General features: G+C 30.7%; 2 protein-coding genes and 2 pseudogenes across 2 annotated transcripts; 1 reads left to right on the top strand and 3 right to left on the bottom strand.

Moving 5' to 3' along the window:
* Positions 1-28357: 28357 nt before the first annotated feature.
* Positions 28358-28793, top strand: LOC125835266 (F-box protein PP2-B10-like; annotated as a pseudogene).
* Positions 28794-29277: 484 nt separating this feature from the next.
* LOC125835310 (cytochrome P450 71AU50-like) lies at positions 29278-30095 on the bottom strand (annotated as a pseudogene).
* Positions 30096-35380: 5285 nt separating this feature from the next.
* Positions 35381-40765, bottom strand: LOC125835309 (cytochrome P450 71AU50-like). The gene is made up of 4 exons (XM_049514434.1): positions 40553-40765; position 40408; positions 36082-36743; positions 35381-36013 (listed from the first exon to the last, which is right to left on the bottom strand). Exons 1-4 carry the CDS (start codon positions 40763-40765, stop codon positions 35396-35398), a joined length of 1494 nt encoding a protein of 497 aa, XP_049370391.1. The 3' UTR covers positions 35381-35395.
* Positions 40766-47830: 7065 nt separating this feature from the next.
* LOC125835306 (cytochrome P450 71AU50-like) lies at positions 47831-49406 on the bottom strand. Its single transcript, XM_049514432.1, has 2 exons — positions 48528-49406; positions 47831-48445 (listed from the first exon to the last, which is right to left on the bottom strand). Exons 1-2 carry the CDS (start codon positions 49404-49406, stop codon positions 47831-47833), a joined length of 1494 nt encoding a protein of 497 aa, XP_049370389.1.
* Between the last annotated feature and the right edge of the window lie 22683 nt (positions 49407-72089).

The raw sequence follows: 72089 nt of genomic DNA, 5'->3' as shown, positions 1-72089 counted from the left end.
TTATTAACTACTTTATTTTTTTTATTGAATCTAATAAGTGCTTCAATTTATGTTTATGGTTAAAAAAATATCTTTTTAAATAATCGATAAGAATCAAAATATCCTGCGCATTGAAAAATCAATTTAATTATTTTAATTTGATTTTTGTATTTATAAATTGACTTAAATGATTTGATCATCTTTTAGAGAAAAACCAATTCATAAACAACCCCGGCCTACTTAAAACCAACAAAAGTTACATACTTAATTAACATAATCATTTATTTTAAATATTCAAAAAAAGAGATGAATGATGAAAGGAGAAAGGAAAGGTTGGTTTACACCTTGAAGGTTTGCAATTGCAACAAGTTATCCTAAAGTGGTGGACAATAATTCAAGGAACTTATGTAAATTTCACTAGTTTAGGAGTTAATTACTTAGATACACTAGTTTGCACTATTACATATTTTACCAAATTGTGGTGCTTTCAGATACGTTCAGATATATGTATCTCAGATACATAGGGTCAAATTTAAGTGTAATTTGTTTTAGATACATTGTATTTAAGTGAATTCACATATATCTGGAATACATAACAAATCTCACTCGTCTTCCTCACCTCTTCCCCATCTCGTTGGTCTCTTTCCTCTGTATCTGGTATCCCATATACATGGGATGTATATGATATCTCAAATACATGTAAATCTCTCCAGATAAATACAATTACATATATTCAGGGTATCTAGTATGATTCGCATGTATCTGAGATATATGCAAATCTTGCTCGCCTCCCTCTCCCAGTTCGCTCGCCTCTCTCCCTATTTTTGTGTATCTGGTAGCAAAAATACATGTATCTAAGTGTAAGATACATAGAAAACTCTTAATTAGTGGTAAGATAAGTAATATTTTGAAATTATAGGTAATAATAGTATATCTAATTTTATATAATTTTTCATAATTCAATCTCCAAAACTTTAGATAATATACAAGGCCATCCCTTATGAAACGATGGTCTACTAGGTGAAACTGACTAGGGAAGTCAACAGGACGGTTCAATTGATTACCATTTAAAATTTATATTATCTCAATTTTTTGGGTATTTTATAATGTATAACTAAATTATAATTAGATTTTCAAAAATCACCCCAATCATATCGATATCAGTATGGTTCAGTTAATTTTTGGGTTTTCTTAGTTTTAAAATATCACCTCAAAATATACTATTCTTAAAAAAATTCTTTCACAAATATGTTCTTGAAGAAGCACTTCAATTCTTCACCAAGAAGTCAAAAATGTAAAATTTTGTTGCAAAATTGTTTGATCTTAAACATTTAATAGGAGTGTTTGCATAGGTTTCGTTGTATTGTTTGATAGAATATCTATTATAGTATCTTTTTAATTTTAAACCTTATTAATTAAAGGCTAATTAAAGAGCATAGACCCAAAATCGTCCAATAACCAGAGGCCTAGGACCTAGGTTATATTTATATTTGAAAAATGTTATAAAATACATTTATATATATATTAAATTAACACATTGTTAATGTATAAAATATATTTACATACACACGTAAAGTTATTCGATTCGATTTGAAAATTTTTGTAATATTTTCATATATTAAAAAGATCATTTCAATTGTTCGGAATAGTTATATAGTTAAATAAAAGTCCACAATTTTATTGAAAGAATAGCATAAATCAGTTCGGTCCAATTAGAGTTGGTTCAATTAGAATAAATTCGATCGATTCGATTAGTTTTCATATTCTTTTTGACACCCCTAAAATTGACTATAAAACAATTGATAAAAGTAAATTAACCTTGGTTATCATCAGTACCAATTGAATGGACAATAATTGTACAATACATGAATAAATACAAATCTAGGTTGCACTGCCTAGTTAAGTACCTATGGCTTCTATTTAATGGATGACAAGGGAGATCTAATATATGCACATGTAAGACAAATAGGGGTTACTGCTATTAACAAGGAAACGGACTCTTTGAATCTCAAAAACTAGGGGTGGCAAAAATGAAGTTCAACCCGTTCAATCTGATCCAACTTATTTAGGGTTGGATTGATTATTGTCCCGCCTATTTATTAGCTCAGTCTATATCAATCCAACTCATTTCAACCCATTAAAAATTGGATTGTTATGTAACCCAAATTGATTTTGAGAAATCTTGTCAAAATATTATTAAAAACTTTATATATATATATATATATGTTAACTATAGTTATAATAAAGAAAAAAATAATTTTATTAAGTACTAAAATCATATAAAATAGCAAATAAAGTTACTAAAACTTAGTAAAAATTGGGCGGGTTTGGTTATGACCCGTTACCTAACCCGTTTTGACCCAACTCATTTTGGCCCAAACAACTTAGGATTGGGTTGGGTTTTGACCTGTTTATTGTCTTGATCCATTTTGACCAGCTCAAATTTAACTCAACCCGTCCAATTGCCATCCCTATCAAAAACACATTAACAAATGTGAAAAATACGATGGAAAGTGAAGGAAATTGGATTTGTTACCCATGTGCGTCAATTCGGATTCATATTAATAACAAATAATGTATAATTGAAAATATTTATTAATAAAAGGAAAGAGACACAACTATTTGAAAAGTTGTGTCTCTTTAGAACTAGAACCCGTTTGGATTGGCTTAAAAAAATAGTTTGTAAGTTAAAAATAAAAAGTTTAACTTAAATGACTTTTAAGTCAAAAAATAAAAAGGAAAAGACCTACTTTTAATTTTTAACTTATTTTAAGTCATTTTAAAATTATTTTAAATTACTTTTAACCTTAAACTTATTATTGCCAACTTATTTTAAGTCATTACAATATCGCATCATCATCAACTACTGATGCTCCTACAGTTCAACGTCTATTGATATAATTAAATTTTATAATATATATTATTTATTAAAAAGTAATATACTAATATATTAAAAAGTGAGTTAAAGAAAATATTAAATATTGATATAATTAAATTTTAACACGATGATTTGAATATAATTTAAAAAGTCAATCCAAATAAATTAAAAACCATTCCATAAATGAAAACATAAAATAATAGCGTATAAAACATAACGTAAAATAAAATAAAATAAAGAATTTATTGTGTGAAGAATAAGAATTTGAGGAATTTTATTGTGTTATTTTAATAATAAATAATAATAATTTTTATTTTTTATTTTTACATAATAAATTCTTTATTTTATTTTATAGGCTTAAATATTTTGGAATGAGCTAATATTCAGAATTTGAATAAATAACAAGGCATTTTTTTACAACAAATAAAAGAATTAACAAATTAGTAAAGAATTCAATTTAATTATATTGAGGTTAAGACTATCTTTAGACCAAAAGATGGAAGGAGGGGTATTTTTAAACCAAAAACAAAGGTAAAGATATTTTTAGATCAAAAGGTAGAAAAAATATATTTTTGAGTCATTTCCAATAGATTAGGGGGTAGTCTTGGCCCTTTTCCCTTTATAAACTCAAAGAAAGCCTTAGCAAAGAGAGATGAATGAGTAAATATCTCCAAAATGTGAAATTATTTGACAAAAAACCCGTTTGTATTGATTGAAAAACAATTGTTTTTAAGTCAAGGATAAAAAGTCAAATTTAAATGATTTTTAAGTCAAAAAAATAAAAACTAGGGGAAGTCCTACTTTTGATTTTAATTTTTTTTAAAGTTATTTTTAACTTTGTCAAACACTCTCAAAAGCTAAAAATGACTTAAAAGTAGGTTAGACCAACTTTTAAGCCAATTCAAACAGGCTCAAAGTCACTCAACTTTAGTTTTGTATCAATAAAGTCACTCAACTTATTAATTTTCTTTGATAAAGTCACTCAAGTTAAACTAATTTTTATACAAAATTATTATAACCAAAAGATAAAAGAGATAATTGCACAAACCACATTTCAAGTTTAGTTTTTTAGGGTGTGTTTGGTATGAAGGGAAATGTTTTCATGGAAAACAAGTGGATTTCTAACTTATTTTCTCATGTTTGGTTGGTGAATAGAAAATATTTTTAATGATTGGTTGGTGAATGAAAAATATTTCTTAGAAAATATCTTTTATTTTTGGCTTGAGACTAAAAATACTCTTTAGGAAAATAATTTATGATTAGAGAATCAACTTCGATAATTGATATAGGATGTGACCCCGACACCCGAACTAGGAAAAGACCTGATGACTATTCCAAAATCCGACCCTGAGATCTGACCAGGAAAAAAAGAATTCAAAAACAATTTTTAAAAAAAAAAAAATTGATGCGGGGGGGCAAGGGGGGGGGGGGGTAAAAAATGAAAAAAATTTAAATTTGAAATATTTTCCAAAAATGATTTTTTCTTAATTTCTTTTTACGGAGATGGCCTGGGTGGGGGTTGGGGGGGGTGGTGGCGTAAAAATCATTTTTTTTTTAAAATTTGAAATATTTTTTAAAAATAATTGATGGGGTGGCCTTGTTGGGGGGGGGGGTGGCGGTGGCGGGGGTAGTGGCGTATAAAAAAATATAAATAATTTTCAAAAACATTTTTTTGGGGTAGGGGGTAGAGGTTAGGTGAGGAAATAAAAATCTTTAAATTTGAAACATTTTTTAAAAATAATTTTTGAATATTTTATTTTTTTCGTTTGTGTGTGGGGGGGGGGGGGGGGAGGAGGTTAGTTTGGGGGTAGAGGGATGGGGGTTGGTTTGGGGTAGGCATAAAAATATATTTGAAATTAAAAAAAAAAGAAAAAAAATTAATTTTTAATTTTTTTTGAATAGGGAGGGTCAGGTATGGGGTATGGGTAGGGTAAGAAAAAAAATTAAAGGATGAAGTAGAGTTTTTAGAAAATGTTTTCCTTAATTTTAGAAGGAAAGTCATTTTTTCCTTAAATTTGAGGAAAATGAGTTGATTTGAAAAATATTTTCCAAATATTTAAGCCAACAAAACATGGGAAAATTGAAAATTGTTTTCCTCCCTACCAAACACACCGTTAATACTTACTTCCTTTGTAGTTTATAATATTATGTTTACCTCTATTTTATTCTAGTATTAACTTTCTTTAACTTAATTAATATTAACTTAACTCCCCAAGCATTAAGCATTAATGCAACTTGGCTCAAGTTTCGTCTCTTCAAGTAATTTTTCAGTTTGGTCTTTGATTTCATGTATCAGGACACTACTCCAGTTTAAGTGCCAACGATCACATGTATTAATATAACCCAACCGAATGGGTTGGGGTCGAGTCCCAAGGGAGCAGTTAGTAGTTGAGAATCAAGTAGAAAAGTAAAATTATGTTCTAGTCAATCATAGCTATAAATATTTATGAGCAAAAGCATACTAAATCAAGAAGTGACACGATTGTCAATTGTCAATGGAGGGAAGGGGGGGGGGGTTGTATTCAACTAATAAACAAAAATAGCAAGAATATAAAGATTTGAATTAGGGAGACGGGATTCTTGGGATGTTATATGAATATGGGCTAAAATAAACAACCGGGTAAATGCTATTGATAGTAAATCGTTGAACATATGTAACTAAGCTAGACTTTAGTGGGGGTAAATTTTCTCTCGAGCAATTTACCACTAATCAAATCGATTTCTCTCAAACACCGATTTGCAACAATTAAGCACAACCTTCGCCTAAGCCCATTCACTCTCTCTAGCTGAATGTGTGGGAGAAGGTCTAGGATTCACTCTCTCGAGCTGAACCCACGACGACCCAAAAACCACAGGCTATCGATTTAGTAGTTTTGGTTTTAAAACCTCTCTCTCGAGCAAGCCAAAAACACGAAGATGAAATCGTATTTGCAACTACAATCCCATTAAGTTCAAATACAACTACTAAACGGAATCACATTGAAACAACAAATAAACTATCAATGAGCAATATCCAACAGTAAATTTAACCCATATTCACATAATCACACCCCAAGAATTGGGGTTTTAGCTAGACATGATAAAGAGATGAAATCGATACCAACAAGTGTTTCCATCAAATGGGTACGATAGAAAGTGTCTTTAAACACGTCAAGGATGAAGATTCTTCAAGACCCACTTCCAATTTCTTGGAATTGTAAACCTTCAAATCTTCAAAGCTCAAGAACAATGTCTCCAAAAACTCTAAGAATTGAAAAATGTCTAGAAATTCAATAATAATTCGATACTAAGCTATAGATTTAAATGGGTATTTATAGTTTTAAAAAAATTGTGCTGCGAAGGAATTGTTCGGCGACGCGCTGACTGCTCCCTTTCATCGCCAACTTGATCTTTTCCTTTAGGGCTCAGCACATTGGAACATTAGGCGAGATTAAGGCCGTTCGGCGGCTCGCCTAATGCATTAGACGATCCTCATGCCTTCATTTCTTCGTTCTTTCAGCCGCCATGTTCCTCTTTTGCTTGATAGCGTCCATGCTTTGTCTCTTAATTCAAATGCCTGAAACGTAAGGATTTATATCAATTATTGAGACAAAATATGCATTTGAGGACACTAAATATATCAAAATAATGCCCTAAATGAGTCCAAATTGTGGACTCATCAACATCCCCAACTTAAACTTTTGCTTGTCCTCAAGTAAAACTCAAGTTCAGTAGTTCAAAAAGGATGTCTCAAACAGTGCTACACAAGACTCAATCATAAATGCACACAAAAAGTCTCAACCTACTTGTGCAAGGATCAATTGTGCACTCAAAGATTCAAGTTGTGACTCACCATTACCAAAGAATCTCAAACCCACTATAATTGTTGCAAATGCAAGTTTGAGCTCAACAAAGGTATTCAAATGCCCTCACACAAAGAATGATTCCATATTCACACACAATGATTCAATCATTTAAAGCTCTGGAATCAAGATCAACACTCACACTCACAAAGATAAACACAATGCATGATTTCAAGCATAGGTTTACCCTTATTTTCCAATCGACTTTTGCTTCAGCTCATTCAAGATAAAAAAAAGGTCTTTTCAAGGCTTGTAATGGGGCTGAGTGTAATAGTATGATCATTTAGGTTTATAGGCTGAAAATCCTCATGAAATGTGATGTGAACAACACATTCTTTCCTTCTCTTTATCAATTTCATTCAATCTCAAAAGTCGCCTCTTATTCATCATTGGGAACCCTATTTTCTTTGTATTTCCACAACTTTATTTCACAACTTTTTCTTTTTCAATCTTTTTTGAGGGATAAGGGTCTGAAAAATATCCAACTTTGATCGGATTTGTTGTTGCGATACTAAACTTTCATAAGGACCTATTACCTCCTTACACTACTTAATACCATATTTTTTACCCCCTGAACTATTTAATAGTGTATTTTAAAGGTATATATGTGCCCACGTGGACACATTACTATTTATAATTTTGCATCATTTTTATGTCCACGTGGGCAAATATATATGTTTAAAATACGGTATTAAATAGTCTAGGGAGGTAATAGGTCTTCGTGAAAGTTTAGTATCTTAACAACAAATCTGACCAAAGTTGGGATAATTTTCAGTCCCTTATCTTTTTTTTTTATATGGATGGGTTCCATTTTTCTCAAAACATGGCCATAAGGGACTTCTTTGCATTTACTTGATTTGCCTTCTCTTTTCACCACACCCTTAACTTAGGCTTTTGGCCTAAGTTGACTATTCAAACAAACCACAGATCATGAGGATTATGGTTAATGGGTCAATAAAAGGTAGCAATGTTATCAAGTTTCTTCCAAGAAAAGGTTTAGGCTCAAAGGTTGCTCAAAAGAGGTTCACACACTCACAAGGTAAGCCGCAAAAGAGGTATAATTTCAAATTGGTTCACACTCTTTAAAGTTGCCTAAGATCATCTCAAGAAATTGCATCACTTAGTCAACCGGACCAACGGGGCAAATTCTAGGTGTCATCATGCATGGTTCACGGTAAGCTCATCACACAAGACATTGCCACCAAAGTAAAAAAAGACTCCACACTTTCGCTAGTGTGCAATGTTCATCACAAGAGATTCGATTCGATAATTGGCTAGTCACAACGAGATGCAAAGAGTTCACATATTGTTTATGCAAGTTCAATTGGCCTCGTTGTAGCCGCACATTCATTTTTGTTCGATTATGAGCACTATTCAAGTCATCGGTATTGATCAAAACTGATACTGAAATTTGCAAGAGAACAACCATATTCAACACATACAAGAGGTGGCAAAAATATTTCGAAAGGGTCAAAAATCATTTTCAATTAAAAGCAAGGAGCACAAGCTCAAACCTTCCACAAAAAGCAATGTATAACACGAATTTAGCTCAAAGCCCAATATATAAACAAAATGGAGTCACAAAAGATGGGCCTCACCCCACCACAAATAAAAATCATTTGTTCTTAAATGCAAACGAAAATATCTGAAAGTAAAATAAAGTAAGACAGAGAGGGAGGTAAAGAGGGAATCCTGTCTATGTAGTCGCTCCATCTATCTGGGGATGGGCATCAGTGCCCGGAGTCATCTCAGAAGGAACAGTAGTTGCACTAGGACCGGCCAATGAAGCTTGTATAGTTGAAGCTACCATGACCTCCTCAGTCTCCTTAAGGCCCTCATCTGAAGCTTCCTCTGCCGCCTCAAGCAACTCCTCATCTGTATCCGCCTCAAATTCGAGATCAACTGGTTCAACTGACTCATCGGGGATTTCCACCGTCCCGAAGACCATAGACATATCGGTGGACTTCAGGTAGTGCACATCTTTCCTCAGATTAGCAATATTAGCTTTTAAAGTCGTTACCTCCTCGGTGGCCCCCCCTTGGCCACGCTCACACACCACTATCCTTGCCGCAAGGGTATCAATGACAACGCTCAACGGTGTCACAACATCAGTCAGGGTAGTCTGAATCATGCCAGGAATAGAGGTCTCAAGTCTGGCTGCCCGACGATCTGCAGAATAGGCAAGCTGTCCCACCCGGAGTAATGAAGCCTGGGTAATCGGAGTCCGGGAAACAATAGCAGCAGCAGGTTTAGGAAGTAGTGTATCATTAGAAGAACTAGGAACATCAGAAGGAGTAGCAGTAGAGGTACCTGAAGGCCCATGAGCCGGGGTAGGAAAAGATGTCTCTGCAGGTAATAAGTTTGTGTCTACAACCGGGGAAGAATCCACTGGGGCTGCCTTCTTCTTCTTTTTAGCTTGGTCCTTTAAATATTCTACCTCGATCCTCCGCATATCGGTAGCGGATGTGGGAATTACTTCCACATCCTTCTTAGCATGTCTAGGTACCTAAGCTCGTCTGCACAACTCGGTGATCAATACCGGGAAGGGGAGTGAGGTTTAGCGTTGTTTGGCTCTCATGGCCATCTCTTACTCAACGATCATACCCAAATTAATTCGCTCCCGTGTAATGATTGTGTGAAGACAAGCTGCCTTAGAGTGGCGAAGAACGAACTCATTCTGGGATGGCATTACAGTACTGATGATAAAGCCAAACCAGTACCTTGCAGCTACATGCAGTTCCCTTTTCATTATCGGGCCCCTACCTTTAACCACTTTTGAGTGCCATCACAGATAACAGGAGCCAGCCATGTTTTTATTCCCTCGAATGACTTAGTCTTCATCCTATATTGGTGAGGGTCGGCAATATTATTGGTGCACTCCAAGACTGCATTTATCGTAGTGCTGTCACACAACACTTTCTTGCCCCGGACTACCACATAGTCGACTGGTTTGAATGCATCTACTTTCTTCTTTCTTTGTGGAATCAGGGGACTGTATGCACTGTAGAATTCCCTAACCCAGCTCGGAATATACGGGTCATAGGGTTTTGTGAAAATTTGGAACTTGTGATATCTCAGGAAATCCATTATCTCTGGGTACCTGTCGATAACCCCATCTGTGGACAAACATTTTTCCTCAAGGATCGTCCTCAACCCCTCAGTCTTTAATCTGTTCATTGACTTGGGCGGAGGACCATGTACATGAGGTGCTAGGACTATAGCCTGTTCTGGAGCTGGAGGAGAAGAAGTGGTGGGTTGAGGGGTTCTGATCATAGACGGATCATACATCTTTTTAGATCGTAACTCTGTCCTTTGCGCTGCTACAAGCTCATCATCATCAGACGCTAAAGTTTGAGGATCCTGATGCTCACCCTCACTCTCAGATGTGGTGAGGTAAGTGTCATAGATGTCGTCACTGTAGGAGCTTGCCTCTGGTGACGCAGGTGCTTTGCTTTTACCCTTGCCTTTCCCACTAGTTGTGGTGAGTTTTATGGCCTTTCTCTTGGATGCAATTGCATTCACATTGAGTGTAATCCCTTTTGCTTTCCCTCGGGTTGGGATGTTTCTTCCTGCAACTTTAGATCTAGCTATGTCTGCTAAACATCGGTAAAAAATTAAAACTAACTTAATCAAATTCATAAAAACACAGTTGCAGAAAGACTCGCCGAATCGGTTGGCGAGTCGCCAAATCGCTTTGGCGAGCTAGGTCGGGTTCGCCGACATGATTGGCTTAAAAGTTGTGGCAAATTTGTGATGGGAAAGGCCTTTCGGCGAATCGCCGACAACATTCGGCGAGCAAGGTTCCGCTGGCCGAAAGTTACAGTGCAAGTAGGGCTTAGGGATGCAAACAAAAGGCAATTAAGAAGACTTTCGACGAGTCACCGAGTGCGCTCAGCGACCTCAGGCTTCTCACCGAAAGTTACAGAACCAATCTCAAATAAATCATGAAATTAAAGGTGAGATGGGGACCTTTGACGAACCGCTGAGTGGTTCGGCGAGCTCGATCCAGCTCGCCAAACGACCCAACGTGCCTAATTTCAACCCAACTTCTCAAATTCAACCCTGCAACCCCCAGAAACAAAATCAAAGCATGCACTAGTTAAATTAAGCTCAAACCCATAACACCCATCACTCCGAGACACTCAGACTTCTCCCGATTTTGCCAAATTTGACGATCTTTGCCCTTAAGAATGGTGTCACCCACTCTATCATTATGCAATTTACGCCATTTAGCACAAATATGGGCTACTCAGACTTCACCTAATCAATCTAACCAATATGCAAGCACAACCCCACAAAATTTAACTCATTTTAAGGCATAAGAACATGAGAATTCGACAATCAAAACAACACGGGCAAGATTATCAAATTAAAATCAGAATTCAAACATTCTAATCCTATCAGAGAGGCCCAGCACACATCACTAAGATAAGATAATTGCAAATGAGTACAAGTTCGAATAAACTAAACTCGGGGTTTGGAAAACCAACCTTAGTTGTCGATTAATAAGGACTGAAAAGCTATGCTGCAATGTAATCCAAATCCAAGCACCAATCGATCAACTAAAATACTTATAGAGTGCAGAAATATTGAAAATACAAGATGGGTGCGAGTTTCGAAAGATGAAAAATAAGGGAAAATGAAAGAATTCAAAATTTAAACCTTTGGCGATCTAATAAACCGTCCAGTTCTTCGCTCATTCGGTGACGCTAGTCGTGATCGCCGACCCACTCGGTGACACACCGAGTGGTCACTTACCTCGCCGAGTTTTACAAGACCCTTAATTTATTAGGGGGTCCAAACGGCGGACAAGATTGAGATCGCCGACTTGATCGGTGAATAGCCAATAATTTCCTAGTTTCGCCGAGTTGTATAGACTTTACATTAAAATTGTCTTGAGTCTAACAGTGGTCTAGGTTGGGGTCGCCGACAAGAGATAGAAATCGATATCAACAAGTGTTTCCATCAAATGGGTACGATAGAAAATGTCTTTAAACACGTCAATGATGAAGATTCTTCAAGACCCACTTCCAATTTCTTGGAATTGTAAACCTTTAAATCTTCAAAGCTCAAGAACAATGTCTCCAAAAACTCTAAGAACTGAAAAATGTATAGAAATTCAATAATAATTTGATACTAATCTACAAATTTAAATGCGTATTTATAGTTTTTGCAGTTAGTCAAGATCGCCGATACACTCGGCGATCCGCCCTTTGGTCTGGTTCATCACCTTTCAGCTTTTGCCTTCAGCATCTTCACGTTTTGAATCATTGGGCGATATGGTGCTGCTTAGCGAAACTGTTCGGCGACGCGCCGACTGCTCCCTTTCATCGCCAATTTGATCTTTTCCTTCAGGGCTCAGCACATTGGAACATTAGGCGAGATTAAGGTCATTCGGCGGCTCGCCTAATGCATTAGGCGATCCTCAGACCTTCATTTCTTCGTTCTTTCAGCCGCCTTGTTCCTCTTTTGCTTGATAGCATCCATGCTTTGTCTCTCAATTCAAATGTCTGAAACTTAAGAATTTACATCAATTATTGAGACAAAATATGCATTTGAGGACACTAAATCTATTAAAATACACTACTAAAAAAATAGTGAATACCGACCTAAAAATTTCCAACCTCAAATGGAAGTCAGTAATTTCCGACCTCCGGAGGTCGGTATTTACAAGTAGTCGGTTTTTATGCAAAATAAAGAGGGAAAACCAAATTCCGACCTCCGGAGGTCGGAATTTTTCCCGGAAAAAATGAATTATAATAAAAATACCGACCTCATGAGGTCGGTATATTTTATATTTAATTGAGAAAATAATACCGACATCAAAAGGTCGGTTTTTATTGTAATTCATTAAAAATTCCGACCTCAGGAGGTCGGAATTTTTTCTCAATTAAATATTTTATAATTCCGACTTCCTAATGTCGGTAGTATGTAATTAAAATACAGACCTCATGAGGTCGGTATTTTTATTTCATCTAATTACTATTAATTAAAGCGACATCCGGAGGTCGGTTTGCGGAAAGCAGGAAAACCAAATTCCGACCTCTGGAGGTCGGAAATTTTTTCCGAAAAAATGAATTACAATAAAAACCGACCTCTTGATGTCGGTATTAAAAAAAAAAAAAATAACAATATTTTATTTTTTCTCAATAGGTTTTGTGTAAAATTAAAAACAAAAAAAATTATAATACCGACTTCCGTATGTCGGGAAAATTAAATAGTAATAATAACTTAATATAAAATACCGACCTCATGAGGTCGGTATTTTTAATATACAATTGAGAAAATAATACCGACATCAAGAGGTCGGTTTTTATTGTAATTCATTAAAAATTCCGACCTCCTGAGGTCAGAATTTTTTCTCAATTAAATATTTCATAATACCGACTTCCGAATGTCGGTAAAAATTAAATAGTATGTAATTAAATTACCGACCTCATGAGGTCGGTATTTTTATTTCGACTATTAATTAAAGCGACATCAGGAGGTCGGTGTTTTTATTTCATCTAATTACTTTTAAAAGCGACATCCGGAGGTCGGTTTGCAATTTGCGGGTAAACCAAATTCCGACCTCAAGAAGTCGGAATTTTTCCCAGAAAATGAATTACAATAAAAACCGACCTCTTGATGTCGGTATTATTTTCTATTTTTATTTAATTTTATTTAAATCGTTTTTCGGAGGACCATTTTGTGTTCTTAAAATTTAATATGATATATATATATAGATATATATATATATATATATATATATAATTTAACTACACATCAACAGAATTTTAATATTTAATAAATTTACATATGTATATATATATATATATATATGTATGTATATATATAGATGTATATATATGTATGTATACATATACATATATTATATGTTGATGTGTAGTTAAATTATATATGTTTAATTAATAAAATCAACCTCAAGAGGTGAGTTTATATTAAAATAATTATATATATATATAAAATTTAACTACACATCAACGGAAGTTTAATTTAATAAATTTACATATATATATATATATATATATATAAATAACAATATTTTATTTTTTCTCAATAGGTTTTGTGTAAAATAAAAAACAAAAAAAATTATAATACCGACTTCTGTATGTTGGTAAAATTAAAGAGTAAAAATAAATTAATATAAAATACCGACCTCATGAGGTCGGTATTTTTTATATTTAATTGAGAAAATAATACCGACATCAAGAGGTCGGTTTTTATTGTAATTCATCAAAAATTCCGACCTCAGGAGGTCGGAATTTTTTCTCAATTAAATATTTTATAATTCCGACTTCCGAATGTCGGTAGTATGTAATTAAAATACCGACCTCATGAGGTCGGTATTTTTATTTCTTTTAATTACTATTAATTAAAGTGACATCCGGAGGTCGGTATTTTTATTTCATCTAATTACTATTAATTAAAGCGACATCCGGAGGTCGGTATTTTTATTTCATCTAATTACTTTTAAAAGCGACATCCGGAGGTCGGTTTGCGATTTGCGGGTAAACCAAATTCCGACCTCAAGAAGTCGGAATTTTTCCCAGAAAATGAATTACAATAAAAACCGATCTCTTGATGTCGGTATTATTTTCTATTTTGATTTTATTTTATTTAAATCGTCTTCCGGAGGACCATTTTGTGTTCTTAAAATTTAATATGATACATATATATATATATATATATATATATATATATATATATATAATTTAACTACACATCAACAAAATTTTAATATTTAATAAATTTACATATATATATATATATATATATATATATAGATGTATATATATGTATGTATACATATACATATATTATATGTTGATGTGTAGTTAAATTATATATGTTTAATTAATAAAATCAACCTCAAGAGGTGAGTTTATATTAAAATAATTATATATATATAAAATTTAACTACACATCAACAGAAGTTTAATTTAATAAATTTACATATATATATATATATATAACAATATTTTATTTTTTCTCAATAGGTTTTGTGTAAAATAAAAAACAAAAAAAATTATAATACCGACTTCTGTATGTCGGTAAAATTAAAGAGTAAAAATAAATTAATATAAAATACCGACCTCATGAGGTCGGTATTTTTTATATTTAATTGAGAAAATAATACCGACATCAAGAGGTCGATTTTTATTGTAATTCATTAAAAATTCCGACCTCAGGAGGTCGGAATTTTTTCTCAATTAAATATTTTATAATTCCGACTTCTGAATGTCGGTAGTATGTAATTAAAATACCGACCTCATGAGGTCGGTATTTTTATTTCTTTTAATTACTATTAATTAAAGTGACATCCGGAGGTCGATATTTTTATTTCATCTAATTACTATTAATTAAAGCGACATCCGGAGGTCGGTATTTTTATTTCATCTAATTACTTTTAAAAGCGACATCCGGAGGTCGGTTTGCGGAAAGCGGGAAAAACCAAATTCCGACCTCTGGAGGTCGGAAACTTTTTCCGAAAAAATGAATTACAATAAAAACCGACCTCTTGATGTCTGTATTAAAAGAAAAAAAAATAACAATATTTTATTTTTTCTCAATAGGTTTTGTTTAAAATAAAAAACAAAAAAATTATAATACCGACTTACGTATGTCGGGAAAATTAAATAGTAATAATAAATTAATATAAAATACCGACCTCATGAGGTCGGTATTTTTAATATATAATTGAGAAAATAATACCGACATCAAGAGGTCGGTTTTTATTGTAATTCATTAAAAATTCCGACCTCATGAGGTCGGTATTTTTATTTCGACTATTAATTAAAGCAACATCCGGAGGTCGGTATTTATATTTCATCTAATTACTTTTAAAAGTGACATCCGGAGGTCGGTTTGCGATTTGCGGGTAAACCAAATTCCGACCTCAAGAAGTCGGAATTTTTCCTAGAAAATGAATGACAATAAAAACCGACCTCTTGATGTCGGTATTATTTTCTATTTTGATTTAATTTTATTTAAATCGTTTTCCGGAGGACCATTTTGTGTTCTTAAAATTTAATGTGATACATATATATATATATATATATATATATATATATATATTTAATTAATAAAATCAACCTCAAGAGGTGAGTTTATATTAAAATATATATATATATATATATATATATATATATATAATTTAACTACACATCAACAAAATTTTAATATTTAATAAATTTACATATATATATATATATATATATATATATATATATACGTAGATGTATATATACGTATGTATACATATACATATATTATATGTTGATGTGTAGTTAAATTATATATGTTTAACTAATAAAATCAACCTCAAGAGGTGAGTTTATATTAAAATAATTATATATATATGTTGTATATACATATATATATATATATATATATAAATAAAATGCGTTTAAATTAATAAAAAGATGTAAATAAATAAGAGTAAGAATTTAGATTTAAACAAAGAGGATAGCTTCTGTCAAGATGATGTAAGCTGCGGTTGTAAAATTGCGATTGTAAAATCCTACTCAGTACTCCCTCTTCCTGTTCCGTTATCTAGTATTAGTAGTTTTTTGTTGCTGAATCCATGTAATTTCTCCCAAAATTACTTTTTTTTTTTTTTTATTTCACTGTTCATCTCTTTTCCTTACTCCTTTCATCTCTTTTCTTTACCCATTTTCTTAGCACCTGCTTCTTTAACCACACCCTGGGATTCACAGTCCTTTTGGTTTTCTGACCATGGCGGACTTTCAACATCCCTAGGTATTTACAGGTTAATCTATCGGGGTTACTAAGAGGATAGAGAACTAACCATTTACTAAGAATAAATCAAAGAGTGAACATGTTAACGAAAATCATAATAGCATATCATAATAATATGAACATCATATCATATATACACACATAATAACATACACAATAATAACATAGTACATACACTTCGGGAGAAGATTACTAGGATCTAGAAAACAGATAACTACTTACATGATAATGGTCGGAATGAGGTTTCCCTTTCGGGAGTCCCCGAAGTGACCTTGCAGGTACTTGTAGGAAAATAAACACTCACACTCTTTGTACAAACACAACAAACACTTACTCACTTTTTATTTTGAAAGGGAAGGGGAATATGTAAACTATTACTTAGAAATATTTAAGCTTTTGCTCTCTGCTCTACACTTCGCTCTGTCTCTTTTCTTGTAATATGGTTCTATTTATAGAAGTCCATCCGGATTTGAAATTCGGATTTCAATTTCTAAAAACTTTCTTCACCTGCCGGGTGCTCTTTGGGCCCCATCGTCACATGGCTTTGTGAAACCTTTGTTTAAATTGAGTGTCCTTCTTTGTCTTCTTGTGATAGTGGAGTGGTGTCCTTCTTTTGTCTTCTTGTGATAGTGGAGTAGTGGACATGTAGTGGAGTTTCTTTATCATAATGGACTTGTAGTGGAGTCTTGTAGTTGATGAAGGCTTGTGATGTCACTGCTTACCTATTTGTAGTGGAGTCTTGTAGTTGATGAAGGCTTGTGATGTCACTGCTTACCTATTTTTTTTTTTGTCTTCTTGTGTTGATGTTATTGCTACGTATTTCTCTAGGTATCCAGGTTGTGTAGTGTTATAGAATCAAAACTCATCCCTGAATCATTGTCGTCATTTGGATCATAATGTTGATTAAACTGGTCTGATAAATTATTTTCGTCACTGCTACTCTCGTGGTCAGAATTTGCTTCTGGCTTTGGATTTTCTCGTATGATTTTTTCTTGTACTTCTTTAGTCTTTTCTGTGAGAAATTTGTAAAGGGAACTTTTTATTATTTTTTCTATCCTTTTATTTTTTTTTCTTTTTGGAGGAATCCTTTTGTCCTTTTACTTGTCTCTGCCATTGTATTGAAGCTTGCCGGCAGAATTCTTACACTTTTGGTAAAGTGTCAACCATCAACGGATTTGATGAGTCTTTACCCGCTACCGTTTGAACGGGACTAGCTGTACCTTTAGCTGGTACAATAGCTTTTTCTACATTCGTTGGGGAATGTACACCCGTCTTATCCATTTTGTGGGGAGATGGAGAACTCTTATTTTGATCGGTATTTCCGAGTAAAAAATCTTATCCTCTCTTGTAATGAGTGGATATGTTGTGTCATTTTCCCTTTTTCTGTTTCTAGTCTTTCGATTGTCTGATTTAGCCTTTTGAATCCTTCCGTCATTGAGGAACAATGATCGCAGAAAATGATTCTGTTTGTGTCTTTCTGAATATTGTATTGCAAAGACGGTCTTGAAATTTGTCTTAAAGCTGGACTGATGAAATAATTAGGCCCGAGAGTTCCTCTAGCATAGTCTAGTGCTTCATTCAAATCATTGAATCCCTTAAAAGAGTGGGGTAGGGAAGTCTTTAATTGAATCTACTACTTCTATCCATGTCTGGAAAACGCCCTGTAATTTTCCTTGGATTACTACATAAAATCTGAATTTTTTGTCTTCATTTTTGTCTGTAAAATAATGGCTTAAAGAATTTACTACGGACACGAAATAACTGTTGTCTCGAGGAATCTTGTTGTATGCTATCCATAGGTTGTCTATTAAGCATCTTTGAGGTCTATCTATCTTCGTTTCTGGCTTCACCCTGAAACTTAGATTGGATGGAGGATAGAAAATTAAATTTTGTTTTCCAAAATATATTCTTTCCATGCTCGTTGTATTTTGTCTTGTTTGTGGTTGAAATGAAGTATTTCCTAAGAGAGTCTGCAACAAGTCTTTGTCTTTTTGCCCCACTTGAATTTGAACTAGATGCTCCGTCTTTATCTGTACTCATGCTGAAAACAAACAGTTAGTTTTTTTTTTTTTTTTTTTTTTTTTTTTTTTTTTTTTTTTTTTTTTTTTTTTTTTTTTTCATAAGGTCTGCTTACTTGATTCTGCTAAAGAATTATCTTTTCCTTTACTATGCTCTATGATATTCTTCTTTTGCTGTATACAAATTTTTCGTCTTTTTTATCTCCATATTTATTGTTTTTTGTTTTCCAAACTGCTCCCTCACCCTTCGAGACTTCCGTCTGTTTCTACTATTGGGTAATCTGTTTCTAGTGGGAGGGCTAAATTGGTATATCTTTTAACCATTTGTTTGAGTTTTTTGTACCTAGTTTTATGTCTTCTACATTAAATGTCTTTTTGTCCATGACTTCCTGTTTTAGAGTATAGGGGTCCTGCTACTTTCCCTAGATCTTTGATGAAACTTCCGTGCATAATTTAGTATTCCTAGAAATTTTTGCAAAGTCTTTAGTATTTGTCTAATTTATCAGGCATATCTAGGACCTTTTTTGTATATGGGGTTGTAGTTTTATCTTTCCATTTCCAATTTCTACCCCTTAGGAATTTTATAAGAGTCTTACATAATTCTATTTTCTTTTTGCTAATTATAATTTCCATTGTCTACGAATAGTTTAAATACCGTTTGCAAATGTCCTAGATGTTCATTTGTATTATTACTAAAAACTAAAATATCGTCTACATAAACTAAAATAAAGTTTTTATAGTCTCTAAATATATTATCCATCTTTCTTTGAAAAATTGGAGGGGCTGTTTTTAAACCGAAGGGCCATTACCAACCATTCGAAATGTCCTTCTGGGCAGGTAAAGGCTGTCCATTCTATGCCTATCTTCATGCATTTTGACTTGCCAATATCCGGACTTACAGTCAAACTTACTAAAAAAATTTCTTCCTTGTATTCGATTTATTAGTTCTGATTTGTCTGGCAATTTATATCCATCCATTCATCTCTAGTGAGAAGACAACTTCCGTTATTATGTAATAAGAAATCTAAGCCTAAAACAAAGTCTATCCTAATATTTAAATCTCTAACCCATATTTTTTCTAGTTTATAAGTAGGTTTATAGAAATCTGCACATGTGTTTAAAAAACTTATTTGAGCATTACTAACATAATGTTTGTATATATTTGAAGATCCGTCCATTTGCATGGCGCTTTTGTGGTTCGGAAAATTCCTTTATTATTTCTATAGGCAGGATATTTCTATTTATTATACTCTTTGTACACCCTGAGTCTACTAGAGCTAAAGTTTCTATTTCATAGTTTTGAATTCTTATTCTCGTTAATATTTTGATAGTATTGATCTTTTTGTCTTCATTACAAATTAATCCTTCAAACGATTTGTATTCCTCTTTTTCATTTAAGAGCTCAATTTCTTCCTTTTCTTCTACTTCTTCTTCTACTTTTTCTTTTCCCTTTTCTAATTTATTCATTCTGTCTTCTAAACTATCAATCCTTTTTTCTAGGGACATTAATGTTTTTTCTTTTATGCTTATGGTCTGGTCTATAACTTTAATGTTAAATATTTTATTGATGCACATGAGGCATCCTTCTATATAGCAATTCGTACATTTAGCTCTTCTGTCTTTACTGGGATATCCTGTGCAATTAAAACATTTTTGACTATCTAAACCTTTCCCTTTTAAAAATTGGTGATCACAATGTAGATTGACAAATGTAAAATCCTTGATGTCCAATTTTTCTAATCCTATCTCATTTATTAAAGTTTCTTCTTCTGAATCAGATGAGTCGTGTTGTCTTCCTTCTAAAGCATCTATACTTATTACTGAATATCGATGCATAATTATTTTGGAAGAATAACTTCATTTTAGGAATAAATAATTTAAAAAAACAAAAAAATAAAAAAGAAAAGAAGTGATTTAAGGAAATAATATAAATGATATTAATAATGAGATTAAGGTCAGAAAGTAAAAGAAGTTAATAGCACTAATGATGGTAGGATTTATATATGGTCATTTTTTATATTTTATAAAATTTAAGATTAATTATTCAGTCTTTTAAAATTAGGAAAAATGTCATTAAAATAAAATGAATATTGATGCATAATTATTTTTGGAAGAATAACTTCATTTTTGTGCAATTATTTTAATAAAAATGCATTTAAAATGTCAAAACAATTGATATAAATAAATATCAAATGCTAGACTAAGAAGGGTGTCATCGCATTATATATATTATATATATTATTGTAAATGTCAAAATAATTGATATAAATAAATAATTCTGTAATTATTTTTTTTGATATTCTTGTTAAGTTATAATAACTTATTTCTAGGAATAAATACTTAAAATAAATTAAACAAAGAAAGGAAAAAAGGTGATTTAAGGAAATAATATAAATAATATTAATGATGAGATTAAGGGAAATGAAGTAAAAGAAATTATTAGCTTATAGGACTTAAATATGTTTTTTTCTATATTTTATAAAATTTTAAGGAAAATATTTCAGTCTTTTAAAATTAGTAAAAAGGCCAAAAAATAAAATAAATATTGAGGCATAATTTTTTTGGAAGAGTAACTTAATTTTCAAATAATTATTTTAATAAAAATATAAGAAAAATGTTAAAATAATTGATATAAATAAATAAATATCAATGCTAGATTAGAAAAGGTGTCACATTACATTTTTATTGTAGCTATTATTAAATATAAATAACTTATTTCTTTAAATAAATAAATAATTAAAAAATTTATTTAAGGAAATGATATAAATAATATTAGTTATGAAATTAAGGGAAGAAAGTAAAAGAAATTAACTGCATTGATGATAAAATGATTCAAATATGATCATTTTCTCTTTTAAAATTATAAAAAAAAAATCCCCAAAAACTATAAAAAAATAATAATTAGAATTTCAATCATAGTGTATATAAAATAAACTTTAATTAAAGACACATAAAAAATATTAAGACAAAATAAAAGAAGAAAAGAAGTAATAGAATAATTTAAGTCTGAAAGAAATAATATCAAGGAAAGGAATTAATAGAATAATTAAGTTGAAATAAATAATATTAACATTTATTTAGTTTCCTTTCAAATCAGAAAACATATTTTCTACATATTCTTCTCCTAATTTGATATGAATTCCTTAAATAGATGAATTCTTTCTCCAAATAATTATCTTACCCTTTGATACACTAATCACTCTTCCTATAAATTTTTTAACCAAATTAATTTTTTTCTCTCAATATAACATTTCTCCTACTAATATCTTTGGAAGCATCATGATGTACTTCTTTCTTTCTCTTTTGTTAAAGAAATCCGAAGGCCTAGAAATTTGATGTCTATATATTCTTCTTTACCAAATTATTTGTTTTCTCTGAATATAACATTTCTCCTACCAATATATTCGGAAGCATCATAGTGTTCTTCTTTCTTTCTCTTTTGTTAGAGAAATCCCAAGGCCTAGAATTTTGATGTCCGTTTTATTCTTCTTTATCATCACAAGAAAAGAAGAAAGGAAGAAAAGAAAAGAGGAGGAGTTCACTGTTGTTGGTTAGAAATACTCAAATATTTTTATTTTATAGACTAAATGATATAAATAGTTATGAAAAATGAAAAGTTTTTGGTCTTTTCATGTTCCATTTACTTAAATGTATATTATTATGAGGGAGCTTTTAAAGAATATAATTAATTGGGAATTCTTTTTTTTTTTTTTTTTTAATCAAAGATGGGCTCTAAGGCCCTATTATTAAAAATTAACAACTATTTACAAGGGTCTGGTCCAAAAGTGACACAGCCCATAATAAAGAAGAAACAAACAAAATTAAGCTAAAAAATAAAAAATAAAAAAAATAGGGAAAGTGCAGATGGATATCACTGATGGAATTGAATGGACAAAGCTTGGATGAAGATTTCAAACAAGCTCAAATGCTGCCATCCACCTTCGATATAGAGGCCCGCCTATCAAGATGAACTTTGTGTACTCATAGATCGAGATCTGTTCATCTGGAGGTTTGAGAGATGTCTTTGCCTCTTCTATAGCCAATAAGTGCTACCATTGATTAGAAATCCCACAAAGATTGCATCGTTAAAGCTGTGTCTGCTTGGTGACCCCGATCAAAATTTGAAAATGACGCTTGTAGCTGACCTGCAGTCGACTTGCTGATACCAGGTAAACTCTTAATAGTAGAAATTATTTCAATCTTAATATCTATACTTCACTGGACTGAATTCCACAGTTGGAATTAATACCACCAATAAAAGTTTAGATATTGCCATCAAAAAAATAATTAAAAAAATAATAAATACCACATTGTTTCAATCAGTGATATAAGTAATCTGAATCAAGCTAAGCTTATAGATAATTAACTATTTGAAAGTTTAAAGTCCTGATTTAGTACCATATGAACAGCTCAAAGCTCTCACCAGGTGCAAGTACTGTCAATCAACCGAAATTGCTTCAGACTTAAACCATTCCCAATAATTTTAACATCTATAGCTTCACTTATGATTCAGATAGTAACATTGTAAGAATAGTCCTAAAAAATCAGTCTCCTATTGAGCAGAACTGCTGATATATTTTGTCCTAATGTAAGGAGTGTTTCCTTTGTCCATCATGATAATTTTCCTGCCTTCACTAGGAACATCTTGATCTGAATTAAATTCATATGTACCTGCAAAATTGAAAACCAAGTTAGCAAAAAAATCAGCAAGAGTATTTCCCTCCCTTAAGGAGTGTTGTACTCTTACTGAAATGAGATCTCTTATTCTGTGAATTGAGCCAACCTCAATACTCACACTCCAAGGAATTTTCCAGACTCCATTAATGATGTTAACCATTGCCAAAGAATCAGTCTCAATAATAATGTTAGAGTAATGATTCTCTAAACAATATTGTAAACCTTCACTTATAGCCTTAGCTTCAGCCACTAAAGTTGTGGAATCAATAATTTTCATCCCCTTATCCCCCAAAAACTGCCTTCATGATTTCTTAAGCAAAAAGCAGAAGCACTGAGACCTGGGTTTCCTCTAGAGGCCCCATCAGTGTTACATTTCAGCCAACCTATAGGAGGAGGAATCCATTTAACAATTTTAGAATGAACCACAGGTCTGAACCTTTCCAGAAGAGCTACCATATGAGGCCAAGTATTAGGGATATGATCATAGTGAAAATGCGACCTAATAAACTTGTGGATAGTAGCATTGATATCCCAAATCACCTTGTTTCTAATATAGACCCCTCCATGTAAGATAGTATTCCTCCTCTTCCATAGAAACCACAGAATAATGTTAGGAACTGCTTGAAAAACCATTCTCAGCCTAGTATTACCTTGTGCCACCCACCACTTTTTCATGGTATATTTAACTTGAATCCAAGGACCTAGTATACCAGCAGCCCTTGCATAATGATCCCAAATATAAGTTGCCACTTCACCTGAAAGAAAAAGATGTTCAATAGTTTCTCTTACCGGAACCCTGCAACACTGACATAAGGGAGAAATGTTAGGATTCCATGAAGAAATGATATCAGCAACGGGAACTCTGTAAGTCCATACCCTCCAACCAAAGAAAGAAATTTTGAAAGGTAGCCCCTTCACCCAAATTCTCTTAAAGTCTTCAGAAACTTCATCCTTACTTCTAAGAATCTCCCATGCAGACTTTACAGTGAACTTGCCAGTACTAGATTTTATCCACCAAGGTTTATCCATTTGATTTGATTGTCTTACCCTGCTCATACTTTGTCTCACATGATCCACAATATGACTAGGTAAATACTCTTGCATACTATTATAATCCCATCCAGAATCCTTCAAAAAAACCTCAATATCATCCAAAGAATGACAACCGTGCACTTCTGTCGGATGTAGAAACAAAGGACCAAGACTAGTCCAATTGTCAAACCAAATGCTAGATGTTCCTCCTTTAGGTTCCCACCACAAGTTTTGTTCTATTATTTCTCTATTTTCCAACATTTGTTTCCACACTTGTGAGCCACCTTTCCACTGAACAAGGGTGGGAATTTGCTTCTTACAATACTTATTCCACATGAAATTTGCCCATAGTGAATTTTGAGTTCTAAATTTCCACCAAAGCTTAGCATACATAGCTTTAGATACATCAATCATAGATCTAAAACCCAAACCTCCTTCATTTTTTGGTAAGCACACATTTTCCCATGCAGCCCAATGTTTGCTTCTACCTGTAAGCTTGTTACTCCAATAAAATTTTGCAAAAATTCTATGAAGCTCTTTCATCACGCAATTAGGAGGGACAATAGCAGAAAGTACATGAATAGGAATGCTTTGTAACACACTAGACAACAGAACTTCTTTACCCCCAAAAGAAAGCATGTTTCCTTTCCAAGCCTGAAGTTTATCTTTCACCCTTCTGATGAGATCTGCATAATGCTCTTTTCTTTTCCTAGCATGAGTTATGGGACAACCTAGGTATTTTAAAGGGAAGTGACCCCTAGACATACCTGTACATTCCTCCACCATTACTCTAATATCTGTGGCAGTACTTTGATGAAGATAAAATGCACTTTTCTCTTTATTAATTTGTTGTCCAGATTCACCTTCATATTCCTGCAAAGTTTCAACTATCCTATTTAAAGAGTAATTATCAGTAGACGCAAAAATGATGGTATCATCTGCATAAGCCAGGTGGTTAATTTGTGCACTCCACTTTGGTAAACCATACCCTACATATTGCACCTCATCAAACAAAGCATTCAAAGACCTGGATAAAACCTCCGCTGATAGAATAAACAATGCCGGAGATAGAGGATCTCCTTGTTTCACTCCTCTAGTTGAATGAAAGAAGCCATGATTGTCCATTAATTAGTATAGAGTAACAATTATTGGAAATCAATCTCCATATTATGTCAACCAAATCATTTGAGAAGCCCATTTTTCTTAATACTTTCATTAGAAAAAACCATGATACTCTATCATAAGCTTTGGCCATATCAAGCTTAATTACCACATTATCGGGCTTACCTCTTTTTCTAATATCTGTAACAATCTCTTGAGTCAGCAAAACATTTTCAATGATACTTCTCCCTTTTACAAAACCAGATTGATTATTTGAAATCAACCTTGGAAGTAAAGACTCAAGTCTATCATGAACAATTCTAGAGATGACCTTATTAATAAAATTACTCAAACTGATTGGCCTCAAATCTGAGAAAGACTGTACATTATCTTTCTTTGGTAACAGAATTAGGTTGGTATGAGTAATGGACTTAGGTAAAGAATTACCTTGAAAGAAATCATGTACCAATGCTAGAATATCAATGCCAACAATGTCCCAGCAGCTTTGGTAAAATCTCCCTGTCAAACCATCAGGACCACTAGCACTGTCTCCATTAAGCTTGAATACAACATTCTTTACCTCTTCTAATTCTGGCATTCTGCATAAAACTGAGCTTTCCTCCGCATTGATCAAAGTGGGAATATGCCTTAGTAAAGGAAAATCAGTCGCATCCCTCTCTTGTGTGAATTGCTTTTGATAAAAGTCAATGGATTCAACAACTATGGCCTCTTCTTCTTCCAACCATACCCCATGTCTGTTCTGAATTCTCTGCAAGTGTAGCCTTTTTCTTCTGCCCTTTACTATACTATGAAAGAATCTGGTATTTCTATCTCCATTATCAAACCATTCATAACCAGCTTTTTGTTGCCAATAGATTTCTTCAAAGTGAAGATATCTTTTAAATTCAGCTTCAGCCTTCTGCAAAACTGCTCTATTAATTTCATTTGGCACATCTTCAAATAATTTCTCTTTGATTCTCATTATATCCTCCCTGATGATTAATTGTTTGAAAATGTCTCCATATGTATCCTTGCTCCATCTAGTTAGAGCAGTTTTAACCCTTTTAATGTTCTCCTTAAAAGCTATAAAAGGATTAATAGTATTAGTAACCCAATTTTGTCTCACGACCTCCTTAAAATCTTTGTGCTCTGTCCAGAATTTTAGGAACCTGAATGGTTTCTTCTTTATAGGGTTCGTTTCTTCACAAGTAATAAGCATAGGGGCATGGTCAGATCCAGTCCTTGGTAAATGTTCCACCGCAATGTGATTGAACCAATTACTCATCTCTTGATTGATGAGTATTCTGTCCAACCTCTCAAATATACAATCACTACCGGCTCTACCATTCCACCATGTAAATGGACTCCCTTTGTATTGAACTTTAGATAGTTCACAAGTTTCAATACAACAATCAAAATCCTCATGATCAATATCTTCTACCGGCAGACCCCCTATCTTTTCTTCAGCATTCAATACAACATTAAAATCTCCTCCAATAAGCCAAGAGCTATTCATGTCATCTGCCAAGTGATATATATCTTCCCACAATGATAGTCTTTCAACATCACTACACTTGGCATACACAATAGTGACATAAAAGTTGTGTTGTTGAGTTTGATGCTTTAAATTAAGCGTCAATTGTTGATCTGTGTTACTAACAACTATAATGTCAAAATCATGATTTGTAAAGACCCATATTTTTCCATTACAATTGGAAGTAGCAAAAGGCATTCTCAACCTCCTTCTATACTTGTTGATGTGTCTACTATCTTGAAAAGGCTCTAGAAGAGCAATAAATGAGAACTTGTGAACATTGTGTAACATCTGAACCCTTTGAAACGCTTGTTGAGATTTCACTGACCTTATATTCCAAATAAATGATTTCATCATCTATTATATGCTTTATATCTCTTTGGTTGTATTCTGATGGGTTGAGCACTATCTCCATTCCCTTGTTTCTTCTCTTTCCTTGCAGCCTTCAAGATTCTAGGAGATAAATCTGCCTCCTTGTCTATGTGGGCCAGAACATCATCATCATCATCCTTATTTACTTTAGTAGTCACTCCTAGGCCTTCTATCTCCAACAATGCATTCTCCTCCACATTATGAGTAATAATATCATGGAGAACTTTATTTGGAGATTCCATTATAGCAAGGATTTGTGCTTCTTCAATATGAAAATCTGTAGGATCGGTTACTATTGCCAACTTATTATCAATATTCCTTCTATATTCCCTTCTCTTTTCATTGTATATTTGAGGAATTTGACTGTTGTGTTTGTTATACACTACAACTGCCGAACTATCTCGACAGGTTTGTTGTTTATCTTCCATATTAACTGATTCATGATTTTCATTGCCATGCTCATTTTCATGTGTATTGTGTTGCTGATTTTGATCCATATTGTCATGCTGCAGAGGAATTGTAGATGTCGAGGCTTCTCCTTGTAAAACCTGTCCAAAGGACCTGGTCACCCATTCTTTTGCTGAAATGGGCTGCTCCTTTTCCACCCCCTTGTCTTGCTTTGTTTTACTATTGGAATGGCTGCCTATGTTGAAATCTGCCTGTGTGATCTCCTCTTGCGTGAGAGCATCAAAAGAGTTCTCTGTAGTGACTGTCATGTGATTATCATGTTTCTCCTTATTGCTTATATTTTTTCTGTTATCTCGCACCACATTCCAGTGTCCAGGATCCCCAACTACTTTGCCGTAATTGGGAATTCATTCAAATGCTTTCAGTTATTTTTAAAATACAAATAAAAATTAGAAAACAAATATAAAACTTCAAAAAAAGAAGATAACAGATAAATAGAAATGCTGGTCATAGAGAGATGTCACATCAGATTATCTATATTCAGCTTTATATATATATACATTGTTGGCATGAGCTATCCGTTCGTAAAAAAAGTGCATATGAAAGGTCATATGTATGTATGTTAGATGTTGAATTTCCTAAGCTTTATTGCTGGTTACTTTTGTTATTTTTTGGATTTTCCTAGTGAAAATTTTGCCTTTGCCACTAACTATCGAAGCTATATATAGCTTATACTCGTTAAATACAGGTATTGATGAGACAATACATTTTATTTTACAGATTTTCAGAAGTGGCTCATCTCCACAGAGTATTTTGGCTAGACATAGGAGGCACGATTGGAACACAATTGTTGTCAAAAAGAACCAAATATGTTGTTTATTTAATGTTCAAATTGGCAGAGGAACATTGGGGACTAGAAAATGCTAATGCATTTGTTAGGTTTGTGAATCGCGTGAGCTAAAAAAGAAGCAGAGGAACGAGCTAGCAGGGTGAGTTTAGTTGGAGAAAATGTTAGGAGACGCAACTTGAAATGTCCACAAAGAGTTGATGGATGGATGGAAATAGAATTGGGAAATTTTATCAATGATACAGGAGATGATGAAGATGTTGAAGCGCGATTGATGGAGATTACGCAGCTTCATGGAAAACGTGGCCTTATTGTTCAAGGAATTGAATTTAGACCAGAATGAAGAAAAATTTGAACAATCCTATAATATGTAACTTATGTTTTCTTGATATAAACAGTGATATTTTATGGCTACTTGCTAACTTTACTTCAAGATTGTAGAAATATTTCAATGAGTGGTTACCTCATTTATCATGATTTGACAGTGTGATCCACTATAAGATAGAATAATTGATCTATTAATGAACTTACAGCCATGTGTGTTCAAGAGGAGGGTCGATTGCTGATGAAAACAGGAGAAAGTGTGTTCATAACTTGAATCTATCTCGTATGTAATGAAGCCAATATGAATGACAGTAATCATAACATGTAATGAATTGATTTTTCTTCTACAAATCATATTACAAATTGCTTGCAAGGTTTGAAAACTTGCGGAAGCCAGTGAAAACTGAGTTAAGCATCTATTCAGGAAATAAGATGCAATCGTGTGGAAGCCAACTGTATATTTTTTTTGCTTTGTACTCTTTTTTTTGTGAACAGATCTTCCCTCAATGCAGCCTCATGCCCTCCTTTACAACCATGTCTAAGTAGTTTAACTTCTCCAAGTCTGATTCTTTTACCATTCTTTCAAGGCCTACCACTTGGTCCAACTCTTTTTGGAGTTTCTTCATCACATGAGGATGTCGAAGAAGCTCTGCTAGTATCCATTCTATAGCTGTTGCTGAAGTGCCCATTGCTGCAATTAACATATCCTGTATACAAAAGGAAATTAGTACAAACAAATTTAAATCGTACAATAATAGAGGTGATGAAATAACGTACGAAGAGGATAGCTTTTATATGTCTACGATCAAACTGAAATTCTGCTTCTCCTGATTGCATAATGTCCAACATGGTCAACAAAGTCTTTGGATTGCTTCTGGTCACGAGACTGGACGTGTTCGTCGATAATCTTCTCAAGAAACTCATCAAACACCTTTGAAAGATCCTTGAGCCGGCGTGTGAGTCCCTGGAGATCAATTATACCAAGGAAGGGGAAAAAATCTCCAAGATTTGGTGTTTCTGCTAAATGCTCAACGTCGTTAACAACAGCTTTGAATCCCCTCTTGTCCAAATCTCCATCCATGTACTTCTTTCCAAACACCATCAAGCAAGTCAAGTCAGCACTCAAAGACGAAATCTTTGCACTAAGATCAACAACAACGCGATGATCACAAGCTTCATTTTTAAGTGATTTGATCATAAGTTCAACTTGTTGCCTTCTCATAGATTGAAATGAATTGATCTTTTTGTTACTCAAAAGGTGTTGAGTGCACAATTTGCGCATGTTGCGCCAGTATGGTCCAAACTTTGCGGCTATCATATTCTTTTGTCTATAGCAAAGATATTCTTGAGGACCTTCTCTGATGTATCTGCAGACGAGACAACGATCATGTGTTTTTTCTAGGTTTTGGAAATCTCTGTGTGGATTTTTTCCTAACAAGTGAAGATGTCCTATAATGGGAAGGCCTTTTCCTATTCTGGATATTGTTTAGCAGCTCATAAAAGGCATACACAATAAAAATAATCACTAGCATTGCCCATATCAAAGCCATGACTAATTATTTTTAGCTTGTAAATTATGTCTAATTGAAAGGGTCGAGAGATTTCAATCATATAATGGCTGATTTGGTAATGTTAGAAATTAATATTTTTGGAAAATGTCTTCCCTAATTAATGTGGAGGAGAAGTAGTCATTATCAAGGTAAGGGAAGATATGGTGCTTTCAAACAAAGTCAGAAGATAACTAAATGAACCATATTTCAAACTGGGCTACCTTTGTATGAGCTACTTGCAAGTTGTGTGTCTGATAGCATAGCAAGCCTTGGGAATAAGTTGCTATAAGGCTTTCTAGAAACTACTTGAATTATTTGGTTTAGAAAGTTGTACAAGTATTACTAATTCTAGTGTTGTCAATGGATAGATATGTATGATATGGAGCGCAAATAACAAAACTATAGTTATAGAGCGCTAATATGATTTTTATGTTTGCTATTTCTAAAATTTACTCTTGATTGTATTCATTCCAATATGTTTGATATGTGTATTTGTATTCATTATGATTTTCATATTTGGGCTTGTACAATGGCATTTCTATTTCTTTATTAGTTTGTATTCATTTCAATATGTATACCAAATGTATTTGTAGTTATTTAAGATGTATATTTGTATCCATATACTTATAAATTCATGTTCATTCAGAAGTGATACAACATTGGTTTGTATATATTTATCAAAAACGTATATTCTTTCTTAAAATTTCGACAAAATTTGTACTCCCGTCATCAAACACATACAAATTCACAATCATGGTAATAATCAAAGTTTGTATTTTAAAAAAATTGTATTTCATGCCAAAAATGTATTTCTTATCTGTTATGTATTTCAAAAATATATTATATTAATTGTCTAATTTATAGAACATCCACTAAATAGGATTTCAAATTATTTTCTATTCCAAGTATCCCACATACAAAAAATAAACCATATTCTCTTTAAAAAATTCATTCAGCAACCAAACATTAAAAATATTTTCTACTCATCGAAAAAATAAGTTAGAAATTCACTTATTTTCTAAAAAAAAAAAAAATTGAAAACATTTTCCCTCGTAACCAAAACACACCCTAATCCTAGTTTTATCTCGCGCGAGCCAAAAAAGAGTAAAACTCAGCAAGGCACACCATATCCCTGGGACCTTTCAAAGTTCTGGCCTAAGAGCAGATCCAATTTTAGGGTACCTAAGCACAAATGTTTCTGCAACAATGGTGATTGGCGGGAGTTAAGTCGATTCACTATTTTTCGCTACAATTTTACTCTAAAGATGAATCTTAAAAATGTGTTTTCTAATTTTCGGATCGATAATTTTTGAATTTTTAATGCAAATTAGTGTTAGAAATCATAAGGAAACAGTTTTTTCTTAACATTTTCGTAACCTTTGTATATGATTTTCAGGTTCTAATATGGTGAAAATGGACGGGTCTGCAAACGGGTCAAAAGGACCCGCTAAAGGTAGAAGACGATCTTCTGGCGTTTTGTCAAAATAATGATTTTTTTAATTAAATATTAATTTGAATGAGGTAGTGATAAATTTGATAAAAATAATGAATTTGGTGAATATAAATGGTAAATTAAGAATTTATTTGAAATAAAAATATTTTTTTATTGGCGAGAATAATCGTTATATAAGATATAAACGGTTTAAAAAGTAATGATATGGATTATAAATTTAATTTACATATGAAACAAATGTCTAGTAGATATATATAAATTAAATGTGAGTTTATTTTACAAAATATAAAGTCGTGGGTCAATTTTTGCATCTGAAAAATCCCAAATCATAATTTTTAGAGAATTTGGATTTCACCTCATGATATGAAATCACCGTAAAATCGCATGTCCAGACGCCTATATTCATCTTTTGGAGTGTACCATAATGTATAAGTCAATGTATAACTCATGTATATGTAAATTATATTTTATAGTCAGTGTATATAACTTTCTATGACTTTAGGCAAGCTATATTTATAGTTAGTGTACACAAGTTTCTATTAACTTTTGCAAGCAATATTGTAGCGTCAGTTTATACTTTCTATGACTATATATTTTGTAAATCAATTATTTTATTGTATATATTTGAAAGTATCCCCCTTTGTTTTTGCTGACATATTTTTTTGAGTTAAGTGTAAACGATACACTTAAATTTTTCATTTGTTAGTGTCATACTTAAACTGTTGAGAGTGTGAGAATCACATCTAAACCATCACTCATTAGTTTGAAAAACACACATCAATGCTAACTAGATCTTAAATTTCATCTACGTGGCTTTTTTTCCCAACACTTTTTTTTTAAAAAAAATTTCAATTGATTTTTAAAGGGAAAATACATAAAAAAAAAACCCTTGAACTTGGAATGAAAACTTACTTTAGTACTTCAACTACACGGGTGTTTATATACCCTCCCTAATCTCATTTAAAGTGAATAAATACCACCCTAAGAATACAAAACCAGTCTCACAATAGCAAGTATATTACACATGCGCCAAGTCATTGCCATATCAACGCCACATCATTGCCACGTCAGAACCGTGTTGGAAATCAGTTTTAAAAATTTATTTTTTTTCCTTCCCTTCTTCTTCTCTCTCCCATGTCAGAAATCAATTTTTCAAATTTAATTTTTTTTCCCTTCTCTCACCAATGGATGCACTACATTACACCTCCATTAGTGTTTTCTTAGTTCTTGCTTGATTATCATTAATTTTCACTAATGACTTCTCTATTTTCAACCTCAATATCTTCTAACAATTTCACCAATTTCTTTTGAAAAAATTCTCATACATTTTCTATCAATATCCATTGATGTGAGATTGCAACAAATATGGACCTACATTGAATTTTTTACCGATTTATTGCTCTCTTTGATATTTGAGGACAAATAAATCAACTGAAAATGTAGATGAATTCGATCCTTTAGTAAAAAAAAAAAAAATTCTTTCCAATATTCCATCTTCAAAAACCCTTATTTTTTCATGACATACAACAATCATAATTTTTGGAATCATAAAAATGTGTTAATGAAATTTTCTTTTGTTTGACAGAAATCTCAAGTTTGATCGGAACAAAGTTTAATGATTTTTCTCTCTTTAGTAGATCTGAAAATTAAAAAAAAAAAAGATGAAGATTAAGATGCAGGTGAGGTAGGGTACAATGGAAGGTGTTCAAAGAAGAAAGGGGGTGAGATAAGGGGTTCAAAATAAGTGAAAAGGGCTGGGGGGTTTTGCAGAAGAAGAAAAAGGGGATTGGGGGTGGGTGGATTTGGAGAAGATGAAAGTAGGGGTGGCCGGGTGGGTGATTTTTTTTTCTTTTTTAATTATATAATACATATATTAGTGGGACCCACGGGCGGAGCCAGCATGTCTTTAGGGGGTCATCCGACCCCCCTTCGGCGGAAAATATTACTATATATACATGGTTAGAATTATTTTTTAGATATATATAATAGATGTCGAACCCCCTTAGACTAGTTCGTATGTTTACTCCTTCGAATTTTGAACCCCCTTATTGAAAATCTTGGCTCCACCACTGGTGGGACCAATTTTTTAATCAAAAAGAAAGACGCGCTTGATTATTTTCTTTATGCCACGTCAGCATTAAGGGGGATATTTATTCACTTTAAATGAGATTAGGGGGTAAATAAATATCCGTATAGTTAAAGTACTAAAGTAAGTTTTCGTGCCAAGTTTAAGGGATTTTTTATGTATTTTCCCATTTTTAAAGAGTGAAGTTATGTGTTTCTATATGCAATTTCAGTTGGAATTGTTACATATGTTAGTTATGTGTTGTAATTTTTTGCCACATGGAGTTGTTTCTATGAAAAATACTTACCAAGATTTAGTAGAGTTGAATAGAGATCTTGGGGGGGCTGTTGGGGTATTCAAAAGAGTGAGAAGTGAAGCTCAAAATAGTGTTTTATACAATTTGAAAAAAAAAAAAACAAATATACAACTAGTATAGACTGATATACAGATTCGTATATAAAGATATACGGGTCATACATGTATGAGTCGTAGTTTGACTCATGGTTGCGTGGGTCAATTTCAAAACTCTTTGAAGTTCTCAACATAAGAGTTGTATTAATGAAAATTTTAAACTAGAGTGTTTCGGGTAAAACAATAATAACTTTTATTCTAGACTCAAATTTACAAATGGTTGGTGATGTTAAAAAGAAGATTATTTTCTTTAATGTGACGGGTAATAAGACACATAACTCCTAATATTATAAGAGATATGCTTGTTTGAAGTTGGCCCTTGCATTATCTTATGCAAAAAGTTAATTGGTAGAGAATCTTTGAACTCAACTTAGTGTTAGAGGTTCCTTATGACCCTAATTTACATACAATATACTTCCCACGCTTAGAAACTTATCTTAGCACCTATGCATTATTAGTAAATCATTTGTTAAGAGTCTATACACATACGAAGAATTGTTCAGGTCTTAGCTTAGAAATTTTTTGAGTGTTACAACAATACTCAGTAAGCCCTTTCGAGGGTTGAGGACAAGACAGAGATATGTTACTATTGATGAAGGGAATTCAAGACAAGGGGAAGATTTGTTAATTATGTCTTGACTTCTTTCCTTATGTATTTCAGGAAACTCATAATCTCTATTGGTTTAAGAGATCCTTTGTCCTAATAGATTTGAGAAATTATATATTGTCCTAGGATTGGGAGAACCTTTTACTTATAGGTTTGAGACTACTTGAGATCTATATATAGGGATGTAGTTGGGGATTCTAAGGCATAGTGGAAAACTCTCTATGCTCTTGCTTGGGAGGATTAGGCCTAGCCGAACCTCATCAAGTCCTTGTGTTATTTTTCTTCTTTTTTCTATTTATTTGTGATTATGTGCTAGTTAACCCATGATATTTCCACAACGTATTTCGTATTAAATTGTGAAACGAATAAATCTTTTATTAGCTCCACAAATACTAAAGAGAAAAACAAATTACAAGGAGTGTAGTCTGAGAGATAGCATGACCAGTAAAGCAGAGAAGAAATGGTTTTCATTGCACATATCTTATTAAATTAAGGCCAACTATTTCAGCCAACTCCATATTGTATCGTTTGAGATTTAAGCATTGTTTTTTAGTCTATAAGTAGGAATAGCCATTAAAGGATTTGCTCTGCTTGTTGCTAACCCAAAGTGCTCCTCAACATCCAATTCACAAGGCTGCATACCATTTGGAAGCTCCCAATCAAAGCAATGCACCAGTTGTGCTACTATAAGGTCGACAAGGACAATTGCCAACTGCATTGCAGGGCATCCTCTTCTGCCAGAGCCAAATGGTAAAAGTTGGAAGTCACGTCCACGAATGTCTATACTGCTCCCAACAAACCTCTCGGGCAAAAACTTTTCAGGTTCAGGCCAAATATTTGGATCCCTGTGAATAGCATAAAAGTTAATCATGATCCGGGATCCTTTATGTATGTGGAAGCTATTGACTACACAATCTTCCATGGCCTCGTGAGGCGCTAGTGGCACTACGGCACGCAGCCTCAGGCCCTCCTTTACAACCATGTCTAAGTAGTTCAACTTCTCCAAGTCTGATTCTTTTACCATTCTTTCAAGGCCTACCACTTCTTCTAACTCTTTTTGGAGTTTCTTCATCACATGAGGGTGCCGAAGAAGCTCCGTTAGTATCAATTCTATAGCTGATGGTGAAGTGCCCATTGCTGCAATTAACATATCCTGTTAACAAAAGGAAATTAGTACAAACAAATCTAATAATAGGACATAAATGGGATGAAATAACGTACGAAGAGTATAGCTTTTATATGACTACGGTCAAATTGAAATTCTGCTTCTCCTGATTGCATAATGTCCAACATGGTGTCAACAAAGTCTTTGGATTGCTTCTGGTCACGAGACTGGACATGTTCATCGATAATCTTCTCAAGAAACTCATCGAATACCTTTGAAAGATCCTTGAGCCGGCGAGTGAGTTGGAGATCAATTACACCAAGGAAGGGGAAAAAATCTCCAAGATTTGGTGTTGCTGCTAAATGCTCAACCTCATTAACAAGAGCTTTGAATCCCCTCTTGTCCAAATCTTCATCCATGTACTTCTTTCCAAACACCATCAAGCAAGTCATGTCAGCACTCAAAGACGAAATCTTTGCACTAAGATCAACAACAACGCAATGATCACAAGCTTCATTTTTAAGTGATTTGATCATAAACTCAACTTGTTGCCTTCTCATGGATTGAAATGAATTGATCTTTTGGTTACTCAAAAGGTGCTGAGTGCAGAATTTGCGCATGTTGCGCCAGTATGGTCCATACTTTGCGGTTATCATATTCTTCTGTCCATATGCCAAATACAGAGCTGCCTCGTTATGAGGCCTACTAGCAAAGATATGATCATATGTCTTGAAAAACTTCTCCGCTGTGTCTGCAGACGAGACAACGATTGTAGGTACTAGTTGTTGACACCCAATTTTGACCCTCCCCGATAATAATTAATTTTCGAGTTTCTTGACTTTATAAAAAAATTTTAAATAATTGACTTTATAAAATTCGAAATATTTTTCAAGTTAGTTTTAAATGGTTTGTCACTTCCTTATAATTTTTAAATAATATGTGTATACTTTTGAACTTTATAAATATTCAAAAATCGTCTCAAAATATTTTGTTTAATTAAATATTTGGTTAGTTTGTTTAGTTATTCAATAGTTTACAATTTTGAGCTAATTAGTTAGTTTATAATTAAATTAATTATTATATAATTATGCGTCTAATTATTATATTTTATGAATGTTCAAAAATTATCTCAAAAGGATTTTAGCTTTATTTAAACATTTGGTTATTTAGTCGTTTATATTGTTAAATTAATTAGTTTATAATAAAGTTAATTATTTTATTTCGTTAAGATTAAGAAACTCGTTACTTAATTAATATTAATTCGTCTTATCCGAACTTTAAACCAAATTTGCAAATCAACTCAATTTGGTTAACTTCTTAAATTCAATGGGCAATCCTTTCACTCCCCTTCCTAACTCATTATCAACCTTATTTTGGGCCTAATTTTAATTCAATTCAAAGCCCTTTACATTAATTCAACAACTTCCAAATCGGTGAAAGAATTCGAATTTTGAATTCGGGATTGACCCTAAATTTCTACCCGAATTCCCCCCAAAACCTACCCTAATTTTCCCCTATATAACGTCTTTTATGTTCATCTGCATAGGGGGGAATTTTTTTTGGAGTTTAAAATTTTTTTATGTTAGAGAAATCGTTAGAGAAGACAGGGGAGATTTTTTAGTTGTTGAAAAAAATACATATATATAAATATAAGAATCCATACATAAAATCAGTAGATATATTCAGGCCAGAATCGACAAGAGATTTGCTTTTGTGCATCGCTGCTTGCAAAGCCTGTCGGAATCTCGTCGTGGTATTGAAGCTGTTGTTCCTCTGCTCGTGGTCTTCGGTTTCGCTGCCCCTCTGAAGGTAACTCCTGATCTTAGTTTGTGTTTCAGTTAAGCTTAATATGTTGGTGTGCTCGATGCTTGACTATCGATCTGTTTAAATGATAAAAATTCAATTTCGTTTTCGTGTTGGGTTTAAGTCAGTAGTGTAGCTTTCTGCCTAGTTAATTGATATTTTTTTAGCTTTTTCCTTCTCATGTAAGCTTGGTATTGTCTCTCGAGTATATTCATTTGCTTCTGGTCGTCGGTAGGAGTGGGGATTCTTCGTCATTTTTTACTATTGCAGTTCTTCTAGTTATGAATATGGTCTAGATATGTATATAGATGTTGGAGTGCTGGTTCCTGAGTGTCGTCCTACCTTCTTATCTCTCTTAGTATAGTCATGATTGATTTCAAAGTGTCGTTCTAAGTCCTAGTTTGTTCTTGTTCATCGTGAATCTGTAATAATGAATGAGTATTTGACGCCGTGTCCTTAATTCTTTCATCTCAAGTTGAAGGTACGGAGCAAGACATCAATATTTCAAATTATTAGTGTTTTATATTTGTTGCCTTGAATCTATAGCTGATTATTTCTACCTTGTTGATTCCCTTTCATGCTCTATTTATTCGCAATATAGCTTGTATGTGACGAATTAGTCATGTTTCACATTTGGTTCGAGATAAAAATCTTTTCAAAATATATTGGTGTCTTGTTCTTGTATGTGCTTTGAAGCACGAGTCGTGTGCTTTTCTTCTTTGTAATGGTTTGCGGTGATTGAGTCTCATGTCAGAAATATTTTGGCCCTGCAAATTGAGTTTTAATTCGTTTGCGTCTGGCTTTGAATGTGTGCTTCTGTATGCAAATTCGTGTTGAAGCTTACTACAATTCTCTGTATGCCCATGCTTGCCCTTTTTCTATTTTATTATTATTTATTCACTTGTTGTATTTTTTTTATTTTACTTATTTGTTCATCCTTTTACTTTTTTTTTAGTTCTGAAAATGCTAAAAAACAAAATTAAAAAAAAAATAAAAATCACATCTCTTATTCATTGCCAAATTCCAGCGAGCAGTAGCATTATTTGGCTAATTTTGCCTACTACTTTGTTCAACTTGCTTAAGCCTATTCTATATATGGATTTATTATTCTCTTTGCTAAGTTTCACATTGCATTTTTAATGACATCAACTTCTATGGTCTCCCCCATTTTGTTATTGAAAATTGTTTTCTTTGTCCGCATCTTTATCCAAGTGATTATGCTCAAATCCATTCCGCTTGATCACTGCTAATCTAATAGTTTAGTTATCACTATTATTTGATGTCTCACTCATCATGTGGGGATCAATTTAGTTTAAGTAAAAGTCCATTAAACATTGTATGCACATTTTGTCATCTTGCATTAATATGGGTGGTGAATTGATAGCATGCGTACTTTGCCTTATGTCATTTTTTTTATCTGTCTTAGTCCTATTATATAGATTCAAGTTGTGCTCTATTTCTAATTTCTATCTTTGTTGTGTTCTTTTCTATGTATAAACCGGCTTCTCCCGTGTCTTTGAAGACTCTTTCTCCTTGCATTTCGTGAATTAGGCCTTAGAGGCCCAATTCTATATTTCATATCGGGCCAGCAGGTTCAGCGAAGCTAAAATACAGGGCTGAAAATCGGGTTTTGAGGTTCCGGAAAGCTAAAAATAGACTGATATACCTTTTGTATACATCGATATACAGTCGGAAAATATGATATACAGGTCAAAACGTGAAGACACAGTTGAAAAGTGCAGAAACACGAAATCCAAATAAAAATACAGAACCGAAAGTTCAAGAATCAGCAGTAGATATGGTGTATACACCAAATGTAAATATACATTTGGTGTATCCAATGAAGATGGGAAAGGGCCAAAAGCCCAATAAATTGTTATTATTTTATTTTATTTTTGTAGATTTGAGAATTTGAGCCCAAGGCCCAAATTCAATTGTTTCCCCTTTGCTCTTACTTATATGTTTATCATGTTGACTAACCACTTGTTTAATTATGGTTCAACTTAATTAAATTCCCGAAGATGGCCATTTCTTTATATATATATATATATATATATATATACAAATTAAATATTTTATACTTAGCTCTGTTTTTTTTCTCATTAGTCTTGTCACTTTAAATTACTCCCCTTTAGGATGATCCCTCTTTAGTTTACTTCCCTTTAAAAAATAACAATTAATAATAATCATAATAATAAGTAATAGGATTTCTTATATTTATGTTCCATGCTTAGTTTTATTTTTAGTGGTCCCGTCAACACTTGAGGTTTTCCCTTTAAAAATTTTCTTTTAGCTATTCCCCCTTGGTAAAAAATAATAAATAAATAAGTTGTTTTTTACTTAGTTAAAATTTCATAATTAGTTAAAATGAATGAGTTCTTTTACTTTATTAAACTTTCAAAATTAGTCAAAGTTGTGTGTTCTTTACTTAGTTAAATTTTAAAAATATTTAGTTAAAGTAAATGAGTTCTTTTACTTTGTTAAAATTTCAAAATTAGTCAAAAATCATTTTGGTCAAATCGCCGGTCAACCGCGAGTTAGCGGGCATTCCGGGGGCCTAACACCTTCTCGGAATGTACATTGAACTTCGGACCCTTTTTATTTTCAATTGATTTTATCTGTTTAAATCTATTGAAAACCCTTTAATATTTTTCTTGATTTTTATTAAAAATTAAGTGGTGACTCTGTTCTTTTGGAAAATCGATTTCTCTTAAACTATAAGTTTAATCAATTTTTCGAAAACTCAGTCATTCTTCCTTTTACATTTCTTTTTAAGTAAAACACTAGTCCCAGTCTAACATACATAAGGGGACCATGTGTTTTGGCTAGTTTTTGGAAATCATGGTGTGGATTTTTTCCTAACAAGTGAAGATGTCCTATAATGGGAAGACCTTTTGGACCTGGAGGATACCTTTTCCTATTCTGGATGTTGTTTAGCAACTCATACAAGGCATACACAACAAAAATAACAACTAGTATTGCCCATATCAAAGCCATGCCTAATACTTACCAACTTTTTTAGCTTCTAAATTATCTCTACTTGAAAGGATCTCATGAATTATATAATATGTGGCACCATAGAAAAAACAATGCATTATTTGGGTGTGTTTGGTAATGTTAGAACACTAAATATTATAAGCTAAAAGCTTACACAATAAATAAGCCACGTTCTCGATCTTCAAATACTTTTTTTTTTTATAATTCAAAAGAGACGACTTGAATGGATGGAATTCATTGAATTTTATATCAGGAATTGTTTCGTCATGAATCATGATGAACATCATATGGAGATATACTATTGGTTATTAGGATATACTATTAACCATGTGTTTTAATATAATATTATTTATTGAATAGTTGAGAATTCACATGGCACACCTTAATTAGATTTTTTCAATTTTTTTACCCCGCTCAACTCCTGACTGTCCCACCCCTGCTTTCCACAAAAAAAAAATTTAAAATTTATTATAATTAAATTTTCATTTTTTTAGTCCATACTTACCCTAACCACCTACCACCCCTCCCCCCTAAAAAAATAAATTAAAAAATTGTATTTTTAAAAAATATTTTTCATTTTATTCTTTATATATGTGTGTGTATATATATATATACACTAGTGAAACTATTCTTGCTTCGCGCGGTTGTAATGAAAATTAATAAATTAATTTATTTTATCATTTATAAAAATAATTCTATGAATTGATAATTTTTAATTATAATGAAATAGTACGAATATTTATATTCAAGCCAGTGACATAAAAGACAATGTAAATTTTTGCCTTCATATGAAACATATGCAAAATAGACTTTATATGCATATGGTAGAACAAACAATTTAGAGGTCATATTTTGAAACAACAATCTATGTATTAAGTTGAAAACAATACATTTTTTTGTTTAAATCTTATCTATCTTTTGAGCACTCGATCATTTATGATAACACCAATTTTGATATTAATTTTTTTTTGAACTTCCACGTTACGTCTTTTTCATCACATTCGTTTACTATTTATATATTAAGAAATTTTTTAAAAATTATAAAATGAAACAAATAGGAGTTATCAATAATATTTAAGAGTAGAAGTTATAAAGAAGATAAGAGACATGAGTTATCATAACTTTAATATATAATATTATTATGACATTAAGTAAATTAATTGTTGTGCATTGATTTTATTTGTAAAAATAAATAAATGACTGAACAATAGAATGGGTAAAAATCATAAAAATAAGAAAAAGGATAAATAAATTGATTGCATAAAAGACGTGTCATGTTACAATCTCATCAAAGACCACACTTAAATAATATATAGGCATAGATTTTATAATTATGTATAGATTTTTATAATTATGTAGCTAAGACATAAAAATAATAATCTACACTATCATATTCACAAAGCAATAAAAAATGAAAAGAAAACTTTTAAATACATTTCAAGCAAGAAAAGAATAGCGAAAAAAACAAATTGTTACATATGCATAAGAATAAGCAATGATGTCATATAATAATTTATTTCATCTTCAATTTTCTTTGAGAGAAAAATAAAATATAACTTATTCTCATAATTTTTTGATTGAAATAAGATAGTAATATTAATTATGTTTTACAATAAAAAGTAGGATATAGAGGACTAAATGAGTAATGTTGTCAATATGTATACTTAAGTTACTATATATTACAAGTCAAAGTAAAAAAAAAAATCTCTAGTAAAAGTAATTCCTAACTATGCTTCAAAAAATATTCATCTAAGTCTTCCTTCAAGAAAAAATAAATAAATAAAGGAGAAAGTAATACAATACAAGCATCACTTTTATAATTTCCATTATCAAATAAATATGAATTCAATAAATCATTCATCAATGCAAAATAAATTATTTAATTATAATAATATAAAACAAAAAATATAAACAATTGTTAATATGGTACTGTTTTATGTATGATATATATTTATATTCCCATCATGTCAAATAAAAAATAAGTATATCAAAAAGGGAAAATAATTTAAACTATACTCGTAAGTTATGAAATTATCAAGACTAAAATTAAAGGATATGAGTGATGAGTAGTTATTATTTATAAATATATTAATAAATTAGACAAACTTAAAATATTAGAAGTTATATTTGTCATTTATAATAAGAAAAAGGGCACAAAGAAATTCTCGACGAAAAAAATGTCAAATAACTTGAGCATAAATTACCTTATACATGCTCTTAATAATAACAATTACATAAATAATGTAAAAATCAAGCTAAAAAGATATCAAGAAAATATATAATAAATAAATAAAGGAGAAAGTAATACAATACAACATCATTTTACAACTTCCATTATAAAAAAAAAAAAAATTCAATAAATCGATTCATCAATTCATAATTCTTTGAACCCTTATCGGTATCGGTATTCATTTCACAAGCCGGTCTTCATTGAAAAATTTTATTCTTCAAGATTAAAACATAAATATAATGCCACATTAAAAAATAAAAAAAAATATATATATATATATATATATATTACTACTTCAAATATGAAATAATAGAATGATCATACTTACAAAGATAAAATGATGGAATACCATAAGGTGTTTTAAATTTTAAATTAAATAGTTAGGAGTTATGAATATTATTAAGAGTGAATATGGAATAAATGAGTTGTGAATGTAAGACTTTTAATAAAGCAAATAAAGGAGGAATAAAAACAAATTAAAGAAGAGAGGAAATAGTGCTTAATGTCTATAGTTACGTGGGAACTATTTCATGAAAATAGATATCAACCATTGTTGTTTAAATGAATCTCAAGAAATAGTTTTAGATTTTCTAATAAATTATACAAATAAAAAATTAAAAAAAATTAAAAATTTGAATAAAAAAATTAATGAAATTGGAATATTTTTAACAATCATACTAATTTATTGTGTAAAAGTTATTATATTAATTATTATATTTATTAATGAATAGTTGAGAAGTCACTCCAAATTCCAATCATGCATTCTCCTTCCTTAATTACATTCAATTATTCTACTTTAATTAAGAAAATAGGGGAAAATAAAGAAAAATATCAAAAGTAAAGGAGAAAAAAAGATAAATATGAATGGTGGCCTCAGAGAGGTGTCACATCATCTTGTGTGTATATATATATACCACATTTAAACAAGAAGTGGATACAAACCAGAAGAGTTTAGGAATAAAAGCATTATATTTTATTCTTAAACGATTTATAATGAAGATTTATATATATATATATATATAACGTACTCAACTAAATAAGATAATAACTTTTTTAAATATTTACATATAAATAATAAATATTAGTTAATTTTAAATTTAAATTTTGTTACTTTTTATAAAATTCAAGGGCGAGGTAAATGTTTTTATTCTATTGTTAAAAATAATAATAACATGGCATGAAATTTCATTAGGAGTGAGGTTTATATTTTGAGGAAAATAGGAATAACTCGGTGATATTGTGGTCCTAAAAGAAACAAAAGTGATTACAAGACAAATTTCCAAACATGGATGATTATCTAAGGAATTTACTCCCAAATTTCTTTTACGTCGCAATTCAATACTTTCTCCATCTCATATTAGTTGTGTTAGTTAGTTTTTTTTTTTATATATATATATATATTAAATTACTTGTTTATTCATTAAATAAAAATAAAATTAGGTTAAAAAAATTCTCACTTTATTACTACAATTAATACTCTTAAGGAAATATTATAAAAATAATAATTTAACTAGAAAATAATGGATTCATTAAATGTTTTTGAATTTCATGAAAATTAGTAGTGTTATTCTCAACGTGGAATATAATTATTGAAATTGTAAAATATTGTTATTAGTTTGTAGAGGTATTAATTAATCAATAAATTAATAAATATTACTTTAAAGAATGTTTTTAAAATTTAATGAATATACCTTATTTCCCCTCCCCCTCCCCCCTCCCCCCTCCTTCCTCCTTAAAAACAAGTGATACTAAAAAGGAAGAAGAATGAAAGAATAAACAACAATGAAAGATAAAAAAGTTGGAAGAGAGTGAATATAAATAAATATTTCTTTCTTGGATAGTGTAATTTCTTGAAACCATCTAGTGATTTAAGACTTTTCTTTTAGTAGTTTTACTTTAGAGGATATTTTGGGTACAACAAAAAAATGAATTTACCCTATCACCCTTTCCATTTCTGCGAAATTATGACCTTACTCTGAAAAAGTAAGGTCCTGCCATTTCGTGCCAAAAAAGTGTCCTGCCAAATATATTTTCCAATATCATATATTACTAAAAGTGGGAAGAATCTAAGTCAAAAGTTGAATTACGAAAATGCCCTTTAAGTATTAATTTATTTTCTTGAAATTATTTAAAATATTATTTTTTTCATTTAATATTTATTTTGGGATTCAATGAATTTTGACTGTTCGTATTATGGTAATTAATACTCTTATTTTCAACTAGACTTACAATTCAATACTCATTATTAAATTGCAAGTTATTATTAGCAAGAAAAAATCAACAATCTTTACATCTTCCACATAGTAATAGTGATGATTTTTGCATAATCATAGTTACAATGAATTTTTTAATAATTAGTCATAATGATTTTCTATCACACATTTAATATATTTGAATTCTTTTACATAGTTTATCCTTAGATTACAGTTTTATTTCTACATTACATTTAAATGTTATAAATTGTTTAATAAATTAAATATTAAATAGTAATTTACATAAATTGTTTAATAAATTAATATTATTAAATAGTAATTTACATAAATTGTTTAATAAATTTACATTTAAATTTTAAATGTATGTAACACCCACTTATTATATTCATTATGTTTTTTACTCTCATCTCTCATCGATAATCTCAAATGGATTAATATCATATTTATCACAACTCTTCGTGTTCCTCAATGCTATCCTATAAATAGTGATGTTTGACACAATAATGTACCCACTTAAACCAATTGAAAAAAAGAAGAGAAAATCTATATGCTCTCTTCTCTTGTCTTTTTTTTATTTGTTTAGTTTAACCTTTATGTTTCTTGGTTGTTGTTATTGTACAACTTTCTATTGTTGTGTTGTTATTATTATTGAGAATTTACCATTGTTTGTTGCTTTGTATACATTAGCCTAGCATGTGGTATTTAAGTATCCTCATTTGAATATTGAATTTGTGCAATAGTTCTTTATTTTTACTTGATGCATTTTTAGTCAATTTTATAGTTAAAAGTATATTCTTTTTATTAGGAAGATATATGTAGTTCCTATCGAAACAATGATAGATTTTGCAATACAAAATTTATATGTAGTATTTTGGGATAAACGTGCAACACACGTTTCCAGATCTATATATATATATATATATAAGAGAACCTTAGGTCCGCCTACATGGCACCACCACAAACCAGAATTCCCTGTTAATTTATTTATTTCCAAAACTAGCATTCCCCTTTCATTAAAAGTTGCGACTTTTATGAAAAGTTGTGACTTTAATGAAGAGTTGCGACTTTAATGAAGAGTTGCAACTTTAATGAAGAGTTGTGACTTTTATGAAAAGTTGCGACTTTTATGAAAGGTTGTGACCTTTCTGAAGGATTACAACTTTTCCAAATAGTTGTAACCTTTCTGATAAGGCACAATAAACATTTGTTCACACTACCTTTTGTTGTCTATAAATAGAGGGATTTCCTCTCATTTTAAATCAACGGAAATTCTGAACCACCTCCTCTTCTTCTTCCTTCCTCCTCCCCCATCCCCCACCCCCACCCCCATCCCCCACCCCCTCCCCCTCCCCCTCCTCCTCCTCCTCGCAATTAATTTTTTGTGTACTTTGCTCCTATTGATTGACTCATTGACACCATTGTTTATGTCCCCCTCCTCCTCCTCACAATTAATTTTTTGTGTACTTTGCTCCTATTGATTGGCTCATTGACACCATTGTTTATGTCCCCCTCCTCCTCACAATTAATTTTTTGTGTACTTTGCTCCTATTGATTGGTTCACTAACACTTTGGAGTTTCAATCTCAAAGAAAGGTATAGGTTAATTTTTCACAGTCATTTCAATCTTTTTCACCATTGCTTATGTTACAGATCATGATATATATTTTTACAATCATTAATTTATGTTTATGTTATTAAGGATAAATGATAAGATGTAATAATTTTCATTCTCCTTTACATTATTAATGTTTGTTACTATGTTATCTTGTATGTAAGATAATATAATGTTTTAGTTTTAATGTCTGGTAGATTTTAAGTATTATTTTATAAATTTCGTGATATTAAATTTCGCACGGTAATTTTACTAGTATGAAATAATTCTGAGAGATTTTCTGAGAGATTTTCTGAGAATACAAAAGCTTTGTTCAAGTAGGAATTCGACAAAACTAGCAGCCAATAGAAACTCAATGTTTACAAACGGAAGTTTAATATCACCATTTAAGCCATGATCTCTAATGAAATGATGCTTGATGTTTATATTCTTGACCCTAGAATGATGCACAAAATTCCTAAATAAACAAATAGTAGTACTAGAATTATCATACAAAACTTGAGCAAGTTAAAAAGTCATATCATTATCGCTTAGTTGGTGAATCATCCATAATAGTTGGGCACAACATAGCCCAATAGAGAACACAAGTTTTATAAGTGACAGTCCACGTTAATTTTCTCCTCTACCCTCCATCTCCACCTCTTAGTGTATACACAAAATAAATGGTTGAAAACCATGTTTCTAAACAATGCCTGCATAGTACTTACGAATGACCTTACACCTTTAAAAGTATTCCTACACGAAATAGGTATATTAGTAATTTGATTGTCTCTTCCAAGTAACTAAAATTCTCGTTAAAGACTTCTTCAAACAGTATTTTTCTATAAACCAGAAGAGATGACTTCAACAACAACAACAACGTTCCCTATGAAAAATCCCACAAATGGAGTCTAGGGAGGGTAGAATGTACGTAGACCTTACCAACTATACTTTTATTTGATTAAGGCCAACTATTTCAGCCAACTCCATTATTTCTGCTTTATATACTTTTTATTATTGTATCTTTTGAGATTAAGCATTGTTTAGTCTATAAGTAGGAATAACCATTAAGGGATGTTCTCTGCTTGTTGCTAATCCAAAGTGCTCCTCAACATCCAATTCACAAGGCTGCATACCATTTGGAAGTTCCCAATCAAAGCAATGCACCAGTTGTGCTACTACAAGTTGGACAATGATTATCCCCAACTGCATTCCAGGGCAACTTCTTCTGCCAGAGCCAAATGGTAAAAGTTGGAAGTCACGTCCACGAATGTCTATACTGCTCCCAACAAACCTCTCAGGCAAAAACTTTTCAGCCCCAGGCCAAATATTTGGATCCCTTTGGATAGCATAATAGTTAATCATGATCCGGGATCCTTTTTGTATGTAGAAGTTATTGACTATACAATCTTCCACGGCCTCGTGAGGTATTAGTGGCGCTACGGAATGCAGCCTCAGGCCCTCCTTTACAACCATGTCTAAGTAGTTCAAATTCTCCAAGTCTGATTCTTTTACCATTTTTTCAAGGCCTATCACTTGTTCCAACTCTTTTTGAAGTTTCTTCATAACTTGAGGGTGCCGAAGAAGCTCTGTTATTATCCATTCTATAGCTGTTGCTGTAGTTCCCACTGCTGCAACTAACATATCCTGTTATAGAAAGGGGAAATTAGTACAAACAAACCTAATATATATATAATAGAAGTAAATAGATGGGATAAAATAAACGTACGACGAGGATAGCTTTTATATGTCTACGGTCAAACTGAAATTCTGTTTCTCCTGATTGCATAATGTCCAACAGGGTGTCAACAAAGTCTTTGGATTGCTTCTGGTCACGAGACTGGACATGTTCATCGATAATCTTCTCAAGAAACTCATCAAACACCTTTGAAAGATCCTTGAGCCGGCGAGTGATTCCCTGGAGATCAATTACACCAAGGAAGGGGAAAAATTCTCCAAGATGTGGTGTTGCTGCTAAATGCTCAGCCTCTTCAATAACAGCTTTGAATCCCCTCTTGTCCAAATCTTCATCCATGTACTTCTTTCCAAATACCATCAAGCAAGTCAAGTCAGCACTCAAAGACGAAATCTTTGCACTAAGATCAACAACAACGCGATGATCACAAGCTTCATTTTTAAGTGATTTGATCATAAACTCAACTTGTTGCCTTCTCATGGATTGAAATGAATTGATCTTTTGGTTACTCAAAAGGTGTTGAGTGCACAATTTGCGCATGTTGCGCCAGTATGGTCCATACTTTGCATTTATCATATTCTTCTGTCCATATGCCAAATACTGAGCTGCCTCGTTATGAGGCCTACTAGCAAAGATATGATCATATGTCTTGAGGAACTTCTCCGCTGTGTCTGCAGACGAGACAACGATTGTAGGTACTAGTCCCAGTCTAACATACATAAGGGGACCATGTGTTTTTGCTAGTTTTAGGAAATCTTGGTGTGGATTTTTTCCTAACAAGTGAAGATGTCCTATAATTGGAAGCCCTTTTGGACCTGGAGGATACCTTTTCCTATTCTGGATGTTGTTTAGCAGCTCATAAAAGGCATACACAATAAAAATAAGCACTAGTGTTGCCCATATCACAGCCATGCCTAATACTTACTAACTTTTTTAGCTTCTAAAAGAGCTCTAATTAATGGAAAGGGTCTAGAGATCTCAATTATATAATGGCAGGAACCATAGAAAAAGCAGTGAATAATTTGGGTGTGTTTGGTAACGTTAGAAAGTATTACTTTTGTTCATTTGTTTTATATGTATATTGTTTTGGTCAAACCTTCTAGTAAATGTACAAAATAAGCCAAAAGCTCACACAATAAAAATTAACCAAGTTACTCTGCTTTGATTATCTCTTCAAATGCTATTTTTTAATAATCCAGAAGAGAAGACTTGAAAATATTAAGAGTTGTTCAGTTAATGAGTTATCATCATCATCTCATCAATATAAAATTCAGTTTGAGTTCTTGTTCGAAGATTGATGTTTTGACGTGTTAAGCTTTAATTGTGCCGTCTAAAGCAAATGAGCTCCTACTCTCTCTCCCTAATTACTTCTCCACTTTTGAATTGATATATCTATTAAGAAAATAATTATTGTCATAGTGAATTTACCATTTTACCCCTATTAATTATGAAGTAGGTGAATTAAAAACTTAAGATTTTCAAAAAGTTCTACATTTTTCAAAGTAATTAATTGAGGGTATAATAGGTAGAAATTTTTTGTCCTTTCTTGATTTGTCAAAATGGACAAGTAATTAAGGACAAAAAAAAAAAATAAACAATTAGGAACAGAGAGTATTTATTAAACCGTTAGATCCGTATCTTGATTTTGGAACCATTGCAAAAAGAATTATTGCATTGATGTCTCTGCAAAAGGGTCTCAACGATTTTTAAAGGCTATATTTTAAAAGAATTACGTATTTTTGACATTATGGGAGCTAGGAAGCTCTAATTGAGGCGATTTTTAGTGATTCTATTTCGTTTTGTTCATTACCCATTAATATTCATACTTTGAATTAGTATTATTTTTCTTGAGTCCCATGATGTTGTACCTTATTTGAAAAAAAATAGGAATTTTATAACAGTGATGTAAGAAATGGGTATTTTAGGCATAAACGACTTGAGACTTGAAAGGTATATCATTGTTGTGTTGTACATGATTTTATATATTCTATTTTGGCTTAAGTCATCTGCGGCCCCCTAAAGTTATCCGCATAATTCACTTAGATACCTCAACTATGGCTAGTACCTATTAGACACTCTAATATCAAGGAATATGTACTTATTGAACACAAAATGATAATAAAGCTTTTAAAATGTGGTGTGTGTAATTCACGCACATTGTCTTGAAAAAGTAACCAATAAGACTTCAGAATGTGACACATGGGCCCAATCTAATGAATTTTCATTTATTTTTAATTCCAACCTTTAATAATTCAAAAAATTGATTAACAAAAAGAAAGAAAAAAAGTTTCCTCCCCCCACTCCCCACAGGAACCCACCCACCTTTCTTCTTCTTCCCCTAACATCGGCACCTCCTGCGGCAACAACAAAAAAGAAAGAAAAAAGCAAATCTCTCCCACCCATCTAATTATTTACCCTTTCTTCTTCTTCTTTATCCGTTGTCACCCACTATTTTCTATTCCTCCTAAGAGATTAACTTTTGTTTTTCTTCTTATAATAAATTGTGAGCTATGGAAATTAAGTCAAATACAAATAATGAAATAAATTATGAAGCATGATAGATTAATGGAGTGATTATTGTGATTTTTGTGAAAAATAAGTTGACTTGATAAAATATTTTGAAATCGATGACGAAGAGAAATCGTGAGGATTCAAATGAATTATATCAAATTTTCTGATATTATTTTATAACTTTAATGGCTGGTGATGTTTGTTGATCGAAGTGACTGGAAATAGAGATGGACGGAAGTTGCCTTTATAACTCTGATGTCCGATTTGTTTTTTCATTCTTGCAAATTCGATTAGCACTTAGCAGATTCAATTTTTATTTTTTTTATAAAAAGCGAAAATTAAAATGAAGAACCAAAACAGAGTTTAAAATGATTAAAATGGGGTGAAGAAGAAGAAAGTTGTTGGTATAGCCTACAGGGGTGGGCGTGGGCTTGTTTTCTTTTTGGATATTATAAGACATCATGTTGAATAGAAGTTTAAATTTAGTTATTTTAATTAATGCAATGCCAAGTGTCATAAGAAGGAAAAAAGTACAAGTTTATTATTAATAAAAAAAAAAGTATAAAAAAGTTTGGGACCCTGTTCACACGCTTCAATGCAGTGAGATGCACTTATTTTGCCACATCAACATTTTGTGCTTAGTAGACACATGCTTTGAATAATTTAGGTGTTCAATAGGTACAAGTCATAATTAAGGTGTTTAAGTGAATTATGAGGATAACTTTAGGAGGCCGCAAATGACTTAAGTCTTCTATTTTATATGAGTGGATTGTTTCGTCATGATGGACATCATATGGAAGATTATTTATCATTGATTGACTAGTCTTTTTCTCTTCTAGATATTTCAAACGCTATGTTTCTTATAAATATAAATATAATATTCATTAATGAGTTAACATCAAAATTAAAATTTAATTAATGTTTTAACAATATAAAATTTAAGTGGAAGCATATCCACAAAAACTTAATACCTTGTTTGGATGATTGTTAGCTTATTGTGTTTTGGTTTAAATACAATTTTTTGTTTGACTATAGATGGTTAAATTTTATTGTATAGTATTACAATGATGAAAAGTCACATTTTACTTGGTGCAAATGCGTTGTTATCGTATTTTTATTTTTTCTTTTGTCTTTGCTTACTATATAATAATCTTATTTTATTCTATATGACGAAAAATGATATAATCTTATCAAACTGTGTATTCATGAAAACACTAGAGTACAATATGGTACGATACATTACGAAACAATATAGAACAATCACCCAAATAAATATAATGGTAAGTTCTACAAAGTGGTGATTAGATCAATTTTGTTGTATATTGCAGGGTGTTGGCAATCAAGAACTCTCATCTTCAAAAGATGCAAATTGTGGAAGTAAGGATGTTGAGATGGATATATGGCTATACTAGGAGAGATAATATTACGAATGTTGATATTCAAGACAACAAAAGAGTGACATTTGTGGATTAACGAAGTCAGTTATGAGTTTTGATAGTTTCATTAGGTTCAAAAGGTGATTTTTGATATGGTTGGATGGTTGATACGGATTTCGAAAGGACATATTTTGAGGATTTTGTATTTTTGATATTGTGGGAGTTACAGAGCTCTGATTGAGCCAATTTTTGATGATTTTTTTTTCTCATATATATATTAGGTACGTGACTCTAACTTTATTTTGTTCATTTGCCAAGCATACCCATTAATTTTCATAGTTTGATTCGCAAAATTTGAGATTTGAAACTCCAAACATTAGAAAAAAATTGAAAATAATTGATTTGAAGATCAACTTGTTATTGTATTTCGTTGATTTTTGAAACTTTAAGATCCTTATATTATGAGTAGATCAATTTTGACATCAAACTTTTTTAGCTTCTAAAACAGCTCTAATGAAAAGGGTCTAGAGATCTCAGTCATATAATGGCTAGCACCATAGAAAATCAATAAATGGGTGCGTTTGGTAATGTTTGAAAGTATATTTCAGAAAATTTCTTCACTAATAAAATTAGAGAAAATAATTTTTGTAAGTGATATTCCTCATTAATTGAGCGAAAATTCATGTAACTCGAGCGAACTTTAAACAAATTTTAAGAGTGCCAAAATTAGGGCCTAGAATAAAAGTATGACAATATGAGTAACGATAGACTCGTATTCACTCGTAGATCATATTCTTGTTAGATTGAAAGAGTTCTGATGCTATTTGGAAAGGAAAGACGCATTTGCTCAACATTCGAGGTAGGTTATGACTCATTCTTCTCAAACTCTTTTAAATTGTATTTAACTGAGTTATTATTTTTCTTGAGTCTCAAGACGTAGTGCCTTATTTAAAAAAATAAAATAAAATGTTATATAGAAATGTTATATCAGTAATTTTATACATTCTATTTTATATGAGGGATTGTTTGACTAGTGCTTTTCTCTTCTAAATATTTCAAACGCTATTTTTCTTTTCTATTATCAACAAGAAGAGTGAATAGGAGATTATTCTTGCTTATACTCACGTTGAAAGATCTGATTTCAATAATCCAGAAGAGTCTAGATCTCAGTCGATAATGAATACAATGTTTGAATAGATTGTATCATTCTTCGTCGCTATATAATATCACACATCAACAATTTGAATGTTAAATTTACAAGAAAAGTAGAATACAAGATAGAGTCACTATAAAAAGGGAGGATAAAGAATAAAATAAAATAATTAAATAATAAGTAAAAACAAAATGAAAAGAAAATGTCAAGGTAACGATACTATCACACTAAATTAATTGTTGTACGTGAAATGTGACTTTTCGTCATTACCTAATAATAAATTTTAATGATATGATATCATAAAATTTTAAAAAATAATTAAAACGAACATAGTATTTAAACGAACAATATAATATGATAACAATCATCTCAACTAGGTGTGAGTGAGTATACAATTGTTGTAAATGAGTACCGTACATCACATTTGACTACTGTACTACATTAATTGCTCAAAAAAATTAAATAGTAATATTATGTGCACCCACTAAATTACATTTTCTATTATAAATAAACTAGTAAATAAGGAGCATGTACTAATTGCTCCGCCTTGTATCGAGTGATTTTTAATAAGTGTGCAATGATATGTGAAAATTCTTTTTGATTATAAGTAGCGTTCTATAATTTGAAAATCTGTTGAATATATATTCTTATTTACTAAATTATGATTAGGCAATTAAACATTCATTTGCATGTCAAGACCTGCAAATTGCGTAATATGGAGTCCAAGTGTCCAACAATTAGCTAAACTTATATAAAAATTAAATGACACAATAAACTAAGGCCTTATATTTTCCTTAAATAGTGGTAGTTTTAAAATTTTATATAATATAGTGATAATTTGGGGTTTTATAACAGATATTTGTGAATATACTTATTATTTGTATGGATATAGTTAGGAAGAGATATACTTATTACATGTGCAGTGGCGAAGCCAGAAATTTCATGAAGGGTGTCTAAAAGTGAACCTGCTCTTCTTAAAAAGTGAAAAAAAATTGCTACTAGTGAGATTCAAACACACGAACACATTAATTTTTGTGTGTCTTTACACTTTCAAGGTGCCTAAAACTACTAGGTTACATCATATTGTTGTGTCAAGGGTGTCTAAAATATGTTATTTAGCTACTTTGTTTATCATTTTACTTGTATATACGGTATAATTTTCCGACGAATAAAGGTGGCTACGCCACTATACATGCGCTTATACAATGTATATCACTATTGTTGTGTGCATGGATATAATGTATTTCACGATTATTATGAGCATAAATACTGTGTATTCTGCTACATTTTAAAATTAAAATACTAATATGTTTCATAATTAAGCAAAATCTCACTATTTTCATAATTTTGACCACAAATAGATCTATTTAAGGAATTTAAAAAAAAAAAATCAATTTCACATCCTACAACTGATGGGGGACTTAACACGAAAATATCATATGATTATTTTTTTTAAGAAAAGGTAAAGAGGCGGTTATTAAAAAAAACATATGTTAATTTGTAACTAAATAGTCCACAAGTAATAAGATTTTTTCAATAATTCAACGCTAATTCATGGCAACAAATATATATTTTTTAAATCACAATTTTAGTTGAGGAAACTTCGTATGCCTTTTAATAAAAATAATTGTCGTACTATTTATGTGATGTGAATTGCTCATATATGTCCTTTACCAAAAACCTAAATTAGTATTTTATAATTTTAAAGTTGGAATCCAAAGCATATTATCATAAAATAAAGAAGGCATGCATTGACTGATGACAATCGACAAAAAACAACACTATTGTTTTTTTGACTTTTTTTTTATTGAATGTTTGATATCGTACGTTAAAATTTGACTGAATTTGAATTTACATATTGCACGGCTCATCTATGAGAACGATCGCTCTTAAAAAGATTTCTTTCTATTCTCAAGAACTTCAATTTAGAGCAGAGAAATCTCAATCATTTAACAAAGAGCTATGTTGATTACGCTATTTTATTTTATTTTTGAAAACGTTGATTTTTCACCAGATGTTTAAACACGTATAATCATGAACAAAAAAATATATGAATATTATAATACTTCCTCTATCGCAATTTATGTGACACTTTTTTGAATTTTGAGACTCAAACAAGTCTAACTTTGATCGTAAATTTTTATATATCTTTTAATTATTTTGAATTGTCAATTATACATATATAATAAAATTCCTTACATGTACCACACCTGTAACCTGCACCGCCTCCACACAAAATTAAATATTTTAATTTAGATCCGTCCTGCACCTGTACCACACCTGCATATTTAAAAACCCGCCCAGCCCCCGTATGTAACCAAATGTGTCTTGCCGGATTGTCATCCCTACTAAAGTAATTGCTTAGGGCCCAAATTTTTTAGGGACCCTAAATTTTTCTAAGGATACATAATGGTATCTATTTGAAAATATATATAATTTTTTCTAAATCATGCATTCATAAATTTGAAAAGAATTTTTTGTGTGGAAAATATAATAGTAACGGTTTACTTTATAACTAGTGAAATTGTCCGTGCTACGCGCGGTCTTTTTAAATTTAATTGATGAAAAATTACAATTAGAATATAAAATTTAAGATATACCTATGCAAAATATAAAAATGAACTGATCAAAACATATATAAAAAAAAAAGCATATAAAAGAAAGAATAAAAATGTCACAAAGTTATCGCGAAAAAAATATCTCATACGAAGAAAAGAAGCTATACCTTCATATCAGGGGAATAATAAATATGTAACATTAGTCTCGTAGACTGTCCTTGCTACGTATATTTTGTCCATAAATAATTTAATTATTATAAATAATAACCGATATTTAGTTAATATATTTAGAGGCAATTTGTATTATTCATAAAAGAGGCACATTTAGTCTCAAAAGAATTAGAGAATTTTAGTCCAAGAAAAGGCAATCTTAAATGGGTAGCAATTGGAGGAAGGTTAGAAACGGATTAAAAGAATTACTTATCATTTTAAAATAAAATCATAAAAAGCTAATATATTCATAGAAATATATACATTAAAAAAATGGAAGTCCATAAATTGATATAACAACTGGTAAAGTTATGTTAGCAGAAAAAAAATGTAGATTTAGTTATCACAATAATAGATTGTGGTTTAAGAAAGGATTGTAAGTTCCAAATTCTCCAATTTTACACTAATAAAAAAGTTTAGTCAAACACAAAATTTTACACATTAAAACTAATTTACACATACAAAGGGACATGTTAAAACTAGTTTACATATACATGGAAACATATTAAATCTGAAAAAGAAGAGCAAAAAACAAATCATAGCTAATAAAATCATTAATTACAAAGTATAAAAGATAAAATATGAAATGTATATTTTCTTCACCGCACCAACTTCAAATTCTTTTATATCTTATGAACAGTAATAAAGAAGGCTCTTTGATTTATTAATTACAAAGTTAAAGATAAAAAATGAAATGTAAATAAAAAACGCATATGTAAAGGAAGATTATGGGTGTGTTTGGTATGAAGGAAAACATTTTATGTTTTTCAATTTTCTCATGTTTGGTTGGGCTAAATGTTTTGGAAAATGTTTTCCAAATCAACTCATTTTCCTTAAATTTAAGGAAAATGACTTCCCTTCTAAACTTAGGGAAAACATTTTCCAAAACTCTCTTCCAACGTCAAATTACAATTTTTTTTTGTTGAAAAAATCAATTTATTTTGTCCCTATCCTCAAACCACCCCCACCCAACCCCCCCCCCCCAAAAAAAAATAATAATTTAAGTTTGTTTTTAAAAACTATTTTCAATTTCAAAAATTATTTTCTACTCTAGTAAAAATAAAAGATATTTCTCAAAAATATTTTTCATTCATAAATCAAACACTAAAAATCTTTTCCCGTAAAATATTTTCTACTTCCCAACCAAACATGAGAAAATAAGTCAAAAATCAACTTGTTTTCCAGGAAAACATTTTCTAGGAAAACATTTTCCATGGAAAACATTTTCCTTCATACCAAACACACCCTATATGTGCACTTTAGTTCAACATTTTGTTTTGAGGCTTTTTTTAAGACCATTTAATTAGGAGATTATGCATTGAAAAATCAAAAAGAAAAGGACAAGTAATTCAAGTAGAAAATCTCAAATAATTGGAGTTTTTATAACTCATGAGATATAATTAAATGTAATAAATGTGATAGAATTAATTTTAATTATTTAACAAATTGTATGATGAAAAAATGAAGGAAAAATCTCAAAAAAAAGAGATTTAAGATAAATTATTTTCTATGCCACATAGATGTTACATCAGGACCTTATTTGTGCTTCATACAAGATACAATTTTTCACAAACAAACAAATATATATATAGAGAGAGTACCAAGAAAGAAAATCTTACAATATTAATAAATAAAAGATAGAACTAATATGTTATTAAGCATAAGAACTACAACTATAAATTCTTATTTGTTAGCTTCGAACATGAGAATAAATGCTAAACATTTAGGCATGTAATATATCAATAATAAAATTCTGCATATACTATTCTACTACAAAAATTGTTATGAAATTACTTAAATTGAAACCAAAAAATAAGAAAATTATCTCAAATCTTAAATCATTTTTTTCCTTGTACATACACTGTTTTTTTGGTTCAAATTTGCTAACGTGAATTCTCTATGGTAATTGAAAATAAACAAACAAAAAAGAATTTAAAGGAAGAATAAAGAATTTAAAATAAGAAGAGTTTTTATGCGAAATAGCTTTAGCAAACTATCAACCATTTTTTACGTCACCTTTTGACTCTCCTTCTATCAATTCATTATGAGAAAATAGATAAATAGGTTTCTTGGTCTTGGAGAGCGCCTCATCAACATGTCTAATATCAATTCATTATGACCTTCATTTTCAGAGATCCAAGAAAAATGAAATACTCTGAGAAAATATTGTTGTCTGATCCACTCTACTAACCTCTTATTTAGACGAAATATTCTTCATTTTTAGAGATTCAAGAAAAACTATTGGAGGTCGGATTGCATATGAAATTTTTAGTTTTTTTTTAGCAATTTGTAGAATATTGCTATGAATTTCAATTTTGAAAAAGAGATCTTGCAAATTTCTGATTTCCAAAATGTGTACAAACAATTAAATAGTACTCTTAAAAAAACGGATAATTTAATATTACAATTAAATACAATTCATTATTAGTCGAAGATGAAAGGGTAGACGGTTATCAAATTAATCAGCTAAATGTTTGGGTTTGAGAGAAGGCCAATTGACGTGTCATAATTGGCTGTTACAATGAAAAAGGCAAGGGCTGTTAATTGGGAGAGGAGAATTAATGTAGTTACTGTTATCATTAGGAAAAAATAATCATCTGATAGGAATAATATATAAAAAATAAAATAAAAAATAAAATAAAAAATAAATAAATAGGTTTATTGGCCTCAAAGAGCGCCAAATCAACATGTCTAATATCCAGCTTTATATATATATATATATAGATTGAAGGAGTGTTATATATTTTACTGTTTTATTCGTTTGACTTAATCTAAGTATTGCAAGTCTTTAAATATTTTTCGATACAAAAAAAAGTACTTAATATTTGCTTGGAAAATATTACAGTAAAGAGTTCACCTAATGAGTTAACATCACTATGAAAATTCAAAGGGAAAGGATATACACCAAAACTTAACAGCTTGTTTGGATGATTGTTAGCTAGTGTATTTTATTGTGTTATTAGTTTAATAAATATAATATTTGTTTTGATTAATACTTAAATTATTGTATCATATTGGTAAAATTTATTGTTATGTAATGATGAAAAGTCACATTTTATTTAATGACCGATTTGATGTGATTGCATTATTACCTTATTTAAAATATTTCATTTGTCTTTGTTTATTATCTAAAAATCTTATTTTATCCTTTATCATATCCTTTTATAACAGCTCTACCTAGTATCTTATTTTTCGTATGAGTTTTTTTCAAAGTATTGATGTGTGACTATATAATGACGAAAAACAATACAATATAATATATTCAAATATTGTATTCATCTAAACACTACAATACACCATAATACGATACATTATGAAACATTATATAACAACCATCCAAACAAAGTGTAAATGCACTACACCAAAAATGATCTTTAGCGACAATTAATTAATGGCAAAAGCTTAATTACCGCTAAAATATATTTTTAGAGGCAATTAACACTCTTTGTAAATGTCCATAAATCCTATAGTGACATTGGATCCAATAACAATTAACTAATGTCGGTAAAAGTTTTAGGAATCTTTATAAATGTGTAAGGGTGTTAAGATGAGCCCAAATATAGATAACCTGCCCAAAATTTTATGGGTAGGGCTCAAGATAATTTGAATTAGGTTCAATCTCAACATATTCAAGTCTTAACACATTTCAAAACAATATTCAATTGAGTCAATTTAATCTCTAATTTCAACCCGTTTTAAGACTCTTTACTTGCATTGGTTTAATGTATGTTCCCATATTGATGTCTTCTAGGATTTATCTATCAATTTGTAACTTATTTTTTTTATATTTGCTTGAGTTGAAATTCAAATTGTGATTATAAAAGGTAAATAATAATATGTTAAAACTATGTATGCATGTAAAGAGATATATATTTGTAATTATTTTGCTTTTATGAGGTATTTGTTTAGTTTCCTTACACTTACCTCTCTTATTTTGAATTTTTTATAACAATTCATTTAACTTAATAATTATTAATGTAAAAAATTATGATACGATTAATTTACCCTTTTTAATATATCCTATTTTGGAAAAAGTTTTTTTTTTCTTTTTAAATTGTTATAAAATAAATATTTTCATCTTCCATTAACCCATTCTGCTAAAGTTGTTTTAGAGTTGATGCCACCGATTTGTTTGTCTAATTTTATTGAAAATAAAGAATTTTATAGGGATAAAGCACAAGTGCCTCTAGATTATGATTGAAATTTCAGAGATACATCTAAACTTTTATTGAAAATGAAGAATATTATAGGGATAAACATAAGTGCCCGTAGACTATGACTGAAATTCCAGAACATCTAAATTCTAAACTTAACTAGGGTCCTATTACCCCCCTGAATTCATTTTTTTGTATTTTTGTGTACCTTTTGTACTGACGTGGCACCTTCAACCGCCCGAATTGGTTGTGTTTGTACACACGCGCCTGTTACGTGTGTAAATAGTTTTAAAAATTTTTTAAAAAAATTCTTTATTTTTTATTTTTTTAGAAAATATATTCTCATTTTATTTATCTTGTATTTAAATTAAGTTAATACACATATTTTTTTGTCTTGTATTTAAACTGTTTTTTTTTTACCTTCATTAGTTGTTTTTTCTCTTTTATTTCGCTATTGATTTTATTTACTCTTTTTATTTTCTTTGTCTTTCCTTTTGATTTGATTTCAAATTTAATTCCAAATGTCTTGTATTTAGAATAAGTTAATTTCGAACTGATATCAAAATAAGTGAAGAAAATCAAATAAAACATAAAAAAAGTAAAACGTTAAAATTAAAGGACACTTTTTAATTACTTTTTTAAAATACACATAATTTTTTAAAAATAATTAAAAGTGAAAAGATAAAAAATTAATGAAAGAAAAAATTAAAAAGGGAAAATGCATAAGTACCCCCCAGCCTATGCTCAAAATCCCAGAGACACACCTAACCTTTACTAAGGTCCTATTACCCCCCCCCCCCCCCGAACTTAATTTATCTATAATATTCTACCCCTTTTCGGCCTACGTGGCACTATCCTTGAAAAAAATGTCAACATGCGATGGGCCCACAAGATAGTGCCACGTAGGCCAAAAAGAGGTAGAATATTACATATAAAATAAGTTCGGGGGGATAATAGGACCTTAGTAAAGATTAGGTGTGTCTCTGGGATTTCGGGTATAGGATGGGAGGGTACTTATGCATTTTCCCAATTAAAAATAAAAAGTTTAAAGTGAGAAAAAAATGAAAATAAATATTTTACAAAGAAAAAAATGAAAATAATTAATATATGTAAGTTTTAATATCAACAAATATGTGTACTAACTAATTATAAAGTTACCAATTAAAAAATTGCATGTGTCTAATTTGTTCATTGATTATTTGCCTTCAAAAGAGTGTGCACACTCTCTCTACCACGTCAATATTTATGGTGTACTTATTTCATTTTATTAGTTTAAGGGGTAAATTTAGATGTGTCTCTAAAATTTCGATCTTAATCTAGGGGTACTTGTATCTTATCCCAATTTTATATGAAATGTTGGAACTTAAAAAAGTAGTAACTCAATTTTCTTATCAAGTGGAATGCAAACAATTTTTTTTTGGTTAAGAAAGGATACATCTATTAATTATATATAATACTTGTCATTACAAAACCAGGTGGCTACAATAGGAGCTATCTCCAAGACTAGTGCCCTTAGGCATAACATTAATATTACTACTACTACTAGATACAAGGGGATTAGTAGTTATCCCCGCAAAGCTACTAGATACTATTATAAGTGATTTTAACATGAATTACATAAAATTATAAATTCCTTTAAACAAAAGGGTTTCAATGGAAGATTGAAATACATCGATTATCAAGGAATCAAAAAATTGTATATTAGAAAGGAATTTTTTTATATATTATAATTCTTTATATTAATAATTAAGAAGTGAAATGAATCGTTATCAAAAGCTTAAAATAAAGGAGACAAGTGTAATATCGTAAACAACAAGAAAAGTGAATGCTATTGAGTCAAATCGTCTTTGAAATTATTCCTAAGTATTATATTGAAACGTCATTTGTTTAACTCACTAATGTGAATCCTCCAATTCACTTTTGACTACTCATGCATGGTATAGTACCAACTAGTCGTATTAATTGAGTAATTGACCATAATTTGTGTTAGTGAAAAACTTACAAGATAATAAAAAATATAAAATTACAGTTGAAAATAAAAATGAAGAAATAAATCTCTTCAGGCTGAGGCGCGGATATCTCGCTCTCTTTAAGGAGATTCAAGCCCACTGCAGCAAATGTTTTCACCGGTCCAGCAGTAGTCCTCTTAACTTGTCCCCTCCAGGATACAACAGCCTTCATAAAGTATAACTCAACAACTCTGGACAAGAGTTGAGTCCAAAGCTCCACAAAAGAAACACATCCCTTCAACTAATAAGAACTCTCTTTTTGACAAACCTTATGCACTCTATATTTTATTGTGTATTGTGTTTTCCAAACCAAATGAAGACCATCACTATTTATACTAGAAGAAGTCTTCCTAGCAATGAATAGGAAGATGAATGGTGTAGTAAATAGTGAAGATAAATGATTTAGGGGTTACATATGTTACTTAGGTTACAAGGTATGATGGAGGAATAAAGAGTGAATAAGTAAATGAGATAAAAAGCTATCAGCCACCAACGGCTTAGACCTTAGTTGCTGCACCAGAAGTTTGTAACATATGCACTTACTGCCAATGGAGTAATGCAGTATAGTAAGGTAGCAATCATGACATTTCAACGGTTGCAAACTGAAAAGTCACTAAAGATTGGCAGCAACGGTCAACACTAAGCCTTAGCAAATTAATATACAAAACATTAATATTAAAATGCTAATAAATCAACAATTTGTTAAAAGACTAATACGATAAATAGGTAGAATGAAGATAATACTAAATAGTGTCACACCAACTTTCAGAGTTGATTTAATTAATCACAACTACAAGGACTTCAATTCTCATTTTTAAAACATTAATTAGCTCAAGGAATATACTATCACCACCACTTCCGTAGCCTAGCTAAAAACTACTCAGACCATTAAAATCAAATTTAGTAGACGTTTGGATATGTAATCTAATTCATCTTGCAATTTGAAATTATGAGATGAATTAATTTTTATGTGATTTTATGTCATGATTTTAAATCATGAGATAAAATTCTAAATTTTCTAAAAAGCTTGATTTTTGAAAATTTTATATTATGATTTCACATTTTTCAAAACAAATATTGACCCACAAATTTTTATTTCATATTAAAAAACCAACCATTTTATATCTATATATATTTGTGATAATACTAAAGGACTACTGACTCATTCAAGGTGTCTTAAACCTATTAAAGACATCTAAAATCATTGAGCTATAACAACCTATTATGTCAAGGATGTCCAAAATATGTTATTTAAGCACTTTGTATATCATCTTACTTGTATATACAATATTTTTTTCCGACGAAGGCATGTGCCTCCACCCCTGTTGACCAATAAATGACTCAATAAATATATTACACTACAACTCATTTTTAATTTTACCTTTTTATTTAACTAAAGTTCGATAAAAATGTTGTATTTTTTTATATAACTTTATAATAATATATTATACTTTTGTTATAGCTTTTTCTTATTTGGTATAAAGATTGTATGAAAAATTAAAACAATTTTGATAAGTTTTCACAGCTTATGAGGTTTTTATATTTATGAAGCAAAAAGTACAATCTAAAAATTCAAATCCAAATCCAAATAAAACTTCAATCAATTCGTCTCACGTGGCTAAACAGAAATCCATATATATTATGGCACATTAAAGTCTTTAATGTGTGTATTCGGTTTTTCGGTTTGGATTTTTTGATTTTTGGTTTTGTAAAAGTGTAATCCAATCCGATCCAAAATAAATTTGGTTTGGTTTGGTTTTCCCCTATTCGGTTCGGCATTTTTTGGTTTGGTTATTCAGTTATGTCAATAATTAATTACATAACCAAAGTAATAATATTTAATCCCTTAAATATACTTTCTAATATAAATCATAAGTAAAACATAAAACACAATACTTATAAGTATACCTATTATAGATGTAATTCAAACATAAAATATAAATGTAATCATCATGAAAGGCAATATATAATTCGGTTTTTCTTTTGTTTTTATTTTTTAAAACCCAAAACCAAACCAAAAAACCAAATAAAGTAATTTATTAATCTAAAATTAATTGCGAAAAACCAAAAAACCAATTCAAATAAAAATTCGATTTGTTTTGATTTAGTTATTCGATTTAATCCGAATAGTGCACACCCTGATTAAAGTCAAGATAGACAACTATGGTGAAAAAATTATTATGTCTCTAAAGTACTTGCACTATTCTTTGACATAGAAATTTCATATGAAAGCTACAAAGCACACAAATTTGTCCTTTTTCTTTGAATTTTCATTCTGATGTTTACTCATAAAGTGAATGTACGCACCTTTTATATAATTATCAAGCATCATGTGTTAATTATCCACTCAAATCCGTCTAATCTTTTTTTTGAACTATATAATAAATAAAGTTTTTACTAAAGATAGTGTAAATTAAATGACGATACAAACAATTAGTTTTTTTTTTTTGGAACCCCAGGATAACTCGCAGCTGCTACAGCCTCTGCCCTTTGGGTGAGCACTGCCTGCAAACCACACAGGGGATGTAAATTGCACTAGACAAGCCCTATGCGACAGGCTCGACTCAGAAGGCATTGAAGGGGGATCGATCCCAGGTCATCCATGTGGATAACCACCCGAAGGACACAATTAGTTATTGATACATAAATTATTCACATATTACTCTCGAGTCTTGTGTAAAGCCCTGACATAAGGTTTTAAGACGTTAAAGTGCGTAACGATGGTTAAAAACAGGAGAAAAAAAAATTACTTCTACAAGTACTATTTAAGAAAAAAATATTGATTTTAGCGATATCTTTTTTTATTATTATTATAGTACCATTTATAGCAACACATAACAATACTATGATCAATCTGGCACTATGTATATAAAAGTGAATTATATATGCATGCAATATAGTTGTATTATAAATATTTTAAAGTATATTATGATTGTTTGATAAGAAATTGACACAATATATTATAAGTGTATTAAAATATATGATAAATGTATTATCCGTGAATAAAACTATTATATTTATTTTATAATTAAATTATTCTCTGTAATATATATTAAAACAGTATTATAATTTCAAAAGAACACTACTAACTCACAATAGTCTAATTAATTACAATTTGATGTTACTCTCTTTGGGTGACTCCTAGTCAAGAAAGACATCTATGAATAGAAAAATGTGGTTAGTTTTTTTTGTCATAGTCTCTACACGAGTTTTGACGTAGAAATTTCAAATGAAAAGGATACATGAACATCCACATAAATGTATATATATTTTCCCTTTGAATTTTCAATTTGAAGTTTACTCATTAAGTGAACGTCTTAAATGGGCACTGATATATACACTCATTAAAATCTCATAAGCCGAATTTGAAAACAGTAAAGTGTACATAACTTTAACTCTACTTTATAAGGATAGAGAGAATAATGATTTCGATAGACACTCGGCTCAAGTAAAAAAAATATTATATTTCATATTAAGTGAATTGTTGAAACTTTTTTCATAGTTTTAAATAAGTGATTTTTCAAAGTTCAAGAGAATTGTTGGAACCCTTTTCATATTAATCCTTCTTTTTAATGAAGTTCTTAACTACTCTAGGAGAATAGTTTGAAAATAATCAAAGGGTAATAGTGGAAAGTGTACATTAGTTTATGTCCTTAAATATTTTACTTAAAGAGTATGTCATATTCCAACAATTCACTTAATATGTGCTCGAGGGAGTATTAAATTTGAAGAGCGGAGTGTCAAAATCAAGCATAAATTAATCCCCCTTCTTGAGTTTCATACTTGTACTATTTGGAGTTTGAGTTTCATACCTAAACCATTACTCATTAGTTTGAGAAACACACATAAGTGGTATGTGTAAACTAAAGTATTACCCCAATTAAATAAACTATTAGCATTAGTTAAAAGTTAAAGATTAAAGTATCATTATCCCAAACAACGAAATTGATAAAATAAAATTTAAAATATTTTTCTTACCCCGTTCCACAACCTTCTCCCACCGTACCCTCCCCCCACCCCAACCACCCACTCCTTTTCAAAAAAATTAGATATTATTTTATTTTTTTAAAAAGAAAAATTCTACCCCATTCCTTCTAATACCCCTTTTCTAATAATTTTGTTTTTTACATTTTTCTCATTTTGTATTAGATATATACATATATATTTTGAGGAGAATATTTTTTTCTTGCATATCGATTATAACATAAATGAAAATTTATTTTTTAAAAAATCTTGCGACAAGTAGAAAATATTTTTCTAAAAATATATGTATATATCTAATATAAAACGAGAAAATAAAAAAAAATAAAAATTGGGAGAGGTGGGGTAGGGATGTTTTAAAACATATCTAAAAAAAATTGGAAGGAGATATCAAGTAAGATTTTAAAAAAAATAAAATAAAATTAGGTGGTAGAGTGAGGTAAGCATTGAAATTTTATTTTTTTAGAAAAAATTCTTTTTCTTGGATAATGACACTTTAATCTTTAATTTTTAATTAATACTTGTCAAGGTAGAATGTTTTGCCTATATGAAGTGTCGTGTGATAATTTTTTAAAATAAAAGAGAAAGTATAGTGCACACACCATCAAGAGAGTGTAGCAAAATAATTAAGAGATATCTTTCTTAAATTAATAAGTGATAATTTAAGTATGAAATTTCCATTCTCAAAAATAAAGAAGATAATTTAAATGTGTTCCACTTCACTCAATTTAAAAAGAAATATTTAGTCGAAACTAGAGAGTACAATAATTTTTAGGACCATTTCAATAATTGGAAAATAAAAATGTTTTTAGGTAATTGTAATATCCTTTTACACCAGTAACTTTTATTATTCCAATATTTATGTTTTCCATTCTCCTTTATGTTATTCTTATTCTCTATTATCATTGAATATTGTAGTGCCGTAATTTAACTATTTCTAGAAAAATCACTTTTTGAAATGTTTTAAGTATAAAACAATTTGAGAAAAATACTTAGAAAAGAGTCGCCACTTAATTTTTAAAGAAATTAAGAAAACTTATAATTTTCAAAGATTTAAACAGAAAAAATCATTTGAAAATACCAAAGAAGGTTCGGGGTTCAATTTACACTTCGAGAAGGGTTTAAGAATTCGAAGTGCCCGCTAACATGCGATTGACCTACGACTTGACTAAAATATATTTTGACTAGTTTTAGGAAAATGGTTGTTACATAAAAGAAAATATGATAATTTACAATATTCAATTAACTCTGAAGAATAGTTAAATAACGAACATTTTATATTTCATTTTTACTTTTTTAGAGAATGAGATCCAAAATGAAACATTTGAATTAAATTACAAGTGATTAGAATATTAATATAAAACTAGATTAATTAGAATTTATTTAATTAATTTAAAACCAATTTAATAAATTAAAACATGAAAATCATTTCTTATTAATTGACTAAACCTTTTGAGAAAATGACTAAGTATTTATAATAATATTTTACATTATTAGATTAACTTTGAAAAAATAGTTAAACAAAGAGCAAATTTTTTATTTTTTAAGAAAATGGGACCCTAATTGAAACATTTGAATTAGAGACAAGTAATTAGAATTTTAACGAAACTAAATTAGTTGGTTTCTATTTGAGTCATCATTGTTTTTTTTTTGGTTTATAAAAAAAAAAAAAAAAAAAAACAACTATAAAATTTTTTGTTTGACTAAAGATTATAAATGAAAATGAGAGAGTTGATAAAATGAGATTTATTGGAAAATAAAACAACATAGAGAAATAGTTTGTCTTTTGGGGAATTCGATTAAGTTAATTAACAATTCTAAAGTTAGAGTTAATGATAATAAAAATAAATAAATAAGGACAATTAAATAATTTAGAAGTAAAGGAGAAATGAATTTGGGCCCTTTTTGGGCCAAATTCGCTGCCATTATTGGGCTTAACCCAATTCCCGTTTTTGTATACACGTGGTGTATATCAGTGTATATCGGCGTGTGTATAGGTGTTTTTCGTGTATATCTTGCTCCCAAACACCCGTTTTACACCTCATCTTTGTATTTTCGCATTTTTTGGCCTGTGTTTGCTGTACCAAACTTGTATATCATTGTATACAGCTGTATACAACGTGTATACAGCCCATCTTAAAACTTTCCGGGCACCTGAAATCTGAACTTCCAGCCCATGTTTTTGCATCTCATCGTATTTGTGGTAATCAGGCTGACTCAAACGATGAAAAGAAATTTGAGCCTCTATGGCTCAACTCGATAATGCAAGGAAAGGCAAGTCCATCACGGACTCGGAAGGGATTCATACAACAAACAAAAGAAACAAAATTAGCATAAATAAGGGAAAGATGTATTTTTGACAAGCAATATATTAATACCCATATTGGTAACAATCAAAATGTGAACTTATCAACTCTCTTTTTTACAGAAATAGTAGCAACATATGAATAGGGATGTTAATTGAACTATTCAATATTACTACAATAAGGCATCAAAAATTGAGTACTTTAGTAGGAAAGGTTACAAACACTTCGAATTAACTAACATGCTAAAACAAATATTCATCTTCGTGTATTAGACCCCAAGGAACACCCCAATTATTTTTCAAAGTATTTTCAGCTTGAGGAACAAATACAAGGTAACTATTAGATTCAAAAATAAAAATAAAATTTAGTCAATAAGCAGAGACATGCATGAATTATTAAAGCAGGAACTAAACACTTAAAATGAATCATTTTGTTGTTGTCAACTGAAAGGGAATTAAGCCAAAAATATCATGTAAACAATACTAGATAAGCAAGGTGCTAAATTGAAGCATATCATTGTATGTTCTAGGGGGGCATTTGAACAATCTCTAATGTAATATAATTTATTTATTTTTACCCATTTCAATAAATTCTCTAAGCATAAATATGTTACAAAAAGATATAAATTCAATCAATTAGAGTGAGTAGACTAACAAGCATATATATATATATATATTCACAATAGTCAACAAAATGCATAAAGGAGAAGAAACTCAACTTAACACACATTTGCTAGTTGCTAGGCCTTAAATATCTAAACAACATAGTACTTATAAGGATGACTTGTAGGGATTCATTTAGACGAATATTTAGGCAAGACTTCGTCTTCAAAGGAACTCATAATGAATATGACAACCAACATATAACTTAAATAAATAAATAAAAGTTCTAGGCAAATGACTCATACTAAAGATGCACAAGAAAACAAGTTGTCATTTTAGCAACAATATTCCTGCTTTGGTCATATCTGGAGAAAACAACAATCACATAGAACTAGCATTGATCAAAACAAAAAAAGAAGAAGAAATCTTTAGACGCCATAATCAAAATATTGAATTAATTTTAAACTATGCATTATACACAAACCAAGCAAACATAAAGGTCCAATTACAATATACAAATACTCTAGGCCCCGCGTGATCATATAAGCAACATAAGAAAGTAGAGAAACGGAATATTACCTCTTTCTGAGCAGCGAGACTGAAACGACAGGTTAGAAGCGATTCCACCACCACCAATGAAGTCCGGTGGTTTCGAAAGGAAAACTTATAACTCAAAAATCAAAACTCTTTTTTTTTTTAACTATAGTAACCAATTTTTCATGAAGCTTTTTTCTGTCTTTTTTTTTTCTTTCTTTCTCCCTCTTTTTTTTTTCACATCGAGAAAAAGATCTTAAATAGATGAAGAAAAGGGCTGATTTGAGAGGGAAAACGGATTGATTTTTTTTTTTTTGAAATTCAAAATCTTTGCTTGTTCTTTCAAGTCAACAATAGAAGGGATGGGAAATTCTAAAATTGTGGAAAAGAGGGACGCGGCTGGTGTGACGGATCTGCTTATTTACACAGATTTCTCGCCGGATTTGCTGGGATTTTCTGAAAATTCTCTGCTCGCGTGAAGAAGGAGGCGCACAGGGCAGTGGGGTCGTTTTGGTACTGCTGTATGTATTGTTTGCTGGGTCTTTTGGGAATTGTTGTTATATGTATTATATTGTTGTGGACTTGGGTTTATAGGTATGGTTGGGCTTATTAGAAAGCTGAAAATGGAATTGAATTGGGTATTTATTTGATGGGTTGGGAATTGAAAAAATGGGCTTGGATCATTGAAGTGGGCTGCTGAAATATGGCAAGTGAATGGCCCAATTTCTGATCTCAACAATGAATTTAAGAATAAGATGAGAAAGTGGCTAGCATTGCAATTACACAATAGCCAAATGAATTTAAATCGTAGCCAAATTGAATTTAATCGGCAAATTCGGCTAAAATTTAAACAAGATGAGTTAACATAAATTAATTAATGAGCTTCTTAATCTTAACGAAGTAAAAAAATAATTAACTTAATTATAAACTAATTAAAAAATATAAGCTGTTATATAACTAAACTAATTAACCAAATATTTAACTAAAACTAAAATCTTTTGAGACCATTTTCAAATAATCATAAAATATAATAATTATATACATAATTATGTAAAACATATATATTATCTAACAATTATAAAATGTGACAAAACTAGTTAAAATAACTTGCAAGCTATATTATTACTATTACTATTATTATTTATTTTGTAAATTTCTGAAACTAATTATTTTAAATCGCTTGAAATTGAAGAAGCTCGAAATGATTAATTTATATTGTGGAGGGTCAAAATTGGGTGTCAACAAATATTATTGTTGTCTACTTGTAAAAAGATATAAAAAAAATACTGTGTCTTCGCTAAGATATTGAAACAACACAACATTATTTTAATATAATATGTCAACTTATCATTTTTTGAGCTAAATTTTATAATTCTAATTTTATATTATAGTTTTTTTTGTTGATTTTTTTTATTATTGATATGCTTACTTCATATTACCATCTTCTTTCCTTATAAAGGAAAAGTTAGAACAAATCGATTATGAAATGATAATTAATGCTTCACGTCTTAAAAGAGAAACTAGAAAACCTCTCCATGTTGTAAAACTAAAGCAAAATAAGACAAGAAATATAGAAGATAAAAGCAATAGAAATAGGGAGACAAGAGATGAGAGCTTTTCTTATTATTCCAAGTCTTCAAGTGTATACAATATGAACCCGTATGCCTCTATTTATAGTATAACATAGAGGCATACAAAAGATTAGTCATAAACATGACATTAACATGAATATAATGGGGAGGCTATGGAAGTGAAAGGTTACAAGAATAATGGTTATAAAGGTGGAGGTTATGGTTATCTTCATAAAAGAGGAAAGTAATGGAGTAACTTCTTGATGTAGTGGACATCCACAATATATTATTTTATAACACTCCCCCTTGGATGTCCATAGATAATATGCATCGTTAAAACCTTACTAGAAAAAAACTCCTTGGGAAAAAATCCTAGTGAAAGAAAAAGAGTACACATATCTTTTAATACGCTTTGAATGTTGCCTCATTAAAAACCTTACCAGGAAAACCCAATTGGGATAAAATCATGGTTAAGTAATAGAGTACAACGTGTATTTTTCTCCCCCTGATAAAAACTTTACTTGATATCTCGGAGACGATGCATTCCAATCTTATATCACAACTTCTCAAATATTGATGTTGGCAATCCTTAGTGAATAAGTTTACAAAATAATCACTTGAATGAGTCTT

The sequence above is a fragment of the Solanum verrucosum genome, unplaced genomic scaffold (assembly GCF_900185275.1).
Source record: "Solanum verrucosum unplaced genomic scaffold, falcon-dt-bn FXZP01001278.1, whole genome shotgun sequence".
Lineage (NCBI taxonomy): Eukaryota > Viridiplantae > Streptophyta > Magnoliopsida > Solanales > Solanaceae > Solanum > Solanum verrucosum.
This window is presented reverse-complemented; position numbering and strand designations above follow the sequence as displayed.

Bases quoted from the DNA above. Each gene is read 5' to 3' on its own strand.
- LOC125835309 (XM_049514434.1), bottom strand. From the start codon at position 40,765: ATGGCTTTGATATGGGCAATACTAGTTGTTATTTTTGTTGTGTATGCC. The intron at 36,014-36,081 runs GTACGTTATTTC...TTTTGTTAACAG, and splicing joins ATATAAAAGCTATACTCTTC to GATATGTTAATTGCAGCAAT.
- LOC125835306 (XM_049514432.1), bottom strand. From the start codon at position 49,406: ATGGCTGTGATATGGGCAACACTAGTGCTTATTTTTATTGTGTATGCC. The intron at 48,446-48,527 runs GTACGTTTATTT...TTTCTATAACAG, and splicing joins ATATAAAAGCTATCCTCGTC to GATATGTTAGTTGCAGCAGT.